Source organism: Elgaria multicarinata, chromosome 2 (genome assembly GCF_023053635.1).
Source record: "Elgaria multicarinata webbii isolate HBS135686 ecotype San Diego chromosome 2, rElgMul1.1.pri, whole genome shotgun sequence".
Taxonomy (NCBI): Eukaryota; Metazoa; Chordata; class Lepidosauria; order Squamata; family Anguidae; genus Elgaria; species Elgaria multicarinata.
Window position 1 is genome coordinate 78,897,554 of NC_086172.1, and position 70,697 is coordinate 78,968,250.

Here is a 70,697-nt window from a genome sequence, read left to right on the forward strand (position 1 = left end):
CGTTTTCCCCATGTTGAACCCCTTGATCTACAGCTTGAGAAATGAAGATGTGAAGGACACCCTCAGCAAAATACGACAAAGAAAATTGCTGGCACTCAAAAGGACTCAGTGCACTTGATAGCACAATTTCCACTTCATCATTGCCTGTATAACACTACTTTCAAATACAAACTTGAAACTGTGGATACAAAACCACAAAAATATATCAAGGGGTTACATGCCCTACCAGTGATTGTGATTTCACATTGTGCTTTAGATACTTAACTCAATGTTGGCTCCAGGTTTTTGAGGGCCCTATGGTAAGGTATGATCAATGGAACCCCTCCCTCAGTGCGTTAAACTTTGTACCACCATTGTCACTAGCTGCTATTGTTCTTCATCATTTTTCTCATACTTGCTACCACTTGCTTCTTTGTCAAGCAGAGAGCCAGGGAAGAATTAGGCAGTGGTATGTATCTCCTTCTCCTTCTCACCACCACCATCATCCAGGCCAGAGGTGAATAAGCAGATTGCAATGGTGAAGAGGAGCAACTCCATAGGGCTCTTTTCTGGCAGGTGTCCAACCATGCCTACCCTTGATGCCACTACTCTTGACAACTACTCATTAGTAGGGCTGTGCATAGACCTGCCAATGGCTTTGGAGGCCAATTTGGAGCTTCTGAACCAGCCCTGATATGACTCAGGATGCTTTGGGCCCAGGCCAATGTGAAATCCAGACATCCAAAGTGGATCAGCTGTTGCAGGTTCCTGGTCACCCACTGAGCAGCTGCTTGGGGGGCACCTGGGAAAGCTGAGCATGATGCCAACATGGAGTTCATTCAATTCCCCCCTTCCTGCTCACCCCGCCCCCCAAACCTGGATCACCTGCCTCCATCCATCCATGGGACTTACTTGACTCATCTGGCAACTCCTCCTCCTTAAACTAAGATGGGGCTCTGTTATTTCATAGATCTAAGGTTGCAAACTACAGAAGCTATAAAGGGCCATTTCTAGAAATGGCCCTTCACAGCTGCCATCTTCATTTAAAACAGTGGCTCTCATCAAGGATGGCTGACTGCCAGATGGGTCAGATAAGTCCCGTGGGAGGGGAGAGGCAGCAGCTCATCATCACCCCAATTTGGGCCAAGGTGGCCTGAAGTGCTTTGGACCACCTCAGACTGGTCCAGTCTGGATTAGCCAACTTCAATTTGGATTTGGGGTTTGGACCCAAAGTGGTACACAGCCCAACTCCTTAGATGTTGAATGATTGTGTGTGACTAAGCACTCGTAAAATGGAATTTATAAACCACTTCACTTGGATAACTTTTACATCATTTGATGTTGCTCTCAGCCATCTTAAACAGATATACTATGAGTAGGGATGTATGGATTTTATTAAATCCATTCTGTCTGTGTTTGATGGATTGTCCGGCATTTTCTGTTCAGTCATCTGCTCATTGAAAGAATTGGATTATTATTTTTTTAACCAGAATTTTATTCTAGTGGTAAGTGTCATTAGCACAAATGCTCATTAACTAATGCAGAGCAACACATTTGTCCAAGTGTTAACTGTATTAATGTACATTAGTGCTAATCCACATTAATGCATATCCTCCAAAAGTGAAAAAACTGGTCCACAAGTCAACAGAATTTGTGTGATATGGAAAAGACTGGTTCCTTGTGGAACTTGCAGATTGGATTCATACAATCTCTGGACTCCTGTGGATTTCTTCAATATCTCTCAGTCATAAAGTTTCACCCAATGTGGATGAATTCTGATTAAGTCTTCTATAAACAATTTCTCTGGATCCTTTGAAACATTTTCACCAAAGCTCTGTTCATAAATTGTCCTCCATGTGTAGGGCTAAACACATGAATGGAAAGCAACACCTTGTCCCACCCCCCAAACTGCAGGTCTCTTTGGCCCTGCCCTCAATATTCACACATTGAACATGAGGTCTTCAAAGAGGAGCATTATGTGCATAGGTTTCCATGTGACTGGGAACTCCAGCAATGTAGGGTTCCTGACCATATGGAAGCCTTTGCATGTACAGCAGTATTGCATGTAGGCTCCCCTTTACAGACACACTCAATGCACTAACATTGAGGGTGGAATTGGTGGTGGATGTGACATCAAGTGTGTTGCCAGGGGCATGGTCCTATGCTGCTTCTATGTGTTTAGAACTATTTATTTAAAACATTTATATCCTGCCCTATATCATTAAGATCTCAGAGCGGCGTGCAGATAAAAGAGCACATGGAGAACAGCCTATGAAGAACATTTACCTAATGATGCATTTATAGGGAAAACTCTTCTCAGTCATCCCAGAGTGCAGGACACGGAATAATGGGTTCAAGTTACAGGAAGCCAGATTCCAGCTGGACATCAGGAAAAACTTCCTGACTGTTAGAGCAGTATGACAATAGAACCAGTTACCTAAGGAGGTTGTGGGCTCTCCCACACTAGAGGCATTCAAGAGGCAGCTGGACAACCATCTGTCAGGGATGCTTTAGGGTGGATTCCTCCATTGAGCAGGGGGTTGGACTCAATGGCCTTATAGGCCCCTTCCAACTCTACTATTCTTTGATTCTATGAAACATATCCAGGACAGAATGAGAGGCAAATATCATTCTGGGTTGATATTTCTCCAACAAAAATTATTGCAAAGAAATGGCAATGTTTTTTCCCCTATTCAACAATTTGTTCTGGGAGCAGGAGCTCTGTTATGCACACGACGCTCCTATACAGTTCCCCCTTTCAAGGAATAGAATCATGTGCTTGTCTCTTTGCACATGTGAATATGTTCTCTCCATTAAATTATAACAGGAGGACTCAAATGCTCAGTGCATCAATGAGATATTTAAGCACCATGCAAAAGTTCTCCAATACAAAAATTCTCCAATTAAAGAATGCATACAAAAATATGTACATTAGGAAGAAGTGGACACAAACATGCATAAATTCATGACAATAATGTTAAAAAATGCATTATATTTGGAAAAGTACTTGCAAAAGTAAGTATATTATAGAAAGTTGAATACAAAAATGATTTGTTTGAAGAAATAGACACAAAAATGTGTACACTTTTACATGAACTTTAAAAAAAGATCCTCAAAGTTCAGGACAAACTGAAAACTGGAAAAAAGAGAAACTGAAGGGGAGTCTACACCAGCCGTTTATTGCAGGACTGCATCACAGTCATCACTGACGGGCCACATGACGTTCACCTGCTCCCGCGGTGATCTTGGCTCCACCTCTCAGTTTTGCTGTAATATCCCTGACTGCCTTTTTTGTGGTTTTTCTGGCTCACGTCTATTGTGAAGAACGGTTGTGGTGTGCTCCCCTTTTGCGAGGTCATTGGTGTTTGCCACAAGTTCCAGGCTCAGCGAACAGCCAATCAGCTGTGAGGGGTGTGTGCATGGGTATTGGAGGTGTGCAGGAGTGGACCTGTCTGGCATTTTCGCCACATGTTTTGGATGGGTATTGACATGTTTTACCACCAAGTGTGCTATCTCAAATCTCCCTGCAGGAGCGCATATTTGACAGAGTTCATACCCCCCATGTGTTGCTGCACATCTGTGCTTGCATGCATCCCTCATGAGTCATTAAAAACAACAACTCTTTGCTGTACCCATCTCCCTAGCACTGCCCATTTCTACCAATATACATGTGCAAGCGCCATAAAGGGGCACACATGCTCCTGCAATGGCACTCCTGAAATTGTGGTAAACATTGGTCGCATGTGCCCCGTGAGCGCTGATTTTGGAAGAGGGGAAAATTCAGAAGAAGCCCTCTTCTGTTGCGAAAGGGCTGCAGGTGTAGATTAGGCCTGAGAGAGACCCACATTGACAGTAGTCACCCAACCCTAGTCTTCACTTGTAGTAAAGCTCTTTCCTGCATGTGTGCATGCTCCATCCCCACTCTGCATATTCCTGGGTCCCTAAAGACTCTTACAATGTGCTATCTCCAAACATGCAGCAGTCATGCAGAGGGAAATCAACTATTCATGCTTTCCAGATACTTCGTATCTTTGGAAATGTATGTCCTCACTTCACATATATTTGGTGCAACAAACACCAGTGATCTCTGTTGTGCAATGTAAAGTATGAATTGCCCCTTTTGATGTGTGTCCAATGCTGGGTTTTGTTATTGAAGTTCATTGACATAAACCGGAGAACAGATTCCTTTCCACCTGGTTTTCTGCCAATTTTGGGCTCATGCTTAAACTTACTATTTGGGAACTGGGAGTGAAAAATGACACCAATAGCAATGAGGAAATAATCCCCTGTCTGTCTGGGTCAGTATTATGCTATACCCTGGGATCCTCAGATTCCTCTGTCACATTACAACAGTCCTTTAAACAAAGATAAATCAAATCTCATGCCAGTGAAGCAGGGAATAGGGAGTACAAAAGGAACAATGAAGAAATAGATGGTGTCAGATAATTTCTTATTAAATATGCAGGAAAACAGTATGTGAAATTATCAATTCCCAATTAATATGTTTAAATATTTCCCATTTATTGTTGGCAAGAATTTCTAGTTCATACCATTCCTAAAGTTCTCAATAAGTTCTCCTTAGCACATTCACTGTCATGTTTCCCCCTAGCTCAAAGAAAGGAGCCATGTCGTGGTTTCCTCCCATGTGAGCTAGAGCTTCTGACATTAGCTTCAGCTATTGGGAGGGACAGAAATGCAATAAATAAATAAATAACTGAATAAATAAATAAATAAATAAATAAATAAATAAATAAATAAATAATCAAAGCATTGTGGAGAGGAAACACAATGGCTCTCACATTGCTATGGCAATATCATAAGGGCCTCTCTTGAGTATGAGAAACAGTGACTTACTTCAGGCTGCACAACATGTTCATGGTGAATCTGGAAATTGACTCTAGACCCAATATTCTGTCTGGCCACATGTTATTTTACTGACTCTCTGAATTATGTCCTAAAGCTACTTGATTCTGATTTACTCAAAGCCGGTTAAACTATTGCTATCTGGGTCAAATTAATTTCTGAGTCTTATAAGTGTTACACCATCTCAAATGGTGTCATTCCATCAGTACAAACCTTCTACCATTTGCAAAAAAATGATTTTATCCTTGCACAAGTGTCAAATGCAATACTGGGAATAACCCCATTGGAAACAACCCAAAGTTTTGGATTTGACCCTTGTGCAAAGATAAAAACAGGATTGTTGTTTTGAGAGAAACAAGCAGATTGGATATATGACATATGAAAAGTGCATAGCAATGCCATATGAAAAGAAATCAATGCTGGCACAAATAAATTAGATTGGTAATGTATTTAATGTAACAACAACAACAACAACAACAACAACAACAACATTCCTACAGATTCAGTATGCAAATGTTCTATAGATTTCCTTGCAATCAGTTACAAAGCATTATATCATAAATATCAGTGCTAAGACATTTCTCATGTTTCACTAGAGTCCTAGTCCAAAGCTGTTATGCAAGCCTACTTTTGACATAGGCTTACTTAATAACAAGGTAGATGACATGAGGAATGCAGGGCAGTCACATTTCCTTTCAAATCTCCCTGGTAACATTTAATTAAAGGAGGTGTGTGATGTGTCATCATTGTGTTCAGGGTTCTTCTGCCAATGTTCCACTTGACTGGCTGCTGCTTGCTGGGGCAGTGGAGGTCTATGCATGGTGACAGCACATCACGTGCCTGTATTCTTTAAGTAAACCAATACCAGAGAGAAATGGCAAGAAGACATAGCAGCAGCCAAACACTCCCCATCATGTTTGGCCTGGGCCTCATTTAGAAAACATTTTTAAGTAACAGCCTAGGATAAACAAATATATCAAAGAAAAGATGCCAGAGTGAAGAACAATAAAACGAAGGGTGGTTTCTTGGCCCTTGGGTACCTCTGCTAAAGGATATGATTTATTTATTTTCTTAGAAATGTATGAAAAAATCATTTCAGTTCATTTTTTATCAGGATTAACCAGTCTGCACCTTTCAGACAGAATACGGATTCAAATACAATCTGTGGTTGAAGTCTGTACATTTCCAGTCTTGCAATGTGATTCAACAGCATGTGCACATTTGAAAAAAATGTGCATGAAAATATGTGTCCTTTTGAAAAAAAATGTACACAAGTACCTAAAAAAGAGAAGAATGCATACATTGGGAAAATGCACACAAAAATACACATGAATTTTCATGCGAGAAGGAAAAAAACAAATATTGCAATCCAATATGGACACGAGATGGAACAATCTTCAAGGTGGAATTTGGAGTACTTGACAAAGTCGAATTTTGCTTATACATACATCCCTAGAATTTTTTCTGTAGCTCACAGCATTAAAATGGAATCTGTCCATGCCATACATCAGGGCTGGGCAGACTTCAGGCTTGTAAGATCTACTTTGTTTCTAGAACCCTGACTTCCACCAAGCGGAGCATGGTGTAAAAGACATACACCTGGAACTACAGGATTCTGAGTCCAGGGATTTGTTTTGGGTACCAGAACTGAATGGAACTCACAGTCCATCCACACAAAAACTGTCTCCTGGGAAGGATCTCTGCTATTGTTTTATAACAGTTTATAACAGCGTTGGCAACTGTTGGGGTCCATCGCACATTCAGTATACCATTTTCAAACTGCTTTCAAAGTGTAATATCTTGCTTGGTGTAGATCTGGCCCTGCTTACCCTTCCGTCTTTATAGCAGCATTTTGGGATCAGAATGGGGGAATCATTTTGTTGCTGGCATTGTTAAACAATTTGGAGTCAGAAATCCTTGCTGATCTGCTTAGAGAACTACCAGTAGATCCAGATCTACATTCTGCCTACACCTACCATAGATAACCAATAAAGTTGGTGCCTTCCTCTCTCTTCCTCTCTATGTGTCACCACTAATGACAGCACACATTTCTTTCCAATGCTCTCTTCAATGCTTCCTTCACTTCTTTGTTTCTCAGGCAGTAGATCAAGGGATTCACCATGGGAAACACCACTGTATAAAAAACTGAGATGATTTTGTCTGTATCCAGGGCATAGCTGGAACTAGGACGTAAGTACATGAAAAGCAGAGTGCTATAGTAAAGGACAACGGCTGTCAAATGGGATGTGCAAGTCGAAAAGGCTTTGTGACGTCCTTCTGCAGAAGGGATCCTCAAAATGGTGCATAGGATACAGGCATAGGAAATAAGGATGAACAAGAATGTGGTAGTTTGGATGAAACCACACAGGGTAAAGAGAAGGATTTCATTGGTATGGGTGTTCGAGCAGGAGAGAGCTAACAATGGAGGGATGTCACAGAAGAAATGATTGATGGCATTGGAACCACAGAAGGAAAGACGGAATATTAAACAAGTATGCACCAATGAACTTATGCTGCCTGTGAGATAGGAGCCCGTTACTAGACAGATGCACACCTTGTGGGACATGAGAACTGGATAGAGTAGTGGGTTACAAATGGCCATGTAGCGGTCATATGCCATGGCAGCCAGCACGAGGCACTCCGCATCTGCAAAGGAAGCAAAAAGGTACATTTGAGCAATGCATCCTGTGAACGAAATGGTCTTCCTTTCTGCTAAGAAATTGACCAGCATCTTGGGAGTAATGGCAGAAGAATAACTGAGGTCTAGGAAAGCCAGGTTGTTCAGGAAAAAGTACATTGGATTGTGCAAAGTGGGACTGATACCGATTAATATGATGATGCTAATGTTCCCCACTAGAGTGGCCACATAGATGGCTAGGAAGAGCACAAAGAGAATGGCCTTAATATCTTGATGATCTGTGAAGCCAAGAAGTATGAATTCAGTCACGGTAGTATAATTCCACTCATCCATTTCTTCCAGATTTGTTTTCATTGCCTCCAGTTCAGTGGTAGCTGAATCAAGGGGAAGAATGAACTGTGGGGACAATGGCAAAGAAATGGTTTTAGAGAATTGTTTCCTCTGCCTCTCTCCCAAGACCAGAAGAAAGAGAGTAAATCTTCTCATAAGCCACCTTCGGTATTTTACAGAAAGGGTGGGTGGGTATAAATGCTGAAAATATATATGAAAGCAAGCTAACCAACAGCAAATCACACTCTTTTCAGCTTGTTTTGGATGGGCTTTCCCTCCCTATGAAGGATCAGCCTCCCTCAATTTGGTGCCCTCCGGTTGTGTTGGACTGCAGCTCCCAAAGCTAGCTTGCCGGGAATTGTAGTCCAACACATCTGGAAGGCAAAAGGTTGGGTAAGGCTGGAATTAATTCTTAGCTTGGGAGTGCTTCTGGCCCTTGTTCATGGATGGTCAGGTAGTGGTGGTAGCCAGGTGTGCTTTTGCACATTTTCAGCTGCTGTGCCAGCTATGTTCTTTCCAGAAGAAGACCACTGACACACATGCTGGTCATATCCTTATAGCATTTAATGGCTCAGGGCTTGAGTATGTAAAAGGACCACTTTCTTGTTCTACATGAACCTTCCCACTTGATCAAGTCAGCATGTGTAGGGCTTTCAGACGGCTTCCCATTTAGGCATTAATGAGTCCCAGATCTGCTTAGTCTGAGCAAGGTGGCTGTTTCATGGGCCTTAAGACTACGACCTGGAACTATGTGTAGATCCCATTTGACAGATTGGAAAACAAAGTCCAGAGAGATGAGAAAGCTACCCTGAAGATCACATGAAAAGCCAGTGGCAGCAAAGATAGTACATTTGAAATCTCACAGGTCTTAGTGCTTTAGCCTTAGTTGTATCATTCCTCTAAACAACCCCACCAGGGGAAGCATTAAATGCTTTATCATAATCACCTCTCTGCAGACCGAGCCCATAAGAATAAAAATGTACTATCATGGGGTGCCATACCATCCAACATAGGAATGCCATTCCAGTTCAATAAAAATAATAGTGTTTTTATATATGTGATGTAAGAGTAACTTGATACATACTGAAAATTGAGAGCATCAGTCACCCTGGTGAAATCAATTACTTTTTGTTCAGAAAATGCAGTGGCGACAATTGGCAGGAGCACAAGTGCAGGATGGGGGGGATCGAGGTGCCAATGCGACCTAATATAAACACACACACCCTGTAATGTGGGTCAGTATCGTTATGGTTCCAATAATGCAGAGGGACATGATGGAGGCAAATGCTGAGAGACAGCATCACCTACAGCCACCTACTGAGTTCGTGGCAGAGATGAAAACTGGACGAGAGGCTTCCCAGCACTCTTAGCCATACACTACAACAGTTCTCCATTAACTTCAATGTATTATCTGCAGCTAAAAGATACATTGATTTTGGCTGATGCTGATCAGAGATAAAAGGTTTTCACTGCCGGGAGAGGGGTGAGGGAAGAAGCTGGCAGGCCAGATGGGGAATCCCTGCAGGCTAAATGTGGCCCACGGGCTGGAGGTTCCCCTTGCCTGCACTAAAGCAAAGTAATTTGAGTGAAGATCTTTGTGGACGATTCTGAACGAAATCCAGCTCACCAGGCATGCGGGGACATTTCCCCCTCCTCCCCTTCTCATGTGCACTGGAAGTGATATAAATGTATGCACCTGTTCTGGGTGACTTTAAGGGAGGGGCAGGGTCTTGCATAAAACCCCAGTTGTTTTCCTTTTTCTCTCCATTGTAGCCCAGTGGTAGAGCATATTGTTTGCATGTAGAAGGTTTCAATCCCCAGCGTTTCCACTAGGAAAGACTCCTGTGTGAAACCCTGGAGTGCTGCTGCCATCCAATGTAGAAGATGCTGAACTAGATGGACAAAGGACTGACACATCTTTCTACGTTCCTTGTTCGCTGCTGCAGGGTTATCTACAGCCTAATAATTTGTACCGTAATGGTGAAAAGTACAGTATTCTATTACCACAGTAAAGTCACAGTATCCTATATTACCACCTATTTTCCAGAGTTCAGCATTGACATTAAAAATAGCACACAGGGCATAGGCGTGCGCAGCACATTTCATTAGGTGGTTCGGCCAGGGATATTTTTTTTAAGGTAAACATTGATTGAATATACAGTAATAAAGGACTTTTTTTTTCATTCATCAAACAAACGAAATAAACGAAAACTGAAGTAAACTACATTTTTTAATTAACAAATAATCTCTACTGCATTGTTGTAATTATTTGATTGGGACTGAAGTATAGGAGCACTAATTTTACTGTACTTATTGTCTTTAAATATGGTTAAATATCCCAGTTACCTTGTTATTCTGTTTCAACAATTCTTTTTCTCCTGTCTTTTTTTCATCCTCTCTTCGTTTTCAGGCAGCATCCAATGCACATTTACCTCAGAGTAAGTTCTATTGATCACAGTGGGGCTTACTTCTGAGTAGACGTACATAGGATTGTGCTGCAGCTCTGTTTTTATGGTGACACAAGATACACACATACCATGTTTACCAAAAGAACGGCTTGAAAAAAGGGGGTTGGACACCCTAAAATAAGCAAGAGCAGATAGGAATTGTTTTAGCAAGCATTCTGGAAAAGGTGCTGCTGAATGCACCCTCCTTAGCCAGGAGGTCCTGGGGGGCATTGCAGTTCTCCCCCCTTCCCCCATTCTTTTCTCTTGCTGGAGTCCAGGTTGGGGTGGGCGGTGGGGCAGTGATGAGGAGAGAAGGCATGTAAACATACAGCTTCTCTCTCTCTCTCTCTCTCTTTCTCCCAAATATTACAGTACCTGCAGGGCTGATGACGAGAGAAGAGCAGCAGCTCCAAAGGGGGAAGGGCCCCAATCCGCAGCTCCGGGCAATCTTACTACTTACAGCCTGCAAGCCATCTCCCGCCTCCCCTCCTCAGCTCCACCACGTGCTGCTTCCTGGCCCCAGCATGGCTGCTGCTCCCACCTTGTTCAGCAACTGTCTCAAGAGGTCAGGCAGAGCAGCTGGGAGCAGGGAGCGGCTGAGTGAGTGAGTGAAAGAGCGAGCGAGCGAGCTGGGTTTTTTTTTAGCAGCTGCACCAGTGAAAAAAGCCTTCCAAAGCAGGAGCAGGGTGGGGAGCAGCTGAATTTGTTGCTCTTTCCAGCAGTTAGCACCAGCCCTGCTACTGCAACATGGCGGCAGTGGTGGATTAGGGTGTTCAGCTGAACCCTTTGAACCTGTTGCCCGCACGCCAATGACACAGGGCCAAGTCCTGACTGACATTAATTGAACCCAAGTATCACTGCCTAATAGTTCCTACTTTCCCCCCTCCTCAAAACTCAAAATATCTTGCTATTATTATTATTATTATTATTATTATTATTATTATTATTATTATCTTGGGACGAGCGCCAGCTATCCTGAGGGAAACTTCGGAGGGAACCAGCTACTAGATGGTTCGATTAGTCTTTCGCCCCTATACCCAGGTCGGACGACCGATTTGCATGTCAGGACCGCTACGGACCTCCACCAGAGTTTCCTCTGGCTTCGCCCTGCCCAGGCATAGTTCACCATCTTTCGGGTCCTAGCACGCGCACTCATGCTCCACCTCCCTGATGGGGTGGGCGAGACGGGCCGGTGGTGCACCCTCCGCTCGGTGGCCTCGGGATCCCACCTCGGCCGGCACGCGCCAGCCCTCACCTTCATTGCGCCAAAATAACTTGCTCCTAAGGAACTTTGGCTCATATATTAACTTCATGCTTTGTTACCACCGAAATAAATCATTCAGATCTCTGAGTCGAGGAACACAATGATTTGCCATTATGGTACAGCCCATAAAATTGCAAGTACACCATATTCAGAGTTACTCTTATGGTTCATATATGCAGTGTCTTACCTGAGAAGCATGTATGGGGATATTCACGGCCGCCTTACAGGAACTGCTGCCTTTGAAGACTTTGCATTCATCATTGTGCCACTGGAGGCCAGGTCCTTGGAGAGGTTGGAAGGCAACTAGGGGAAGGAGTGTCAATAGGCAGCAAAACAAACAAAATATGAGTTGTATTTCCATGGTAAAACATGGAGTCATTCAAGAATGTAAGCTCCACTGAAAACAATGAATCTTACTTCTGAGTAGACATGTCTAGGGTTGCATTGGCAGTTTGTAACAAATGAGTCCTGGAGGCTGTCTAAACATTCTGGAAGCCTTGAAGTGGCTCTGTGTTGCACTGCATCCATTATATGATTCAGCAGCCATCTCAAGCAATCATGGGGCTTTCCTGAGAAGCCCTGCATTTTAAAAGTTGGGGACGTACCCCAGCTTTTCAGGATGGACACCCTTTGGCTATCTAACCTCGCTCCATCCTCGATGTGGAGCTGGGACCAGGCAGATGGTGACCCCTGAATGGTCACCATCCACCCGGGCAGGGGGTGGGACTGGCTGCTGAAAACTCTGCATTTTGCTGCAGCATCGGGATTAGCCACTGCCACCTCAGAGCAGAAAAATCAGGGTTTTGCTTCTCATGACGGCAACCTACCATGATATAGGCAGCGCCCTGGTTGAGGGATTGGGTGGGAGCCAGAAAGTGAAAGAAGCTGACTTCGGGGTAGGCCATGCCTGTATAGGCTTCTCCTTGCCCCTCCAGCATGATATGGCATGGCTGCCGTGCCTTTCCTCCCCCTCCCTGCCTGCAAATGGCACCTCCCATCTGAGACATTCCAGCAGGGTGGGAAGCGGGCTTGCAGACAGAGAAGAAGCCGAGGAAATATGACACAGACATCAGAGCTTGGGATAAACTAGGGCCTCTTTATTAAATAGATAAATCAACCCCACCACCCCTCTGGATCTTCATGTGAAAGTGCAGGAATCCATAATTCCTTTCCTGCAGACAACTTTCCTGTGTTATCGGAGAGCCGCTCTGCCAAGTTAGGAGTCGGGTTGACCCAGGCCCCTTTCTTAGGCTAACCCTCAGTGTATGAGGGGGGAGGCCACTCTTCACCACCCCTGCCCAGTGCCACACAGCTCTGAATAGATGAGACAGGATGGTCCCCAAAGGCAAGCTGTAACCTGACTCAAGAGCCACAAAGCCCCCGAGGAGCAGGCCTCAGGACTTGCCAAAGGTGCCAGATAGTGCTCACCAGACCTATTATCCTAAAATTCCTGCCTAACCCTACCAACTGTCTCTGCAGAGGCTATCAGTGGGGGAGGAAGCAGCAGCCAGGCACCTCTCCATTGTGCCTGGGTCCAGCTCCAGCTGAGAGCCCCCCTCCTGCTACCAACTGTCTCTGCAGAGGCCATCAGTGGGGGAGGAAGCAGCAGCCAGGCACCTCTCCATCTTGACTGGGTCAAGCTCCAGCTGAGAGCCCCCTCCCTCCTGCTGCCAACTGTCACTGCTGAACTTTTTGCAACCAAGAATGTAGTACCTGAATTTGCTTTGCTTTTCCCCCTCCTTCTCCCTCCCAATCCCCTTTCCTTTTGTGTCATGCTTTTTAGATTGTAAGCCTATGGGCAGGGACTGTCAAGAAATATTTTGGTAAGCCACCGTGAGCCTTTTTTGGCTGAATAGTGGGATAAAAATGTTTAAATAAATAAATAAATAAACTCCAAATACATCTATTTATCCACCCTCTTCTAAGTGACTAGTCCCAGTATGAAGTGTGTGTGTGTGGGGGGGAGCTGTACACAAATGCCAATCAATGGCAAGTAAAATTCCTACTTGGCCCTCCCAAAGGGAATGACTGGCTAATCCCATACTGGTTATAGGGAGGGAGGGAGCTGGAAAGTAAAAGAGGTTTTGTTAGGCGTGGGGCTTGTCTTTATAGGCCTCTCCTTGCTCCCTCCTATGCAGTATACATGCAACACACACTTGCAGTACCTTTTTCTTCCCTCTCCCTACCCGCAAATGTCATTTCCCACCCGAGACATTCCGGCAGGGTGAGAAGTGGGCTTGGCATGGCCAATCTGCATAGGAAAAGCAAATGAGCATGAAAAATGTGCTCCTGTTCAGACCCCCTGCCTCCAAGTGATAAAATGTTCCCACAACTTTGAAGTCTGTGAAGGAGATACAAAAGCCAAAGAACAAAATTTGGCTTGGCTTTATCTTTACAAAAGCTGTCATGTCCCATATCCAGTGTCTCAAAACAGCTGATGGAATATATGCAGCTGAATGCAGGAATGTGATGGCCACCAATTTGGATGGCTTTTAAAGGAGGTTGAGTAAATTCCTGAAGGAGAAGGCTATCAATGGCTACTAGTCCTGATGGCTATATGCTAGCTCCAGTAGCAGAGGCAGTATTCCTATGTACACCAGTTGCTGGGGAACATGAGCAGGAGGGTGCTATTGCATTCATGCCCTACTTGTAAGTTTCCCAAGGGGGCAGTGGGTGGCCACTGTATGAACAGAGTGCTGGACTTGATGGACCCTTGGTATGTGCTAGCATGGATCTTCTTATTTTGTTATATTTTTAATGTAAAAAGAGACCTGCTGGATCAGAACACAGGTCTATCTAATCAAAAGGCTAACATGTCTTTTTCACGTCAGCCACACACTGGTGCTAGATCTACATTAGTGGTTGTTATCAATAATGAAGTGCACTGATAACTGTTGGGGCACATTACACATTCCATATACCACTTTTTGGGATTATTCCCTGCTTTTTATTCCATATCATACAAAATAAAGCAACAAGTGTTATTGTGTGTGCTACAAGATAGAAATGCACTAGAGAAATACAGCATCACCATGATGGGGTCGTATTGATATGATATGAGGTGTAGATCTGGCCAGATCAATGTTTTCATTGAGCTATCCATGGCCCAAAGAGCTCTTTCTTGGTCATTCACCACCAACTTAGACCCCATCAGCATATACATGTTAGGATTTTTTGTTCCAAATTATATGTCTTTACATTTACTTACATTGAACCACATTTTCCATTTTACTTCCCATACCCCTAGTTTGGAGAGATTCTTTTGGAAATCTTTGCAATCCCTTTTTGTTTTAACTATTTCAATATTTTGGTGCAGTCAGAAAACTTGGCCACCTCATTGGTCACCTCTAACTCGAGATCATCTATGAACAAGTTTTTTTAAAAAAATCAGTTGATGGTGTCATGAAGCTCTCCATCATGACCCAAGATCATTTTCCCAGACAGTCACCAACACTGAGATTCTTACAGCATATCAGTCTATAGCTATTATCGATGGTAGCTAAAGACTGCAAAAGAGGAAGTGGATACTTGGAAAAGGTGGGCAGTAAAGACATACAGCAGGATCCAGTGCTGTTACAGTGCTTTGGATTTCAACTCTCCGTGATCAGAAATGCTAGGAGTTGTAGGTCAGAACATCTGGAGGACACTAGGCTGGAGAAAGCTGGATTCCTTAAGTACCTCAGATAGCTCAAATACAAAAATAGGTGGTAATCTATGTGGTTTGAAGAACTGCTGACATAATAGTTACATTAAGTGTGAAAAGGTGTTTTTATCCAATACTCTCTTCAAAGCATCTTTCACCTCCTTGTTTCTCAGGCTGTAGATTAAGGGATTGAGCATTGGGATGACAAAGGCATAAAACACAGACACAACTTTATTCTGACCCTCTGAATAATTTGAACTGGGTTGCAAATAAACGTAGATAGCAGTTCCATAAAATATAGTCACAGCTATCAGGTGAGAGATACACGTAGAGAAGGCTCTTTGGCGGCCCTTGGAGGAATTTATCTGGAGCACTGTGGAAAGAATGTACATATAAGAACTCAATATTATAAGAAGAGAGCCCAGTATATTGATTCCAGCACAAATAAAGACTAGTGTTTCAGTTACAGATGTATCAGAACAAGAGAGCTTGAGGAGTGGAGGGATCTCACAGAAGAAATGGTTGATTTCATTGGACTGGCAGAAAGACAAAGTGCCTACCAACGTGGTATGAATAATTGAGTTCAAGAAGCCAGCTGTGAATGCTCCACCTGCCATCTTGATGCATTGGGTATGGGACATGATAGATGTGTACAGCAAAGGGTTGCAGATGGCCACATAACGGTCATATGCCATCAGCCCAAAAAGGATGAACTCTGTACTTGCAAGAGCAACAAAGAAATACATTTGGATGAAACATCCCATGAAGGAAATGGTTTTCCTTTCTGATAAGAAATTTTCCAAGGCTTTGGGGGTAATGTTGGAAGAGTAGCAAAAATCGAGGAAAGCCAAATTACTGAGGAAAAAGTACATGGGAGTATGAAGCTGAGTGTCCAACCTGATTAGCAAAATCATCCCTAGGTTACCCACCACAGTGATGATGTAGATCAGTAGGAACAATGTGAAAATGGGAATCTTCAATTCTGGCTGATCTGCAAATCCCATGAAGATAAATTCAGATACTACAGTGTCATTTTCTACAGCCATTCTGTGGTAGAATTATTCCTGTGATTCTTATTGTGAAGGTATGAATGAATATGGATCTTCTTGTAACTTTAGAAGTAATAATAAAAAATGACCAGAAGTCTGACTATATTTAGTTAGGTATATTTCTCTGTCAATAAGTATCGGCTGCATGTTCACCTTGGCTTGTAACTCAATGTTCTTTTGCTTTTTCTCAGTCTGAAAACATAAAATAAAATAAATCTCATCACACAGTCTAAGGGTATTATAATGATGTACATATCTGTATAATTTCCCTAACATTTACACATGTGACAATAGTTGCACTGTTTATATAAGTTCTAAAATGTATTTTGTGAAAAATCCTTTTGTTTTTAATATGCACTAGTATTTTATTGTGTTAATTTTCATCTGTTTCTTTCCATTGTCTTGTTAGGAAAGTTAAATGCAGTTGGAATTAATATAAATCACACAAACACACACACACACACACTGCAATCCTGTATTTGCTTGTTTGGTAGTAAGCCCTACTGAATTCGATGGCACTTACTCCTTAGTAGACAAAGATGGGATTGTACTGTTAAATTATTTCTAATTTTGAAGGCATGTGACTATACATTTTTGTACTTTATACTACAGTCCTCACCATGTGCCTGGCAGGACTATGCAAGCAGGAAAGGAGGTTGCCATACACACATCTTCTTAGGAATCACATATATCCATTGTTCCTGAAGCAGCCATAGGAATACCTAAGCAGCCTTAATCAGCCAGTTGTCCATCCAGTCCTCCTTTCTTCCTAGAAAATAAAGCTTCAGCTATTGGGCAGTATAAAAATGCATTAAATAAATAAATAAGGCTATCAATGGCTACTAGCCCTGATGGTTGTGTGCTATCTTCAGTATTCGAGACAATAAGCCTGTGTGCACCAGTTGCTGGGGAACACAGGTGGGAGGGTGCTGTTGCACCATGTCCTGCTTGTTCATCCCTGGCCGATGGCTGGTTGGCTACTGTGTGAACAGAATGCTGGACTAGATGGACCCTTGGTCTCATCCAGTATGGCACTTCTTATATTCTTATGTTAATAATAAAAAGATGACCAGCTCAATATCTGTGCAGGCAAGTGGTCACGGGCAGCACCTGTTCAATGCCCATAGACTTGCAAAAGATGCTGTTGCATGCATAGAAAAGGGTACATCCACAGAGCTTTTTTCCACCTGTATATTGGGTGGCAGCCAATATTATCTGCACAACCGATCCAGGTGTGCATCTGTGAGAACTGAATCTTCCTTCATACACAAACCAATCAATGATCTCTGAAGAGTGCAGGTGAGCAGCACATATTTCTATCGCTCAGTCCATGCTTCCTCCTATGCTATCTTGGACCACTGCAGCACATTTTCCATCTGCCTGCATACATTGCAGTGCTTAAGTCTCAGGGAACAGAGAGTATCATTGATTATCTCTTACTCAACACCCATTTTTAAGGGCCTTTGTGTAGGTATGTGGGCTTCTCCATTAATTTCTATGTTAAAGACAGTTGCACAAAGCGATAGGGAAGTATAAGTATTCCATATGCATATCCAAGAGTCCACAGAATGGAAGATTAATTAACTCATTCTTTAATGAGGAATTAAATATAATCCTTTTGCTGTCTATTACACATGGATGGGCCTGAGATTAAAAGGTTCAGAAATTATTTAAACAAGTAGAGATTTACCAGAATTAATGCATATGTTCGTTGTTACACCTTCACTGTAGTCATTCTTATTTCATGTTTACATGCTCACACATTTCACATTTAAACACATACATATAACAAGGGCACAAATGAGAAAATTCATTTGACCTGATGTGATCATAAACTACTCACAAGGAAGAAAGTATGACTAGGAAAAATGTTACTGGACAGTGGAAGTAGCTTGCAGTAGCTCCAGAACCGTTCCAGTTGTATGTCTCACTGTTGTTATTATAAAGTACAGAGATCAGTCACAGTAACACAATGTGTAGCTGATCTTATTTGTGCCTAGTTCCACTCGCTTTGCTGAGGTTAAGAAAATGATTCTTTCTGCTATTGTAGTGATCCTCTTAAATCTTTTTGGAAAGTATTCTTATGGGAGCATATACTTTATATGCTGTTTACTAATTTGTGAGACTTGATCTCTGAGGAATGGAGTGACTCAGAGATTCATCAGTTTGTGTTGTTGGTTTGTGTTGTTGGTTTGTGTTGTGTTGTGTTGTCAGTTTGTGTTGCTGGAGCTGCCAGTAGGAATTTATTTATTTATTTATTTATTTATTTAAAACATTTGTATCCTGCCCTATATCACTAAGATCTCAGAGCGGCATACAGATAAAATCATACCATATAAAACAATAAATATAAATATAACTGTGAGGTCTTTTTTTGAGTAGCAATAGCCACAACTTCATTGATCAGCCTTGAAAAAAACAACAACCATGGCTCCATAGTAGGGACAAACTATAAAATATAAAATATTATAGAAAGTCCCAGCTCCAAAAATGGCATCACCTTCTGTAATAATAGGCTCCAGTATAGAAAACACAGCACAATAGGTTCACTCCACAAGGGCCTAATCTACACCAAGCATGATATTGCACCATGAAAGCAGTATGAAAGGGGGATATAAAAGGCAGGAGCCAAACTACTGCTTTATAGTGGTATTGAAGTGCACTGGCAACTGTTGGGGGCCATTGACACATACCATATACTGCTTTCATACCACTATATTCTACTAGGTGTGGCTCTTGCCTTTTATATACTGCTTTCATACCATTTTCATAGTGCAATATCATGCTTGGTGTAGATTAGGCCATAGTATCCCACCATCATGTAGTATAAACATAGGCCATAGCTAGACCTACCTGTTAGCATGCGACGGAGGAGGAAAGATCTCACGTTGTGTTTATTGTGAGATCCCTCCTCTGTTTGCATGTGACAGTGACAACCTCAGAAGGAGAGGCATTGCACCACCATTTTTTTATTAAAGGGCCAGCAGCACATAAACACTTGTGCACAAAAGGTAAGTAATTTTTTAATTTAAATTATTTTCCCCGCACCCCCACCCTACCCCCGATGGGCGCAGCACTCCTGAGGAGCACTGCGCCCTGTGTGTGGCTCCTGGCAAGGAGCCAGGTCAACCTGTGGAGCCTGGCCACATGTTCCTCGGTCAGCCTGAGACCACGGAAAAACCGGGGCTAAAGGGGAGAGCGAGATCCCAGGATTATCCCTCCCTGATCCCGGGATCCCCTGTGCATCATGTGGACACACAGGGACAATCCCGGGGATCACCCAGGGATTTCGCCCTGTCTAGCTATGGCCATGTTCTCATGTAATACAAAACTTGTAATACAATGCCAGGTATGTGTCCCCTAATGCACTTAGATGCATTAAGTGCATTTAGCCCTCATTTCTTAGATAGTTTAAAATTTATATATTGCATCATTCTGTATATAAGCACACTCAAGATGCTGTACAAAATCCAAATAATACATGATAAAAAGGACTAAAATGTGTATTCAAAACAGCACTCAGCAACAAACAGCAGCAGTAGCAAAAAGGCCACAACTAAAAATATGCCCACTGCAACATGCACTTAAAATTAAGTAGAGAAATAATCCAGACACACCACTCATTTATTTATTTATTTATTTATTTTTATTAATTACACTTACATCCCACTGTTCCTTCAAGAAGCTCAGCAGCATACAGTACTTTGGTCATTTTAGCCTCACACAGTTATGCGGGAGAAGTTTGTTCCCTAACCTTGTACTTTGAAACCAATACATGAACTAAAACCCAATTATCCCTTGAAATTCAAACTTCTCCAAATTTTTCAATGGAGTTCTCCAATCAATACAGTCATACACAAATGTATATATTAGAGGGAAGTGCATGCATATATGCATGAAAATAATGTTCAGAAATCCACTATATTAGTAAAATTGCTTGCAGATACATACAGAAATGCATGTATTAGGAGAAATGCATACAAAAATACATTAAAAAGTTCAAAGTTTGGAGTGAGCCAAATTTAAGATTGGAAAGATTCTCAAAGTTTGGAATGAACCAAATTTTAAGATTGAAAAAATGAGAAACCGAGAAACCAAAATTGACAGATTTGCCCATCCCCATCCTCACAATAATCCTGTGAGGTTGGTTAGGCAGCAGAAGAGTGGCTGGACCTAGGTCATCATATGAACCTCAGAGTTGAGTGTGAATTTGAACCTGGGTCTCCTGAGTCATAGGCCCTTCTACACCGAAGGATTATCCCAGGAAAATGGAGAGATCATCCCTGCCTGCTCCTGGGATCCCCTGTGTGTCATTTGCATGCATAGGGATGATCCCTGGAAAAAGGCAGGTGTAGAAACAGCCGTAGTCAAACACTCTAACCACTGCATTACACTGGGGCCACAGCTAGACCTAAGGTTTATCCTGGGATCATCCAGGGTTCGCCCCTGCCTGAGCACTGGATCCCCTGTGTGTCACCTAGATGAACAGGTTTGACCTCTGGATGATCCAGGGATAAACCTTAGGTCTAGCTATGGCCTGGGTGTCATGACTGAAAAAGCCCTCTTTTTGTCTCTTCAACCTGCACCTTTATTCAGAAGATAACTAAGAGTGGGCTCAGTAGTCAATTGAAATTATTGAGCAGGTTCAAATGGAAGAAGTTGATACCCGAGAGACCCTGGTCCCAGGCCATTTGGAGCTTTAAACACCCAGCCTTTGGATTCAGCCCAGAAAGGTTGCCTGCTTGAATGGAAATGTTCAACTTTATACAGGCTAAGACACCTTGCAGGCATTTCTCATACTCTGCTGGGGTCTGTCCAAACATGATGATGTCATTCAGATAACATTAAACTCCTGGCTGCTTCTTAAGAATTAGAGACACAGGCCATAGCTAGACCGGGCAAAATCCCGGGGTGATCCCCGGGATCGTCCCTGTGCGTCCATATGATGCACAAGGGATCCTGGGATCAGGGAGGGATGATCCCTCCCTTGTCCCGGGATCTTGCCCTACCCTTTAGGCCCAGTTTTTCCACGGTCTTGAGCCCAAGACCACGGTACATGTGGCTGGGCACTGCGGCTTGTCCCGGCTCCTTGCAGTTTCTCGTGAGGAGCCAGGACCTGCGTCCATCGGGGATGGGGTAAGGGGAGTGGGAAAATTATTATTATTATTTTTTAAATTTTTATTCATTTTCAACACTATATAAACATAGATAAACATTACCAAAATATAACTGAAACAAAACACAATAAGACAAAGAAAAACATCAAATATCTGCTGCATACATATTGAATGATTGTTGAGTACAAATATCAAAAACTATTACATATACCTTATCATACTACAACATCTTCGTTCTTAACATAAAAGTGCACCCCCCACCTCGGGATCATTCTTGAGTCCAAAATCTAATCGTTTCTTCTGCTGGTGGTTTCCCACTTCCCTTAGTAAACACAAACACTAGGAACTGTTTCCAAATTCCTTCGAACTCATTTATTTTAGTTACGCCGAAAATTATTTTTTTTTTAAAAAAAAAATCCTTACCTTTTGTGCATGAGTGTTTGTGCGCTGCTGCCTCTTTAAGAAAAAATAAAAAATGGTGGGTACGACGCCTCTCCGTCTGAGGTCATCTCGTGCCACATATAACTGAAGGGGGATCTCCCGATAAAGCGATCTTGAGATCTTAACCCCTCCGTTGCGGGCTAACAGGTAGGTCTAGCTAAGGCCATAGTGTTTGGAAAGGCACTGGAGCGGATGCTAAACCACATGAGATATGCTTTAACTGCAACAAGACACCATGAGTGAGGAATGTTTCAAGATGTCTGATACCCTTATATAATATGACTTGATAATAACCACTTTGTAAGGCTAGGGTGGAGAATAACATGGCCTATGGCAATTCAGTAAAAGAAATAGTGTGTCAGAAACTGCAGGAGACCACGGCAAAGGGAGATGGTCCTGAAGATAAGCAGAACAGAGGAGAGATGCAGGAAATAACACTGCAGAGCCTCCTCCAAAAATAAATATGATCCATATGATCTCTGACATATTGAGGATACAATCGGAAGCATGCATGCTCCTATTAGATTACTGATATGCTTAACTGAAGGATATGTTTAAGTCCTTTAGAGGGCTAACAAACAGGAGGTTGTATCTATGTGGTCTGAAAGTCCATTGCCATAATAGTTACATTAAATGTGAAAATGAGTTTTTATCCAATACTCTCTTCAAAGCATCCTTCACCTCCTTGTTCCTCAGGCTGTAGATTAAGGGATTGAGCATTGGGATGACAAAGGCATAAAACACAGACACAACTTTATTCTGACCTTCTGAATAATTCGAACTGGGTTGCAAGTAAACATAGATAGTAGTTCCATAGAATATAGTCACAGCTATCAGGTGAGAGATACACGTAGAGAAGGCTTTTTGGCGGCCCTTGGAAGAATTTATCTGGAGCACTGCAGAAAGGATGTACATGTAGGAACTCAGTATTATTAGGAGAGAGCCCAGCATATTGATTCCAGCACAAATAAAGACTAGTGTTTCAGTTACAGATGTATCAGAACAAGAGAGCTTGAGGAGTGGAGGGATCTCACAGAAGAAATGGTTGATTTCATTGGACTGGCAGAAAGACAAAGTGCCTACCAACGTGGTATGAATAATTGAGTTCAAGAAGCCAGCTGTGAATGCTCCACCTGCCATCTTGATGCATTGGGTATGGGACATGATAGATGTGTACAGCAAAGGGTTGCAGATGGCCACATAACGGTCGTATGCCATCAGCCCAAAAAGGATGAACTCTGTACTTGCAAGAGCAACAAAGAAATACATTTGGATGAAGCATCCCATGAAGGAAATGGTTTTCCTTTCTGATAAGAAATTTTCCAAGGCTTTGGGGGTAATGTTGGAAGAGTAGCAAAAATCTAGGAAAGCCAAATTACTGAGGAAAAAGTACATGGGAGTATGAAGCTGAGTGTCCAACCTGATCACCAAAATCATCCCTAGGTTACCCACCACAGTGATGATGTAGATCAGTAGGAACAATGTGAAAATGGGAATCTTCAATTCTGGCTGATCTGGAAATCCCAAGAAGATAAATTCAAATATTTCACTGTTATTGTCTACAGCCATCTCTGAGGCAGAATTATTGTTCTCTTTATAGTGAATGAATATGGATCTTCATGCATAAAAAAAATCTTCATACATTAAAACAAAACAAAACACTACATTGCAAATGTCCAGAGACTGTTTTTCTACAGATATCTCTGTGGCAGAATGATTCCTATGATTGTTGTGGTGAATATATCTTGAACTTCATATATCTTCAGAAGGTATATACAAAAATGTCCAAAGGGCTGACTATACTTTACAAAGGTACTGGCTGCTTGTTCACCTTAGCTTGCAGGGCAAACAAGCTGATTTCTTCTCAGTCTGTAAACACAAAATAAAATACTGTCATAACGTCTAGGGGTATTAATACTGTATATTTCTGCGATTTCCCTTAACATTCAAATAAACATTTTAATGGTTACGTTGGTTATTGAAGTTCTATTTTTTTTTTAATGAAAAATCCTTATTTCAGTATGCATTAATATTTTGTTTTGTTAATTTGCAGCTGCTTTCTTTCCATTTTGAAGCGAGTTGATTTTTAAATTCTACACCCACTTATCTGGGAATAAGGGCCATTGAATACATAACTGCAGTTAAATTATATCAGATTCTTTAAATTCACAACTGTGCATTCTGGTTCTTTATGCTGCAATTGTCATCGCATTATAGGAAGGTCTATGCATGCAAGGAAATAGGGTGCCATGTGCACACCTTCTGCTGGAGTGGGAAGCACCTGTGTCCATGAATTCTGATACAATCACTTAAGTAGCCTTGATCAGACGTCACCATTAACCATGGTTTGGTGGTAGATGCCTATAGATTGGAGATGTATGAGAAATTTGTTCAGTCTGTTTTTTATCTGTTTTACCCATTTCACACCTTCCAGATTGGATGTGGACTTGCAGTTGAAGTCCATACATTTCTGAGTTTGTAATGTGATTTGCGTTTGACAGCATGCATAGTTTGGAAAAATGTGCATGAGATATATGCTCAAGTAAAATCTAGCATTCTTAAAGGCATGTGGTAGTAGACATAAACCTGGTACCCACTGAGTGGAAAATGGCTGTTGCAGGTGGGGAGGAGCAGAATAAGGCACCTCGTGTGTCAGTACATGTGTGCCACATGGGGCAAGGGCAGGGCAGAGTCTATAAAGGCTAGCCCCGCCAAGCCTTTGGAGACCCCCCAGCCTCACCTATCCAGAGTTGTGGGGCACCAAGAGGGGGTGATGCAGGGTGATCTCCCCTCACTTACAAAGTGTCACATAAGAAAGGGGGTGGGCTTACCCAACTCCTGCCTTTGGGGAGTGGCTTACCCATAAAGCCAGGCAAGTTGCCTGAGGTAAGACACAATGATTCCTGCACTTTGTCATGTAGATCCAGGGAGGGGTGAATTTCCCCCATTGGTTAAAGAGGCCCTAATTTATCCCAAGCTCTGGTGTCTTGTGTCTTTATGCTATGCTTCCTTCTCCACTCATAAACTGGTTGATGCACATAGACTTGCAAAAGATCTTGCTACATGAGATAGGTTCTTTCCACACATATAGGCCATAACAAGACCTAAGGTTTATCCCAGGATCATCCCGGGATCGTCCCTGCCTGCTCCCGGGATATCCTGTGTGTCATTTACATGAACAGGGATGACCCCGGGACGATCCCGGGATAAACCTTAGGTCTAGCTAAGGCCATAGGCAGACAGTATATGTTGGTTTTTATGCACCAGTATGAGTGAAGATTCATAACAACGAAGGCCTTTGCTAGACCTACCTTGGAATCCGGGCAGCAGGAAGGGCGAGCCCGTGATACAAGTATTGCAGGCTGTCACCCTAATCTTAACATCAGACGCAATGGGCTAAAGGAAAACCCCATCATGTCCGCCATTTTTTAAAAGAAATTAAAGGGCTAGGTGCACAGGAGCACATGAATGACCAAAGCTAAGTTTTTTAAAAAAAAAAAATGTTTTCCCCGCCCTCCCCTGCCCCGATCTCTCCCCCCCTAATCTCCCCCTGCCCCCAATCTCTCCCCTTGCCCCTGATCTCTCCCCCTGTCCTCGATGGGCGCAGCGTTTCTGGGGAACGCTGCGGACCGTGTGCGGCTTCTCCTGGCTACACACAAGTAAGCACACGTAGCCGGGAGAAGCTGCGGACTAGTCTACACCTTCTGCGGTCCAGGGCTCAGCCCGGGACTGTGGAAATACCAGGCGAAAAGTGGAGCCTGTTACCCTGGGGCAAGGGAGGGTTGACCCCTGCCTGAGCCCGGGATCCCCTGTGCATCATCTGGATGCACAGGGGCGATCCCTGGTGTCAGCCCGGGCTAAACCCTCATCTAGCAAAGCCCTAAATCTGCATGTATATGTAAACTGGGGATAGGAGCTTGCTAAAATTCTCTGAACTCCACCTTGAAGTTTGGATCACGTCACTCCCATTTTCAATTTAGTTGTGTTTTTCTTTTTATTTGAATGGTAAAATGCACATTTTGGTACATACATTTTGAAAGTGAACACCCAAAACACACTTCCCCTAAATAAATTGTGAAAATGTGTACTTTTAAAAAACAAAACAAAACTGCACATTTTTAAAATGTGTTTTTTTCTGAAGTTTGCATTTTGTGAATCTTAGGAATGCGTATGCTTTTTCCAAAACTGTGCTCTTGTTCAAGAATGGGTCACACTTGGTCAACATTTTAATTGAGCTGTCCACTACAACCCCAAGATCTCCTTCATGGACAGTCATTGCCAGCTCAGTCTCTATATATGAGAAATTATGTTTTTTTACTCCAATATTCATTACTTTAAATTTGCTTACATTGAACCTCATTTTTGCAGTTCAATTCACATGCATTTGCATGAGATTAATAGGCATGGAAGTTGTTTAAATAAGTAGAGATTTACCAAAATTCACGCATAGGTTGGTTCTTATATATTCACTGAAGACATCCCTATTTCACCCATACCTCACAGTCTTTTCACCCACATCTCATATTCAAACACACACACACACACACACACACACACACACACACACACTAATACTCAAATGCTCCATTTACAAACCTAACATTACTCATCCCTCCTCTTCACACATACCCCATTAATTATCTCATTTACATAACCTTTCATACATATATGCACCATTCACACAATATATACAGAGAACACAACATTCACACACAGCCAGCGTACATATCCCCAGTCACACACAATGTGCAAGGGCAAGAATGAGAAATTCATCTGAGCTGATGTGATCATAAATTACCAACCTGTATGACAAGGATGGAAGTCACTGGAGAATGGAGGTGCATCGTACCTCCAGAACCATGTCCTTTCTGTGTGTTATTGATGTTATAATATCTGGGTTCCACCTACTTTGCTGAGGTTATTTCTTTCAGCCATTGTACTAGTTCCCCTTAAATCCCTTTTGCAAGCATTCATGTGGGAGCATATTGTTTACTACTCTGAGGGACATGATCTCTGGGGAATAAAAAGATCTAAAGATTCATGCTTTGTTTTATGGTTTCCGTATTTCTTCAGCAGTTAGAAGGTAGACTGTGAGGCAATGTCATGATTAGCAACAGCCTCTACTTTATTGGCCAGGCTTACAGCAGAAGTGGCTCTAGGGCAGGGAGAAACCTTAAATTGTATCATGGCAAGTCCCAGCTCTAAAGATGACATCAACTTTCGAGCTACTAGGTTCCAGTTCAGGGAACTCAGCATGACAAGTTCACCCCACAGTAGAGACCCCTTTTACATCCCACACTAAAGTATGTGCTCCTTAATGAGAGAAATCACTCATTCTTTAGAGTGTGGCAGTGGCACAGGCACCCTCCAGAGCTTCTTGCCCACAATGCCTCACAAGACATGGGCAAAATGGAGAGCCTTAGAATAGTGGCACCAATTGCTTTCTGGGCTGGTGGTGATAGCAGTGGGGAGGGCAAGTGGGAGAATGTGGATAGCAGCAGTACAGTGGCAGTGATGGGCAGCCCTGAAGAAAGTGGAAGTGGGACATGTGATGCACCATCCCTCCCAATCTGCCACCTGAGTTTTGTGTCACATTTAGGTAACATTTAGATAAAGCATCCCTTCTCTTACATGAAATTTCCCATGGTTTTGGAGGTGATGGTGAAGAAATAGGGAAAATCTGTAAAAGTCAAATTACTGAGGAAAAAGTGCAAAAGGGTATGAATCTGGGTGTTTCTTCTATTCAGCAAAATCATACCTCAGTTGTAGAGTGACCAACTATCAGGATTTCCCCAGATTTGTCTTGGTTTTTATTCTATCCTGGGTGTCAGGGGGGATTTTCTTCAATTTTCTATAATGTCTGGGAATGACATGCTTTCCCCTTTAAGGCTGCCATTGTGTGGCGGGGGGGGGTGATGTATTTTCTGGAGATGTGTCATTCCTCCCCTCCAACTGTGCCAATTGGGGCATTAAAGGGGAAATATAGTCATTTCTGGACAATCATAGAAAAAGCCCCAATAGGAGTTGTGGGGGGCAGGAATGACACACTTTTGGGGGCCTCCGGAAAGCGTGCTTTCCTGCCACCCCACACTGCTCCAATTGGGGCCTTATTAGTGTGGTGGAGGAATGATACACTTTCTGGAGGTCCTGGAAAGCATGCTTTCCTCCTGCCCCTGCACTGCTCTAATCAGGACCTTAAAGGCCCTGATTGGAGCAGTGGGAGGGGGCAGGAATGACACGCTTTCCCCAACTCCTTAAAGGCACCAATTGGAGCAGTGGAAGGGAAAGCACACTTTCTGGGGCCACTAGAAAGCATGTCATCCCCCACCACCACACAAATGGTAGCTGCCATTAGTGTGGTGGGTGGGAATGACATGCTTTCCGGAGGCCCTGAAAGCAAGCTCCCCCGCTCCAGGTGTCCTCTTTTTTGGTTTCCCAAATACAGTCACCCTACTCAGTTGTCCACCGTAGTGATGACATAGACCAGCAGGAACAACATGAATGCCCCTCCAAAATCACTTTTTACATGTAAGTTTTGGGAGCATTTTATTATATATTCTTCCTCTAACTGTTGGATTTCCACAGAATTAGTGTATCATAAATGAAACAGAGCAAACATATTTTCTTTAAAATGATTTTATTGTTATAATAATGTGATTATGAAGTGGAATGGGAGATTCCAATGGGAGATTCCAATACAGGCCAACAAAAACTGCTCAGAAATTCCTGAATCAAGTCAAGAGCAGACCTGAACCGGAGCATATCTGTTAGAGAGCAGGGCCAGCCCAGTACTCCCCCCGCCTTTTTTTGTTCTGAAGCAAAGGTCAAGGTGGCACGCTGCCTCCCATTCGCTCTACAGAACTGATGAGACTGAATCATTCTTCAATGCTGATGGCAGGACAGTGTCTTCCACTGCACTTGGGAGCAACAGCTAACTTAGGAGGCACAGGGCAGGTTACATGTCACCCATGCTTCTATCTTCCACATTCTTGTGTGAAAAAGAAATTTGAATAACCCCCTAAGATGTCCAGTTGATCAGGCTGAAACAGCTTGGATTTTATAAGAGGGAGACAGGAAACAACCAGTTTGTGAAGCAAGCAAAAGGATTTATTTGGGGGAATTGGGGAAGGGGAATAGCAATGAATAATATAACAATACAAGAAAAGCAAGTGCAAGTATTTCACAGAGAACCCCCACTTACCCAGGCAAAGAAACTTTATTTACAAATCACTCACATAGTTACACACGAACCCTCTGAGGGCAAGAATGCTTTGGAACAGTGCCCAGCCAATCAGGAAGTGGGAAACAGAGCTTGCTGGGTTGTCTTTTGCTTTCAATGGGCAAAAAGGAGATTCATGCTAGAGACACTCCTCTTACCCCTCCTCCGATCAGTAGCACAACCCCATTGAGTCACACCAATCCAGCCAACTGAGTCTTGATAGCAGAGCTTTCTGGATCGCCTCTTGCCTTCAATGAGCAAGAAGAAATGCATGCCAGAAACAATCCCCTCCAGTTGGTAGTATGACTCCTAAGGAGCTTGTTTGCTCCTCGTTATTGTGGCACTGTTTTATACAGTTGTCTCTGTTGGTGTATACAATCTCTGCCAGTTGAGTCTCAGGATGGTACCTTTTGGATCCTGCCCACCCAGAGGTGGGAGGGATTCACACCAAGATCAGTGCTCCCCTCGTCCCCTAAACTGGATGTATAGACTGGTATAATAATTGTGCAGTACGACAGAGGCAAGAAGGCCCACCTTATCTTTGCCCTGGCTGATGAATTCCACCCACAAAATTCAACCACAACATACGGGTTTTCAGTTAACTCTTCTCCTAGCTAGCAGAGGAAGCCAGAGCTGAAAAAAGTTTGGATGGAAGCAATGTTCTCAGGTGCACCTGGAACCATCCAGGAAAAATGCCACAGACCTCCTGAGCAAAGAGAGCACAGGAGTTTTATACCCTTCATTGGGGCTTATGGCCATGGAGGAAGATGACGGGGTGCTCTTTGTTGATAATACATCATATTCAGCCTTGGGACAGAATGCTCTGTCTTGATGGATTGAAAGCATCTCTTGACAGCATTTCCTGACCCCTCTGGTAATCCCAAGGCATTAGGTGCCTATTGTCTGATGTTACGGAGAACATTTGGCACCCTTATGTCCCCGGTGTGGGGACATCTCTGTCCTGTTACCTCCGAAACTTCAGGGTGCCTGGCACATATCCTGTTTCCTCCCTTCATCTGTCTTCCTAGAATCTTAAAGCCATATACATTATTTCTCACCTTCCCTCCCACCAGGGCACATGGGATCAGCGACCCTGCCTTTGTCATCCCCCTTTCTCTCGATAGCTTCCACTTACATTTGCATGTTTTGGTAACACAGAGACAATCAGCTTATTTACAATTCAGTTACATCCAAGGTCATGCTGGCATACATTTCTTCATTTCATTTCACATTAGTTACATTTCAAATGAGTTCTAAAATACGCAGCGGCGCCAGTATTTACATCCGAGAGGGATATTTCACAATGCCATTAAGGTAACAACTTCATTGATAGGAAGGGGGAAGAGGACTGGGGTTGGAATGGCAAGTTGAGAGAGATAAGGAGAGAAAGTAACCAAGTAAAGATGGATTTTTAAAGAAAAGGAGAATTTTCAGGGCTTAAGCAGCACATAGGCAAACACACATTTTTCCAGTCTGGGGTCATTCACAAACTCAACCTAAAATCCACTCGTGACACTTGCTGCAGCTCCCCATAGCACAGGATCTGCCACCTGTGGTGGCTGCCTCACTCTGCCTAATGATAGAGCCAGCTCAGTTAGAAACGGCAGTATTTCAAACACATTATGATTATGGTAGTTCGACAGTGGCACCCCGCACTTCTAAGGTCACCAAACATTTGGTTAACTACCCTGTTCAGCTATCGTGTCGGGGGGGGGGGAAGGTATGGCACCTCTGCCTTATTGAACTTGGTGTGGTTGTTTTTTCACTCACCAAGAAAGGAATCTGCCTCTTGCTTTCCTGAGGGCATCTTTCACTTCCTTGTTCCTCATGCTGTAGATGAGAGGGTTCAACATGGGGATTGTAACTGAGTACATCACTGCTACCACCTTGTCCTGATCCAGGGAATAGCTTGAGCTGGGCCGTGAATACATGAAGAGGGAGCTTCCGTAGAACAATGTAACAGAGGCCAAGTGGGAGGCACACGTGGAGAAGGCTTTGGGCCTCCCCTCTGTGGTGCGGATCCGCAGGACTGTGTTGAGGACAGACAAATAAGATGCTAGAATGGCAACTGTCGTGATAATGATGTTGAACCCAACGACAGCAAAAAGCAGCATCTCATTGAAATGTGTGTCTGAACAGGCCAGAGTTAGGAGTGGAGGGCCATCACAGAAGAAGTGGTTGAGCCGATGAGAATGGCAGAATGGCAGGCGAAATATAGAGATGGTGTGCGTGGCTGAGCTAATCACACCGGCAACATATGCCCCAGCCACTAGCCCTATGCAGAGCTTCTGGGACATGACAACTGTGTACAGCAGAGGGTTGCAAACAGCAACGTAACGGTCATAGGCCATGGCAGCAAGCAGGTAGCATTCAGTGGTAGCACAGGCTGCGAAGAAGAACAGCTGAATGGTGCATTCGGCAAAAGAAATCAATTTGCTGTCTGCTAAGAAATTCACCAGAGTCTTGGGAACAATTGTGGTAGAGTAGCACAAGTCTAAGAAGGAAAGATGTTTGAGGAAGAAGTACATGGGTGTGTGGAGCCGGGGATCTATCCTGATTAACACAATCATGCCAAGATTCCCAACCACAGTGAAACAATAAATAGCTAAGAACAAGACAAAACACAATACCTGAAGCTCATGCCGATCTGTAAAGCCCAAAAGAACAAAATCAGTTCCTGAAGACCCATTTCCCTCAGACATTCCTTTGGATGCCCTTGCATACAGTCTTTGTGTGCCTCTGTCTAGATGACGGCACTGAAGCTAGAAGAAAAGCATGCAAATAAATATTTCAATACGTAGTGAATGCTACCATAGTGTGCAAAAATATTTTTCACTCCTCTGTGTTCTCGCTTCTTTCCTTTGCATGCAAACTTAGAATCACCTTCAACCCATACCTTTCTTCCTTCTCCTACATCCTGGCTATCAGGCCATGCCTCTGTCTTCAGCATTTCAAAGGTCTACCCATTTCACTGTGCACCTACTTCTAAAACATTTGTCTTGTTCTGACATTTCCAGGTTTAACTACTGAAACCTTTGTTATCCTGATCTCCTTTTAAAAATTATCTTTATTTCAGTTTTCTCCACAAAGACCTCTACATCAATTTAGAACAACTTCTCTGTTATTTTTAAGCTACAGGCTTTTAGTTATTCCATTTGAGGCTTCTCGCCATTCATGTCTCCAAATGCATACACAACAACTGCAACAGCAGCAACAATGATAAGCATCCGATGTTGGCTTTGAAGTATCAGAAAGGACTTTCACTCATGCAAAGCCGTTCCCCCCCACACACAATTTTTAGTGATTTCCCCCTACTTTCTCAACCCACCCATACCACCTGATAAGATATTCTTGGGGATTGGAGAACCCTTTGGAGCAGGTATGGTTCAAGATGCAGAGAACTGCAGAAGGTAGGGAGGACTGACAAGAACTGGGTTCCCCACCTTATGCAAGAAGACCAACTTTCTACTAGCACAAAACCAGCATTGGATGCATCCTCCTCCTCAAGAAAGTTTGGAAGAAAATATCCTGAGAAAGAAACAGGATCAGATACAAAAAAACTCCATCACACCGGGGGTTAACAAGCTCCCTACCTTCGCTTCTCCTCCAGTGTTTTCATTCCTCGGTTACTTCCTCTTTTCAAAATAGAAGGTACAGAACGAGCACAAGGCCCATTGAGTCCACTGTTCTAATGGCGCTGCTTCTCCTGCACACAATTCCAAGTTTTAAAAAAATCAGACTTAATGAAGGTTTTTTTTTGTTGCACAAGGAAGGCCAGAAGGGGCAGAAGGTGTGCGGGAGGCAGACAACGTCATGTGAAGGGACTGAGCAAACTCCATAAGTGCCCAGTAATGAGCGTGCAATAAAACCCACATCAGATGGAGCTTAAAAACAGAAATTAACGTGGAATGTACCTTGGAATGGGCATGAAACCAGGTCTTCTCATTTTAAATATTGACTGCTGTAGTCCTGGCTCTTGCCATTTTTCACACACCTATATGAAACTACCAGGCATAACATTCTTTCCCTAAAAGCTTCCATGTTGTGGTCTTACACTCCTGGGAAACAAAAGCAGTGGTTAATTTTGTACTTGTTTATTTCTTGTTTCGGTATTGCTTTTTCTATATCTGTTTTGTTTTTGTTGAGGGAGAGCATGGGAGGATTTATATCTGTTGGGAAAACCTCTCTGAAATTCTCAAGAACTTAGCTTATCAATTAGCATGACAACCTACATCTGTGCAGATAGATCCTAATATTAGATTTTCTGTTTAGCTTGTGGAACTGCTTGTAGAAAGAGAATATCCTTGACAATATATTGTTAACCAAATTTAATCAGACGGACCCTTGGCCTGATCCAGCATGGCACTTCTTATGTTCTTATTGTCATGGGCTGGGCCCATGGTCCCTTTAAGAGAACATATTTGCTTCATCCCAGGGGGAGAGAGAGGGGTTTCTTTGTGTCCAAAAAGGGAGTAGCAAGTAAAATGTCAAGACCATGCTGTGCGAGAAGTGCCTGGCTTCGATAATGCCTCCCCAGGCTGGTACTGGGGGGAGAGTAACAAGTTGCAGCTGTGCAATGTCTGGGAGCATTCCCCCTCCCTTCAGGTGAGGTGTGGGTTGCTAAGGGGTTTCAATTGGTCAGAGAGACAAGGGGGTCCCAGAAAGGGATAAAAAGCTTGTGCACCCAAGGGTCCAGTCTCTATCCTATGGGTGTTAGGAGTCCGGTGAGTGCGTGGTGAGTAGGAGCATCCAGGCCAGACTGGCTGGATGGCAGAAGCTCCATGTGGCCACTGAGGGAAAGTCAGTTCGAGAGGCATGAAGCCAAGTCGAAGTGAGCAACAGAGGTTGAGTTGCAGTGTTAAGTGTTTGTTGTGTTTTAGATTTAGGTTTGGGTACAAGTGGGCAAGGGATCTTGCCAGATTTACGCTGGTGGGTGGTTAGTGGGGAGTGAGTGTGAATCCAATTGGTCTGAGTGTATATAGGGTGAGGGTGAGGTATTAGTCCCTGCTGTCCTGAGTGTATCATTCCTTTGTCAGTGTTTTCCCCCCAAACCTCTTATGTGTTACCTTAATGTGTGGACATTACGGAAGTGTGTTTGTGTTAAGAATAAAAGTGTTTGGTCCCTATCTCCTGTGTGGTGTCGTTCCTTGAGAATCTAGACTCCCAAAGGGCTAAAAGCGGCAGTGAAGGGGCGTGTGTCTGGGCTGGCCGAGTCAGACCCCCCTTCTGCGGCTGGGGAATCGCTGAGTCAAGCTGAGCGGTTCCATCACACTTATTTCCTCTGCTGATATGTGATCTTGAGGTATTGGATTAACATAATAACTTGGGTATACATTCTTTTCTTGGGCAAAGCTATTTTAGATGCTATTTTCAAAATGGTGGACAATTTACTTTAGGGCACTAGTATTCGTCAACCACAGAAGTAACAATCTTGCGTTTGGTATCAAATTATGGGTATTCAGGGTCAAGGAGTTAAAAGAATATATTATTGTAATTGTTGGTGTACTCTTTCCACCATTTCCCAAGATGCTGCTGAAATTTATTGTTTTCTCATTTTCTTGACAAATCAGCATACAAACATGATTTTGGCTTTAAACTATAGGCGTTTTGGCACCCAAACTTTTCCCCATATAATAGTCCATGTAATGTGAATGTGTTGCTTATATGGTCATTTTTTCATGATGTTGGACACCCTTACCTACGTTTATACAGCAGGCTGTGCTTTACAGATGTGGATAGTGGAGGGGGGGCAAGGGAGACAACAGTGGGGCTGGTGGCAGCATGTGTAGCCCTACTCTCCACCTCCAGCAATTGCAATCACACATGGAGGACAATGTAGAAGCAGAGCAATCTGGCTCAAGCCACAACCGTTCATTTCCCAGCTCACTCTCAAACTGAAGGGAGATGGATATTTATAAAATCCATGTTTAATCTGTTTCTGACATCACTTCAGAACTGTAGCCAGCCTATCTTCTAGCTACACATCCAAGGGATCTCTTGATCAGTAAAAGCCATCTTTCACTGGGAAAGGAGGCAAAGCCTTGACCTAAGAGCAGAGCCTGACAGAGCAAGGGACAAATGTGATATTTGTTCTTTTAATTATATCATCATCATCATCATCATCACCACCACCATCATCATCATCTTCATTTATATCCCACCTTTCCCCCCAGTACCGGGACTCAAGTTGGCTTACAAGATTAAAACATGTACAATTGAAATATATAAATATAAATTTACAAAAGTTAAAATAGAATTAAACCTGCAGTAAAATTAAAAACATGTTAATTTTTTTTTTTAAAAAAAACCCAGTAGCATTAAAAGGCAGTGGTGGTGGTGGAATCTAATACATTAACAAAGGTCCAGAGTAGTTCCAAAAGCATGCTGTAACAAAGAAGTTTTTGCCTGCCTCCGAAAGTGTAGCACAGAGGGAGCCAGCCTAGCCTCCCTGGGAAGGGAGTGCCAGAGCCTTGGAGCAGCCACTGAGAAGGCCCTTTCCTGCATACCCATTAGGTGTGCCTGGGATGTTGGTGGGACTGAGAGAAAGGCCTCCCCAGAAGAACTCAGAGCACAGGCAGGCTCATATGGGAGAATACGGTCTTTCAGATAACCTGAACCCGAGCAATAGAGGGCTTTATAGGTTATAACCAGCACTTTGAATTATGCCTGGAAACAGACCGGAAGCCAGTGGAGGTGTTTTAACAGGGGAGTTGTATGCGCCCCGTAACCAGCCCCGGTCAACAGTGTGGCTGCAGCTCTTTGAACCAGCTGAAGTTTCCGAACACTCTTCAAAGGCAGCCCCATGTAGAGCTTGTTACAGTAATCGAAACAGAATGTAACTAAGACATGTGTCACCATAGCCAAATCCAACATCTCTAGGAATGAGCGCAGCTGGTGCACTAACTTTAACTGTACAAATGCACTTCTGGACACCACCGAAACCTGGGCATCCAGGCACAGGGCTGAATCCAGGAGTACACCCAAGCTGCAAACTTGTGTCTTCAGGTGGAGTGTAATAGGGGTGTGCACGGACCCCCCGCTCCGCTTCACTTCCAGATCCGTGATTTGCAGATCGGGCCGCTTCGCTCTGCCCCCGCTGCGCCCATGCCCGCTCCGCTGCGGAGCTCCGGATCCGGATCGGAGCTCTGTTTTTCCCCCCCATAGGCTTGCATTAAGCTTAAAAAGTATACAACTTTTTTTCTGTGAAAGTTAGAAACCTCACGTTTGGCACCATGACACCTCATGGAGGTATACACACACACACCAAGACTCAAGGCAATCCCATCATCCCCTGAATTTTGGGGAATTTATGAAAATTGGGCACCCCATTCACACCCCTTTCGATAGCTCCGTCAATTTGCATGTTAAAAACCTCAAACTCACCACCATGATAGCTTATCCAGGGACACACACGCACGCCCAGACTCAAGGCAGTCCGATCATCCCCTGATTTTTGGGGAATTTATGAAAATCCAACACCCCATTCACACCCCTTTTGATAGCTCCGTCAATTTGCACGTTAAAAACCTCAAACTTGCCACCATGATAGCTTATCCAGGGACACACACGCACGCCCAGACACAAAGCAGTCCCATCATCCCCTGATTTTTGGGGAATTTATGAAAATCGGGCACCCCATTCACACCCCTTTCGATAGCTCAGTCAATTTGCACATTAAAAACCTCAAACTCGCCACCATGATAGCTTATCCAGGGACACACACGCACGCCCAGACTCAAGGCAGTCCCATCATCCCCTGATTTTTGGGGAATTTATGAAAATCGGGCACCCCATTCACACCCCTTTCAATAGCTCCGTCAATTTGCACGTTAAAAACCTCAAACTCGCCACCATGATAGCTTATCCAGGGATACACACGCACGCCCAGACTCAAGGCAGTCCCATCATCCCCTGTTTTTTGGCAGGGCTTAAACCTGCAGACAGCTCAATGGGGCCATTTCAAAGGAAATCCCAAGATGCTATGAATTGGGGAGTAGAGATAAACCTATATGAATCTTCTTCCACACTTGAAAAATGGATTTGGAACTTCCAAAACTCCAAGTGAGCGCAGGAAGGACTTCTCCCCTGAGTCAAAGCCAGACACACACAACATCCCTGCGAGGCGGGCAGGGGAGGAGAGAGGGAAGGCAGGCAGGCAGCAGACATTTCTGGGGGCATAAGGAAGTGAGCCAAGGATAAGCCAGTAATGCATATAAAATGGAATAAATCAATAAATAAACAAAGGAGGGGTGGAATTAAAAGCAGCAGTGTTGCTGAATAAACAACAAGAAGAACTTTTTAAAAAAGGCTATATCTGTCTTTTACCAGCAATAGGGGGACGTGCCCAGGGGAGGGGGAAGCAGCTGCCAGTTCAACTCATGAAAGCCATTGCTTCACCACGAGAGCTCTGAGGAGTAGAACTCTCACTTCAACTCATGATAGGCTTTTCTCCACTGGGTTACTCTCTTTGGAGGGCTCTGATTGCCCTCCAAGTACAGGACAGAGTGGGGGCACGTCCACATGGGATGCCCTAGGGGAGCTCATCCCCTTGCACCACATCTTTTCAGTTGTTCCCCAAAGTTAGGGTGGGTAGCAGTGCTCTCTTATTATTGGCTTAGTATATGATTTCAGGTTGTGTTTGTGCATTTGGTGGGGCTACTGTTTTAAAAAACACTGGGAAAAGTCCGTTCAGACTAAGAAAGAGAAGTTCCCAGAATCCCAAGTTACCCGTTTTGCCTATCCCCTCCTCCAACTTTGGGATCATGTGATCATGACCGGGAGTTGACTCTGTCCCTCAGCCCTTCGGAAAAGGTATTTTCTCGCCGGTTTTTTAAAAAATTATAGCACACGAACCGCAGCATGCAGAGAGCTGAGAGTAGTCTCAAAATGACCCCCATCCAGGACTCTCCAAGCACAAGAATTTTCAGAAAGATAGCTTCAAAAACAACACAGTTATCCCCCTTTCTTTTCCGCAATGCAATCCTATGGGCGAAATGTTTCAAGATGGCGATCGGATTGGACCGCGGAAACCGGAGCGCTCTGAAAATGGGCGCTTCTCTTCGCCTTGCTTCTAGTGGTCCACGGTCCGCTTCTACTCCGCCTCTGGGCAATTCGCCAATTCTGAGCAGGCCAATTCACTCCTGCTTCTGCGCTTCTAATCGGAGCGGAGCACATGCCTAGAGTGTAACCCCATCCAGCACAAGCTGAATCCCTATTCCCTGATCTGCTTTTTAACTGACCAAGAGCACCTCTGTTTTGTCAGGATTAAGTTTCAATTTGTTTGCCGTCATCCAGTGCATTACTGCTGAGAGATGTGGGTTTAGCACTGAAACAGCTTCCTTGGAATTGGGAGAAAGGAGTAGTAGAGTTGGGTGTCATCAGTGTACTGGTGGCACTGCACGCCAAAACTCCGGACTACCTCTCCCAACAGTTTCATGTATATGTTAAACAGAGCTCTGAGGTCAACTGCCAAGAACTTGAACAGGAGTCCCCCAGCACCACCTCCTGGGTCTGCCCCTCCAGGAAGGAATGGAGGCACTGTAAAACAGTGCCTCCAAGTCCCATCCCAGCAAGGCAGCCAAGAAGGATACCATGGTCAATGGTATTGAATGCCATTGAGAGGTCCAGCAGAACCAACAGGGACACACTCCCCCTGACCAGTTCCCAGCATAGGTCATCCATAGGCGAAGGGAGGCACTGGCCACTCCACTTAGCCATTATGTGCATTAGAATTATATTATACACTACTGATGTTTTTGTTTCTGCCTGAAGCAGGGAATTCTCAAAATGCTTCAGAGATTAGATCCCAAAGGCCACAGAAGCAAATGAAAAAGGGCCCTTGGGCCCTGCAAGGAAACATTTGCCCTTGAATTCCAGGAAGAGCGTCTTCTCCTTCTCAGTTGGGTTGGTTGCACAGAGGTTCTAGTGCTGTCCTACGGCTTCCCAGAATATAGGAAAAGGTCAGATTGCCATACTAGGAAACCCTTCCAATCTTTCTTCCTGTATTTCTCTGTTATGCATTTCTCTGTTAATATGTGCTCAATTTGGAGGCAACAAGCAGCAAACGGACACTTCTTTATCCGTGTTTCACTATTTTCCAGGGAACATCTGCATACATAGATGCACAACGTCACCCTCTGAAAAACAATGCCTTTTGAAATGTTCTCTTTTAAAATGTTGTCACCTTGAGGTTTTTCCACCCTAGCATTGGTTTATCCTCTGGAAAAAGAGGACATCTCCAGATAGCCATGCTCAGTTGTTGGTTTTTGAGTCACCCTTCTGCCCATCTTGTATCCTGCATAGTCTTTTCCAATTCTTAGCAACAAAACATGATCCTAAAGGAATGGAGAGGGGAAATCACACTTTGGTGACAGAATTCATCCTCCTGGGCTTCTCAGACCATCCTGACCTACAGATCATCCTCTTCCTGGTGTTTCTCCTGATCTACATTGTCACCTTGTTGGGAAATCTTGGGATCATCCTGTTGACTAGGTTCGAAGCGCGACTCCATACACCAATGTACTTTTTTCTCAGCCACCTCTCCTTTATTGACATTTGCTATTCTTCATCCATCACACCCAGATTGCTCACTGACATCAACTCTGAGGCCAAGGAGATTTCTTTCTCTGCTTGTGCAGCACAGATGTACCTATTCATCATGTTTGTTGTGGCTGAATCTTTTCTCTTGGCTGTGATGGCATATGACCGCTACATGGCCATTTGTAATCCCTTACTGTACACAGTGGTTATGTCGAGAAAGCTCTGCATTCAGCTGGTAGCTGGTTCTTACATGTGGGGCATAGTTTGTGCCCTCGTTCACACTGTTTCTGCTTTCAGGGTCATTTTCTGTGGGCCAAATTCCATCAATCACTTCTTTTGCGACGTTTTGCCAGTCTTGGCACTTTCCTGCTCCGACACCCGAATCAATAAGATGTTGCTATTCATTTTTGCTACCTTTGTGGAAACCAGCACAATAATAATCATTCTCATATCTTATGTTCTCATTATTATATGTGTAGCAAGGATCCAGTCCAGCAAGGGAAAATGCAAAGCCTTCTCCACCTGTGTCTCTCACTTCACATCCATCATCATATTCCACGCTACTATTCTCCTCATATATTGCCAGCCTAATGCTAGCCATTCGAAGGATACAGGAAGAACTGCATCTGTATTCTACACAATAGTGATCCCAATGGTGAACCCCTTGATCTACAGCCTAAGGAACAAGGAAATGAAAGGTGCCATCAAAAGGCTGGTGGGCAGAAAAGGTGTTTCTCACTCAACATGTTGAGCTGGGTTTTAAATTTGCTATGACATTGCAATTGCAATGTGCTATGTGCTCATAAAAAGTGTTCTTTCAAAGACTCTTCAAATTCAATTCTAAAACATGACCTTAAAGAAGTCTCAACATACATCTGTGTAATAGGGCTGAGCTGCAATTTCTCAGAAGACATTATTCTTTTCCCTTAGAAAAAGAAAGCAACTTTGCAGAATTTTCTCTTAATATTCTCCACCATTTTTTAAATGGCAGCCACCATTCTCTCTTTACAATACCCCAGGGCAATCCTAGGTTGTGAAGGGTGAACTTGATGCCACAGTTATCGCAGAGCCTGGGGAGGTGTACAGTGCCCCATCTGGTCATGTTTCTTGGGATCAGTTCCAGTTGTTGCAGCCTGATGATGTGGACAAGATGCTTGAATCAGTCTGTCCCACCACATGTAAGCTTGACCCTTGCCCATCCTGGCTAATTTTATCTAGCAGAGGTGGATTGGTTGGGTGGGTCCAGGGGGTGGTAAATGCCTCCCTCTGTCAGGGAGTGGTGGCTGCTGCCTTGAAAGAGGCTGTAGTGCATCCTCTCCTGAAGAGGACCTCCCTGGACCCAGAGGTATGTGAGAACTACTGCCCCATCACTAATATCCCTTTTTTGGGCAAGGTGCTTGAGCGTATGGTGGCTGGGCAACTTCAGATGTTCTTGGAAGAAACAGATTATCTGGACCCATTTCAGTCTGGTTTCAGGAAAGGCATGGCACTGAAACAGCCTTGGTGGCTCTGACTGACAACCTACTCCAGGTGAAAGACAGGGGGAGTGATACCCTAGATCCTGGATCTCTTGGCGGCTTTTGATACCATTGATCATGGTATTTTACTGGACCGGCTCTGCGATATGGGAGTAGGAGGCACTGTGTTACAGTGGTTCCGCTCCTACTTGTGGGACCGACTCCAGAGAGTGGTATTGGGGGATTCCCAATTAAGCTGTGGGGTGCCACAGGGTTCTATTCTACCCCCCATGCTGTTCAACTTATATATAAAGCCATTGGGTGAGGTCATTAGGGGTTTTGGGGTTGGGTGCCATCAGTATGCTGATGATACTCAGCTCTACTTCTCCTTGTCATCAGAGTCAGCTGGGGCTGTGAAGGTGCTGGACCAATGCCTGGAGGCTGTAATGGTCTGGATGAGGGCCAATAAACTGAAGCTGAAACCTGATAAGAGGGTAGCTCTGTGGATTGGTGGAATTGGGTAAGCAACCTGTTCTGGATGAGGTGGCGCTTCCTCTGAAGGAGCAGGTGCATAGCTTAGGAGTACTCCTAGATCCATCTTTGTCACTGGAGGCCCAGGTGGACTCCGTGGCACAGAGTACTTGGGGTCATCTTCGGCTGATCCACCAGCTACAGCCTTTCCTGGACAGGAACAACCTAGCCACAGTAGTGCATGCACTAGTAACTTCCCGATTAGACTACTGCAATGTACTCTACGTGGGGCTGCCCTTGAAGACGACTCAGAAGTTGCAGCTAGTGCAAAATGCAGCAGCTAGACTGCTGGCAGGTACATCTTACAGAGACCACATAACACCGGTCTTAAAGAAACTGCACTGGCTGCCTATACGCTTCGAGTCAGAATTCAAGGTGTTGGTAATGACGTTTAAAGCCCTAAACGGTTTGGGACCTCGATACTTGAGGGAGCGCCTCTCCTTATATATGCCTGCCCGAGACTTGAGATCTGTCGGAGGAGCCCTTCTATGCATGCCACCAGCACAATACGTTCGCTATGTTGGGACAAGGGAGAGGGCTTTCTCTGTTGTGGCACCCCGATTGTGGAATGCCCTCCCCTTGGAGGCCCAACTGGCGCCAATGCTCATTTTATTCCGGCGCCAAGTGAAAATATGGCTTTTTAACAAAGCTTTTAATGGTTGAATTCACTAGGCACATTGTTTTAACTGTTTTAATAGTTTTACTGCTTTTAAATTATATATTGTTTTAACTAGGCCTGTGCCCTGCTCTGATTAGAACCGGAGAATCAGAAGTGAATTGGCCTGCTCCGCCTTGCCCAGAGGTGGAGTAGAAGCAGACCGCGGACCCCTAGAAGCAAGGCGAAGAGAAGCGCCCATTTTCGGAGCGATCCTCTTTCTGCGGACCGCTCCGATCGCCATTTTGAAACATTTCGCCCATAGGATTGCATTGCGGAAAAGAAAAGGGGATAACTGTGTTGTTTTTGAAGCTATCTTTCTGAAACTTCTTGTGCTTAGAGAGTCATGGCTGGGGGTCATTTTGAGCCTACTCTCAGCTCTCTGCGTGGTGAGGTTCGCTTGCTAGAATTTTGTAAAAAGTAGGGTAAAGGCAGGAAAAAGATTACCTTTTCGATTGCTGAGGGGCAGAGTCAACTCCTGGTCATGATCACATGATCCCAAAGTTGGAGAAGGGGATATGCAAAACGGGTAACTTGGGATTCTGGGAAACTTCTCTTTCTACTCTGAACGGAGTTTTCCTAGCGTTTTTTTTTAAAACAGTAGCTCCACCAAATGCACAAACACAACCTGAAATCATACTAACAGATAGGAAACACACAGCAGTGCTACCCACCCTAACTTTGGGGAACAACTGAATACATGTGGTGCAAGGGGATGAGCTCCCCTAGGGCATGTGGACGTGCCCCCACTCTCCTGTACTTGGAGGGCCATCAGAGCCCTCCAAAAGAGTAACTCAGTGGAGCAATGCCTATCATGAGTTGAAGTGAGCGTTTGCTTCTTAAAAGACTGATACCTAGACAGGACCAGTCAAATGGCTGATGCTTCCCCCTTTGGGCAAGTCCACCCCCCCCTTACTGGTAAAAGACAGATATAGCCTTTTTTTTAAAGTTCTTCTTGTTGTTTATTCAGCAACACTGCTGCTTTTAATTCCACCCCTCCTTTGTTTATTTATTTATTTATTCCATTTTATATGCATTACTGGCTTATCCTTGGCTCACTTCCTTATGCCCCCAGAAATGTCTGCTGCCTGCCTGCCTTCCCTCCCTCCTCCCCTGCCTGCCTCGCAGGGATGGTTTGTGTCTGGCTTTGACTCAGGGGAGAAGTCCTTCCTGCACTCAATTAGACTTTTGGAAGTTCCAAATCCATTTTTCAAGTGTGGAAGAAGATTCATATTTAGGTTGATCTCTCTATTCCCCAATTCATGGCATCTTGGGATTTCCTTTGAAATGGCCCCATTGAGCTGTCTGCAGGTTTAAGCTCCGCCAAAAATCAGGGGATGATGGGATTGCCTTGTACCTTGGCATGATTGTGGGTCTAGATGGCATCTGTGAGTGTGCCACTTCCCTTTTTTTTATCTGTCCCAATGTCAGAGAACAGTCCATGTCTGCAAATGGGGTGCCCGATTTTCATAAATTCCCCAAAAATCAGGGGATGATGGGACTGCCTTGAGTCTTGCTGTGCATGTGTATCCCTGGATAAGCTATCATGGTGGTGAGTTTGAGGTTTTTAACGTACAAATTGACGGAGCTATCAAAAGGGGTGTGAATGGGGTGCCCGATTTTCATAAATTCCCCCAAAATCAGTGGATGATGGGATAGCCTTGAGTCTTGGCGTGTATACATCCATGAGGTGTCATGGTGCCAAACTTGAGGTTTCTAACTTTAACAGAAAAAAGTTGTATACTTTTTTAGCTTAATGCAAGCCTATGGGGGGGAGGGGAAACGGAGCTCCGATCCAGATCCAGAGCTCCGCAGCGGAGCGGAGCAGACATAGGCGGAGTGGGGGCGGAGCGAAGCAGGCCGATCCGCAAATCGCGGATCTGCAAGAGAAGCGGAGCGGGGGGTCCGTGCACACCCCTAGTTTTAACTTGGTTTATGGTTTAATTTGTTTTTAGCTGTGTATATTTACTGTTTTATACTATTTGCTTTTATCTGTATGCCGCCCTGATATAGGGTGGGATATAAATGTATTAAATAAATAATTAATAAATAAATAAAATAGTTGTCAAGCTGCTAACACTGGGCAGTTTTACATGAGGCATTTATTGTGTGCTTGCCATTCCCTACTCATGATTGTTTACGGGATCTTTGTGATCCTCCACTTTTGGTGAGTGTTTTTTTTTGAGTAGCGAAAATAAAGTATTTAATTGTAAAAATGAAAGAAAGTGTGTGTGTGTGTGTTTAAATGTATTTGCACTATTCTGCTATACCACAGTACCACTTAGAGGTTAAGCAGCAGAAAAGCAAGAAAAGAAATGCTCTTCCTGTAATGCTTAGATCTGAATTCTGTGATGAAACCAAAAATAGATTCAGCTGATTAACAGCCTTATATAGAAAAGCTCACAGTTGCTGCTGCTGCCACATGCAGAACCAACAAAAAGCAGCTGAATAAAGAAGAAGCTGTGCTACTGCTGTTGCTAATAGTGACTAGCCCCAACTCTGAGAAACTCTTGGGCAATTTCTCTTCCCCTGTGAAGAAATTCAGTCTCCTCAATTTCTCTGCCCCCTCCCCCCAGTACCACACCCCTCAATCACTCTACCACAAATAGGGTGGAAAATTATAAGAAGTCATTTGCTCATAGCAATATGTGACATATACATCTCTATCATATTTGTTAAGGAAAGCTGGTGAAAAGCAATATTTTGTTACTAATTTTAAAACATTTGAAAATAAAATCAGGAATATTTTTATTGGGGAAAGGATGTTGTTGACTTTTAAAAATATAAATTAGCTTTTAAGAAATTTTAGCGGATCTACACTAGTCTTATAATGTTGCTAGTGTCCGTTTCTAACATTGTTATCTGTATTGGTTATCTGTATCACGGGGCATGCTAGCGTTACTTACATTTAGCTGCAGGGCACACTGTTCAATCCTTTCTGTTGTTCTTCCTCTTCTCTGAGAGTAGCAGAGCTGCTCAACTTGCTTCACCCGCTTCCTGCCTCGTTCCTAGCCAGCAGTGCAGGGCAATAGTCATAAGTACACATAAACCTCCTCCCAAAACATCTAAACACTAGTTCCTAGGAGTAGCCTGAATGCATAGGAGCTAACCACTTTCCTGAAGCTGAGCAGGTCTAAGTCTGGTCAGGGTTTGGATGGCTGACCAAATTGAAAACTTTCAGCAGCACAGAAGGTGAGGCATGTTTTTGGAAGCTCCAGCTGTTGGGATTATTTCAAACACACCATTTAAGCCCTGCTGGTTAGAGTTTTGGATTAGGAGCAGAGACCCCTGTTAATTTTCCTGCACGGAGCTACAGCAATCCTTTGCTTACCAGAAAGTGAGTTTAGCGCTCCTCAGCTTCTTTGCAAAGAGGGGGAAATGTAAAAAAAAAATAAATCATAAAAAATCAACGGATTATCCAATTCAATTCAAATTTGGTATGCTTAAAGCTCTCCCTAATATCTATTACTGTGCTGATTTTGGTGTCTTTATCTTTAAAGCTTACGCAGATGTAAGCATTTGTTTAAAATCCTGCACCCGCAGCAGTGGCTCGGAATTAGGGCAAATCTTTTGCAAAAGAAGCACAATTAAAGCAGGATACATGGGAATACTTCACAATAAAAGCAGATTTTAAGGTGGAAAGCTTCTGAGTCCTTTGCATTCAATTGTCAGTGATTGCACAGTATAACGCTGGTGTGATAAATCTCCAACTGCTGTAGCAGATAAGATAGCAAACGGGGCGAAGTGGACGGAGCAAACCCAGCAGCTCCGCTACTCCCAGAGAAGAGGAAAATTACCGATAGAACAAGGCACATGCATCAGTATCAGTGCTACAACTAAGCAACAACGAAAGGGGACAACGAAATAAAACCAGTAAGTACAACTTATTTACAATGTTAGAGACACAGGGTCATGTGACGCTGTGCGTCACAGTAACCCATTCATAACGTTAGAATAACATCAGTGTAGATTCCCACCAGGTTTCAACATTTTTGCACCTGAAGGAAAATGTTGCTCCTTACAGAGATGGACTTTGGAGGAAGAAAAATGCTCCCCACTCCATCCTGCCTTGTGGAATCGCCCACCAAAATGGCTGCTATATATCATTGGGTAGTAAGGATCATTCTTGCAAAGCTGCACTCTCACAAAAAACCTAATGTCTTTGCGAGTATGGAAGTGGAACATGTCACCTTCATCAAAGTAAGGTCAAGAACAAGGAGAAATGATTTATATCCTCACTCTGGCATCTCTTTGTTAGGAAGCTTTGAGGAAACCTTTCCTCTGGTCTCTTCGGTTCCTTTTGTGCAGTGTTCTGTTGGCACCTTCAAGTTGAAGAGGCCAGAAATGTGTGTCCTGCTTTGAAAACATTTGATCGCACTTTACCTATGGCAGTAGAAGACATAGTTTGCAATTCTTTAATAATAATCCATGACAAAGCTGTGCGTGGATTTGGGAGCAATGTCCAGGGTCCAAACGCCTGCCCATCATCCTGGAAGTGAAGGTGGACGTTCTAGCGTGGTGTTGCTTTATTTTAAAGAAGGAGACATTTGCGCAATTGTGCGGGCACAATCCTGTGCCAAAAAAAAGTTTTTTAAAAAAACAACTGGAAACTCGGCACCGAAAACCGAGAGCCATCCCAGGGATGGCAAAAATGCTCCCCCCTCACTCACGATGGTCACGGATTCCCCCTGCAGAGCTCCATGCCTGTTTGGTGAGCCCTGCTACTTGCGGGTAGGACCTAGGGAGTGAGAGCCACACCATCCATGGACCTTGGAGTTGTCCTGGAACCACAGGGAAAATTGTGAAAAATCCAATCCCAGCTATCCTGGGATAACTGAGAGCTTGTCCCTGGTTGACATGTGGATCACATGTGCAGGATTTCTGAGCATAAGAGTTGCATTAGGAATCAGAGAATGCATGCCCCTTTAGTCGAGCACTTTATAGAATTAGATCATTCTGTGGAGGATATTAAATTTTCGGTCCTTGAGAGACAAAATGGTCCTTATCAAGATTTGGAAAATAGATTAAAGAGGAGGGAACTCTTCTGCATTTTTACATTACAAACCATGGTGCCCACAGGCCTAAATGATGACTGTAATTTGTCCTCTATTTTGTGTACTTAAGTGATTATTTCTTGCTGTGTTGAATTTCTATTGGTTTTATTCTTTCTTTTTTGTCGAGGTTGTTAGTTTAAGGGCCTCTTTGGATAAAGGCAGGAATTAACTCCTTTTAGGACCTAGCCCCATTACTTGATGGCACAGGTGCTTCTTATAAATCTTTTATTCATTAGCATCAGTATGTATGCCTGGCTTCAAATGGTTTGGTCTAGATGCCAGCTCTTTGTTTAGGTGAGCAGAGGCTGCTTCAAGTACTCCTTATGGGCTTCTTTTAAACATTAGGTAAATATTTGGGGACACTTCTGTGGCCCTTTAAAAAAATATAAGGATCAGATGTTTGAGAGTTTTTCACTCTTTTAATCTTTTGCAGGATTCTCTATTTCATATTGAGGGGAGTGACGTCCATTTACTCTTATTTTAAGGAATTTTCATGTCAGCCCCCAGGCTTTATAAATAGCCCTGAGTGCTGATTAGCTTAGGTAGGTCCAATTGATATTTGATTATTTTAAATGCAAATATTAGCACTTCTATGCCTTTAACCTGGCTTTTGTAACTGTTTTATTCATATTTATAATACACTGGCCATCGAGGAAGACTTTGTGTCGAAACGCATCTGGCCAAGCCAATCGAGTTTGCTGAGTACCTTTCTTTTTGCACCATTTTAATTGTGTGATTACACTATTGATTCTGTTAATATAAGTGGTCTCTATACTCTGCTTTTATTAGTGTATTAAACCCTGTTTATTATTTACACCCCTAACTTTTTTGTTATCAATTGTGTTGTTTTTCGGTTAAGGCGAGCACTTTTTTGTTGTGCCCTTATGATTGCAAACCACCATGTGGGGCATCTGTCAGTTGGGCAGTATACAAATTCAACTGAATCAATCAATCCATCAGTCAGTCAGTCAGTCAATATCCCCTTTGGCATTTTGTCTCCCTAGGAGGGGCCTATTCGGTTTTCAGCCCAAGGATGGAGGCAGACTGGCCAAGTTGACTGGGAGTGGGGTTGGGAATGACGTCAAAGGCTGAACAAATAGACCATTGCTAGAACAGATCGTGGAACTTAATTAAGAGTCTTTGTTTTCAACATTCAGTTGATTTTGCATGAGGTTCTAAATGACAGAAAGGTGGAATCATACCCCTAAAGATTTAGTATTCCCTTGACATTGCTTGTACATCTGTGGTTTAATTAACGTAGATGAAAAATATCTGGTAGTCATCTAATAGAGGAAAATAAACAGCTATAGAGCATAATCCTATGCATGTCTTCTCTGAAATAAGTTCCACTGAGTTCAATGCGACTTACTTCCAGGGAAGTGTACACAGAATTGCAACCACAGTCATGTATTTAGGTAAACTCTTTGGGGGCTTGAACCTCCATACAGTCGCCCCATACATACATATATATTTATATGCACATCTTATTCCCCTCTCTAGGGAGGTCGTTAGGTTTGTTCTCCCAGGCACAGATTATGCAACAGTTATGCAGCATTTCCCCACCCCCTGACCTATGTACCTACTGTTGAGATAGATCTAACCATGATTACCCATGAGGTGATTCCAACCCCCAATATGGCTGAGGCATATCAGTTCTAGCTACATGTAAAATGATGGTCAAGGAAATACTTCTTCTCAAACTAATAAGCAGATCTCTTAAGGGACAGAGGCCTAGCACTGTTGACTGCCATTACACACCTCACAAATATTGTCATTGCCTAAGCTCTTTTTGGATGCAAACAATGTGGATAGCAATGCAGGAATTTTAATAAGGCATCCTGGGTATTAGTCGAAAGTCCAATTATATCTTTATTTAAAAGTACACAACAAAGAAATAAACAAGATAAAGGAAAAGGGGGAGGCGTTAAGAATATAGCTGCGAAATGAGAACTTTAGAATTGTCAATGAAAGGGCTGTAGCTCTCCTCAATTGAGTCTGGGAGTTTCACAGAAAAACAGACAAGCAAACAAACAGAAATGATAGGAGGAAGAACAGCTGTCTGGCCTAAAGTATTTTCTGGCCAGATGATGATGAGGTCCCTGATAGCTGGTGAGGCTAGAGGGAAACCCCATTCACACCTTGCATGGCTTTAAGGATGAAATTTGGGACACTACTTCGTTAAATGCAAGGGATCTGCAATGAGCATTTCATTTTACCTTCCTTAAGTCCACCCTGACAATGTCTTCATATCATTTCCTATCTCATGCTTCCTTTTGGGATGGGGTTGGACAACCCCCCACCCCATCAAGATAGAGAAGATTGAGAGAGAATCCATATTTGGCTTGAGAAGGTAGCTCTTAAGCCCTGTCTACATGGGGCATTTACTCCAGTCCTATTGTGCCCACAGCAAGTGTGATTTTTCATGCTGTAAAACCCGATTTTTGCAAAGTTACTTTCAGATGGATTTTCCTATTGTGGTGGCTTCAGCATAGTTTGGGAGTCTGTGTGACCTGAACTGCCTTCAATGTGGGTTGTGGGGAGCAGTGCTGATTGGCGGAAGGGAAAGTGGTGTCATGAAAAGTTGGACTTTAGGAGAGGAGTGGGCAAAACATGCCTACTCAGGAGTAACTCATTCCCTCAAGCAGAGAGAGGGATCGGGAGAACCCTTTGCCTGCCGTTTTCAAAATTTCCAGGCCACAGAATGTGCACATAAGTTTAAAAGATGATTGCCCCCAATGGAGTATTCTTCCTGCCAAGAAAGGGTGGACACAAGGGGGATCTTGGTTGAACGTGACTACTTGGAAGTAACTCCTTCTCTTCCATTGCAGTTTATTGAGCACATGAGCGAGAAGTGGACAAGGGAGCTAGGCTCTGCTCATTCGCTGCCCCACACCTATGCAGTTGAGGATGTTCAGTTCTACCCACAAAAAAGGATTGGAAGCACTGCAAACACCCCCCACCCTGCCAACAAGTCAGCACAGAAGGATACCTTGGTCAGTGGTACTGAAAACCACTGAGAGGTCCAGTGAGGGAAATCAAAAATACAAGTGGCAAACCAAAAACTATTATTTTGGTGTCTGTCTGTGTGATTTCTTGAATTTTAATTTGGAACCATTCGGAAATGGAAAGTGGGAAAAACCCAGCTCCACAATATATGCTTGAAGCTGTCTTCTTCACTGAAGAGAAGGGGTAGGGGTGCATGGATCAAAGGCCCTGGACCCATGGGGAATTACTAGATGAGAGGACGATTCCTGAAAGCTTTCACAAATATACTTCTGCACAACCTATAGGTATGAATGTTTGGGTTTTACTGTTCCCCAGGGATTAGAAAAGTCCATTAACTTAATCTCTGCATATCCCCAATCCATTGCGATAGAATTGTCTGAAAAGGCCTTCAGATAGGGGGCATTATGTGGCATGTGGATTTTCTGCAAATTGTGTTTCAGGCTCTGTGCTCTGGATTATGTCACCATCTTAATGCAGATTCAGAGAAATTATACTGAACATGATACAAGGAAACTGAAACTCATTTCCATTCCTAACACCAGTAACTTAAAAACAACAGTATCCATTTAAAAAACAACAATTCTGGGGTCCGTTAAAAAACAAACTTAGCGATTCTTAAATGCTGTTAAATGCCTGGGAGAAAAGAAAAGTCTTGACCTGGCGCCTGAAAGATAACAGTGTTGGCGCCAGGCGACCCTCATCAGGGAGATCATTCCACAGTCAGGGGGCCATCACTGAAAAGGCCCTCTCCCCTGTTGCCACCCCCCGAGCTTCCCTCGGAGTAGGCACTCAGAGGAGGACCTTAGATGTTGAGCGCAGTGTACAGGTAGGTTCATGTTGGGAGAGGCGTTCTGTCAGGTATTGCGGTCCCAAGCCATCAATGTTCTATTGTTAAATGATGCTAGCTAGTAGGGGTGTGCACGGACCCCCCTGATCTGCTCCGCGGGCCGATCCGAAAATTTCGGATCAGGCCCGCTCCTCCCTGCGCCGCTCTGCCCATAGTACGCTCCTCTTCGCCGCGGAGCTCTGGCTCCAAATCGGAGCTCCGCAGTGGAGGGAAGTGGCGCCAGGTAAGGCCCCCTCCCTCCTCTCCCTTACCTGCAGAGCCCGGTAAGGGACCAAGGGGGAGGGGGGCCTTACCTGCGTCCATCCGTGTTCCCTCAGCTTCTTCAATTGAGCCTGTGGCTCAACCAGGAAGTCTGGGCGGCAAGTGTGGTTGAGCCGCGGGCTCAATTGAAGAAGCCGAGGGACCGCGGACGGATGCAGGTAAGGGAGAGGAGGGAGGGGGAGTTACCGGGCCCTGCCGCTGTCGCCGCATGGGCGACAGCGACAGCAGCAGGGCCCGGTAAACCCCACTTACCTTTCTTGCAGAGCTCCGGATCGAGGCGAAGGATCCGCCTTCACTTCGATCCTCTTTGCAACACTCCGCCGGCCCCCCAATCCTCTTCGCCTCCGCTTTAAGGGGAGGCGAAGCACCCCGCTCCGCTTCTAATTCACCAGTCCGATTAGAAGCGGAGCACATCCCTACTAGCTAGCTAAACATTTTGCCCCACACCTTCCTTTGAATAACTTCCAGGGCATCCTTCACCTCCTTGTTTCTCAGGCTATAAATCAAAGGGTTCAGCAAGGGGATGACAATTGTGTAGAACACAGCAAGAACCTTGTCACACACATCTTGGGTGGGAGAGCCATTGCTAGACTTTGGTCGGAAATGCAGAATGAGAATTGCCCCGTGGAAGATTGTAACTGCAATCAGATGGGAAGTGCAAGTGGAGAAGGCTTTGAGTCTGCCTGCAGATGAGCTGATCCTCACAATGTTGGTAAGAATATACATATAGGAAACCATGACGCTCAGGATGGTGGTTGCTTCCACTGGTCCAGCCACATAAAAAATCAGGAGTTCATTGAGGTAGATGTCAGAACAGGAGAGGGATAAAAGTGCAGTGATGTCGCAGTATAAATGATTGATCTTATTAGAGTGACAGAATGACAGCCTGAAGGTGAAGACTGTATGGACAAGAGAATGCAAAAGCCCAAGGACGTATGACCCCACCACCAAAAAAGTACAGACTCTTGGAGACATGAGGACTAGATACAGCAATGGTTTGCAGATAGCCACGTAGCGATCGTAGGCCATCGCAACCAAGAGAAAGCACTCTGTGCTCCCCAAACCTATTACAAAGTACATTTGCATTGCACACCCAATGAGGGAAATGGACTTTTTATCTGCTAAGAGATTCACTAAGGACTTGGTGGCAACCACAGAGGAGAAGCACACATCCAGGAGAGAGAGGTTGCTGAGAAAGAAGTACATTGGAGTGTGGAGACGGGGACTGACTCGTATTAAAGCAATCATTCCAAGATTTCCCACCAAGGTCATAATATAAAAAGATAGGAAAGCTAAAAAGAGGAAGATCTGCTGTGCAGGGTTGTTTGTTAAACCTACAAATACAAATCCCTTGATCGCTGTGGTGCTGTTTTCCTTTCTCATTGTTCCCAGACCTTTTTCTCTTATGTCTGCAAAATAAAGAAGTACAACAAAAGTAATATTTTCTCTATAGTGCATATGACAAACCAATGGAATCCATTGCTACCAGTTGTGAAGATGGCCAGTACCTTGTTTTTCTTTTAAGGTTAGACAAATTTACAAATGACGTCTACCAAAGGTAATTATCTCAATATGTAGCTTCCATTGCACACTGGCAGTATATCTCCCATTAGCAAATGATGGGGGTAACTGGGGAAGACTGTCCCAATTTTGCTTTGTTCTTGAGCTCCCCAAAGGCATCACTTTAGTCTCAATAAGAATGACTAAATCAGCTTTCCCCAACAAGGTGCCCTCCAAATGTGTTGGATCACAGCTTTCATCATCCCCAGCCAGCAGCCCAGTGGGTACATTGGCTAGGGATTATGTGAATTATAGACCAACACATTTGAAGGGTACTAGGCTGAGGAAAGGTGGCGTAGATAGAGTTTTTGTACAAGCATAGCCCAGATGGGACAGGGTGTGAAGAGGATACTAGGGTGACCATATGGAAAGGAGGACTGGGCTCCTGTATCTTTAACAATTGGATAGAAAAGGGAATTTCAGCTGGTGTTATTTGTATGCATGCAGCACCTGGTGAAATTCCCTCTTCATCGCAACAGTTAAAGCCCTGCCCTCTTTTGTATCTGGTCATTCTAGTATAGTTCCTGCAGCTTTAAATGTTGCAATGAAGTGGCAATTTCACCAGGTGCTGCCTGCATACAAATGACACCTCCTGAAATTCCCTTTTCTATGCAACTGTTAAAGATACAGGAGCTCTGTCCTCCTTTCCATATGGTCACCCTAGAGGATACCCATACAAACCCCAAAAGTGTACCTTACAATGTATCTTCCTACCCACCCAAAGAAATATTATCTGTGAATGCAGGAAATTGGCTACATCAGAGGTAGTAGTAAAGGCCATACTCATTCACTCATAGTTTTCCCACAAGTGATTTCTCTTCATAAGATTAACCAGGACCCCCCAGCAACGGCAAATACAGGCTTACACTGGAAAACAGTTTATCACAGATTCTGGAGAATAATAGTTATATAATTCTGTTGTAGTGGAGGGAGGGAACAGGGAGACCCACGTCACCTTAAAAACTAATGTACTGTATCACTAGCTTTTCTAGCAAGAGCCACTGCAGTAGATGAACATTAGAAGACATCTCATGTAAAAAATCAACTTAGGTGTGTTAATAATCAAGATATCCATGCAAATCTCAATAATCTTTCCTTCCATGACAAAAGGCTTAGTAGTGCCCTTAATCTGATTGCCATCTTGTTTACAAGATCCCTCACACATGTATTACATCTCCCCTTCTGTAGTTTTTCAGCCGTCATTTTTATAGTCCCAACAAACTTATTCCTTAACATGTTCCTCATGCTCTTCTCTACATACAAGTGGTTCTTGTACTCTAGGTGACTCTTCCTCTGCTCTTTCATAATTCCTAGAACATAATGTCTATTCTTTATCTATGTATTTAAGGTTATCTATACTTACTTGAGATGCTCTTGCAGTTTTCTCTGATGATGCTTAGTTTGGTTGTTCTTAGATAAATGGCAGATATAAAATCTGGTTGTTTCCAGAGGGAGGGCTCCTGGTGCTACTAGTCAGAAGACATTTTGCAATAATTCTTCCTTAACAGATTTTCTTCATTAAGAAGAAAAATGGAAGAAGCGGTGGGAAAACATGAGTGGAAAATAACACCATCTGGACTTCCCGTAAAATTATGTTAGTGAGATGGGACAATGTTGCAATAAAAGCCTCATCTGGAAAGCCCACCAATCTTATTTCTCTTAGAAACAAAAATGATCTACAAGTTGCATATCTGGCATCTATGAGAGATAAATAAGAACTGTGCCTCTTCATGGTAAAACAGGATGCTAGCAATCCTGTCAGCTTAATGTCAGTCTCATTTAATTGGTCAAAAAAATAGTAAATCTAGAGTTATTAACATGTAGAAGAACAAGCCTTGCTGAAGAAACAACAGCATGGGTTCTGCAAAGAGAGCCACTCGTTTACAATCTAGTTAAAGTTCTTGACTGTCAAGAAATATGCAGAGAGGGATTATCACAAGCATAATAATATTAATTGTTATGCCCCAGCCAAAGTCGAACTGATTTAGGACCTGTTTATTTCAATGGAAGAGAATCAAGCCACTTGGTGGTTTCTCTCTGAAACCAGTGGGACTGACATGCTTAACTTTGGCCTGATAGTGGTCAGTGAGATCAGTCATTTTTCAAGCTAGATGAAAACCTCTATAAATTCCAAAAGAAAATGTTTCTATAGTGTCTGTGTTTAGAAAATGGACACATAGCTTACTCTATTATGATATTCTGGCATGCTGGTGCAGTATTTTAGCAAAGTTGCTGGCAGATGGCTTCAATATGCATGATATGTATCAGACGAAAAGGAAAATTTAGCATTCAGACTGTTTAGTTTCTATATATTCATTATATTACATTTATACCCATCTCTCTTCCAAAGGGCTTAGGAAAAGCAAATATAGCTCGCCACCCCACTCCCATTTTATCCTTACAACAACCTTAAATACATTTCAGATAGATAAAGATTGCACCTACTTTTTAAATATTTTTACACAGTGGTGTGAACTGCCAAATAATTTATGCAAAACATGGATATTTATCAAACTAGCCAACAACTCCACTAACAGAATGAACTACAGTGAATATAGGTTTACCTGTGACAACAATCTCTTTTCATTTTTGGCAGATTCCAGATAAATACCTGTGTTATTTTATTTTGAGGGGGAAGGAGGGAAGAGAGAGAGAACGAGCAATGGTGCTTCCAGATGACTTTTTTTAATTGTGTATTCACCCTGCGTCATTCATGGAATTTTATGGGAGGTCCAGACATTGTTGTCTTCATTCTGTAGCCCTCCTACTTCCCCCCCCACTTCTTCTGCCTTCTTTCTTCCCACAAATAAATCCATTAATCAGGGATGGATGGAATAGCTACACAATTGGTACTGCTCCATCTGTAAACTAAAGTGACCAACATACTGGCTGAGTCTGGACAACACACTAATCAATGGTTGTTTCCCATTCTGTTCCTATTAACTCCCCCCCCCCAGTTAATTAGTGTGTCTTCTGAACTCAGCCTCCATATTATCTGACATCTCTTACAGCTAAGTAACAGCTGTGATCCTTAGGGAGGATCAAGGTGTATATAAAAACAGGATCCCCTTTGCTCTTGAAAGGACACTCACCATCCTCACATGTGGAACAAGTGCAGGTAGAACCCATTCCACCATTTTGAAATTGAATGGGTTGTGCAGAATGCCAATTTAGCTGGGTGCCTTAGATAACATGAGACACCAGCTGGTCTCTCCTGAGAGGAATTTTTTAGCTTAAAAATAAATAATTACCACATAAAAACAATCGGTTGCTGCATGATTGCTTAACTATATAATCCTACATACATAATCCCACAGATACGAACAGCACATTAAAAAACGAACAATGTCTAAAAGCCTGACAAAAGCATGGGACTGGTGAAACCAGTTTCAAGGACAGCGTTTGCTGCAGCGACACTGAGGCAGGAACATATATTGTTTGAAGAACAAAGGCAGTGATGCTCAACCACAGAGGTAGTGGTGGGGAAACAGCCAGGGCCGGCACTACCATTAGACCAATTAGGCAGGGCCCAGACCTCAGAGGGGTGCAGTACTGCCCTTTAAGGGTTACAGTTTTATACAAATTAGCTGTTTTAAGGAAAAACATAATAAAAGGAAAATATAATAGTTCAGAAACTCTTCTTGAACAGCTGAATCGAAGTTGGCAATTTTGGTGTGTGTGTGCAAGTAGTTCGCCTTGCTTAGGGTGCAAAATAGTCTGGCACCGGCCCTGGAAACAGCTACATGCCTATCTATCTATCTATCTATCTATCTATCTATCTATCTATCTAGTATATATGTATCTGTACTTACTCTCAATGGAAAATGGGGTAGCTAGCTCTGAGAAAATCATATACAGTGAAATTCCACCAGTAGAACTGAATTCCAGAGAGGTAACCAAGTTGATTCGTTGTAGCAAGCAAAAAGAAGAAGACATGTCCCACGTATTATAGTATAAGCATCATTGCACTACAGTCCACTTTGTCACATACATGAAATCATAAAATGGCACACAAAGAGAGAAATATATAGAGAGCTATCCCCACCCACCCTTCCCCCGTAACACAAAACACATCTCTCTGTTGTCTGTGTCCTTGGAGGACTTCTCAACATCCATAGTAATTTCTTGGGAGACTATTATATTTCTTGGGAGACTATTATGTTCAAGTATGTCTAAGCCCAGCAACAGTTTCTTGTTTCTGTAAGAAAAGAAGTAATTCTATGTGTGGGAATAAGATGAGAGGAAGAAGGCAATCTGCCCTTAAAAACAAATGTGTAGGATACCACAGCTACCAGAATGCTGTGAGTAGTGATGGATGAATTTGTCAATTTTGGTTTCTTTCAGTTACTCATTGTTCCATTCTTAAGTTCGGTTCATCCTAGACATTGAGATTTTTTTTAAAAAAAAAAGTTTGCATGAAAATGTGGACATATTTTTGTGCATAAGTCTCTTAACACATGCATTTTGTATGCACATATTGGTCCATCTGTGCAAAATTAGGTACATTCACATCAAAATGCGAACCACATGAATTTCTACTTCATCTCTAGGAGAAGGAGAGTGGTAATGGGATCCCAAAAATAAAACAAATGGCCACAGATAGTGCATATAGATTTCATTTTTATTTATTTATTTTAATTTTATAGCTTCATTTTTTAAAACACATGCACACATGTGCACACACACATGCACACACATATTAAAATGTGAAACATTTTGATATAAATCAACAGCTTTAGTCATAAATAAGAGTATGCCACTCAGGGTTTTGGGACCTGGGGATGGGGAAAGGAATCCTTTGAGGGCTTGTCTGTATCACACACCAAGAGTCTTGGGGTTTGGGGAGGTTTTGACTGGGGATGGCTTCCCTTGCCAACAAGAAAGTATGACCAGAGGCAGGCTATATGCTATTTCCGGCTCATGGCTGGGCTATGCTCATCCATAATTAGATAAGCAGGACGCCAAAAGGCAGCTCCTGCACTAGCAAGTTCCTACACACAGCTGATATTTCATTACAGAGCTCCTTTCTTAATGTAAATAAAGCTGTGTCCCTTGTTAGACCAATTCAAGGGCCTCACCTGTTTTATTCCAGGTGTAAGATCCATGGCCTAGTGACTAGTGCAGCTCAATGATGAAGCTAACAGCAGCCAAGAGCTATGATGATGGAAAGAGATCATCAACTGACTTCAGTGGAAGTTGAGCTCGCTAGTCACTAGGCCCTTGATCTTACACCTGGAATAAAACAGGTCCTCAATTACCCCTATTGGGGCTGATGGGTGATAACTAGAAGTGTTGGAGGAATCTGTCTGCGGGGAGGATTTGCCAAGCTTTTAGTAGCTTTTCCCCCTGGACTTCAGCTCATTTCCCTGCAAACTAGTCTGTCTCGATCTGCATTCAAGTCAGGCCAGCTCACAAATTTTCCAGGGGATTTTTTCATCAATGGGAAGTTGCACAAATTCCAGGTGCAAGTTGCATAATTTTATTTATTTATTTATTTATTTATTTGTTTATTACATTTTTATACCGCCCAATAGCCAAAGCTCTCTGGGCGGTTTACAAAATTTTTTTGTGTGCAAATCCTGGACATACTTTGTTTAATTTATACAAATTCCAGCTGTAATTTGTGCAAATTAAGCAAATTTCAGATGGAATTTGTACAAATAATGTAAATTGCAGTTGCAGTTTCCATAGCTTTCTATGTAGGAAAAAAGAAACGCAAGAAGTTCCCATATTTCAGGAAAAGCCCATGGCTCAGCTCGCAAATGCAAGCCAAACCAGGCAGCCAGTGGGAATCCATTGGGCTCAAAGGGAGCTGAATTTTTGAAAGACAGACATCCCTAGGTTATAACATGAACACCAACCGAAACAATATATTTGCATAATCATCACACATGACGAGTCCTGTGTACACAGGGAATTTTCTATAACAGTGCACACTTTAATAAAGAAAGCACCAGGTGTGGAATTTACCTCCACTGTAGGGATTCTTTCTTGCATTTCTGATTTTGAGAAATGAAATGAATATGATGCCAGTCAACTGCAACTTAATTACATACATGTTACAATAAAGAACAAAAGTAAATCACCACAAACTCCCAGTGGTAGAGGCAATGTTTCTTAGAGGGTCTCAGAAGTGACAGACAGTTTGAGCGACATGAAAATCACAATGCAGGGGGCTGGAGATGAATCAAGAAGTGAAAGCTAGCAAGAGATTTCACATGACTAGGTAGCAAGGCTCTACCCACTGCTTATGTTGGGGTGGGTGGAGGTGACAGGGTGGAGCTTCATTGGTAGGCCAGATGGCCAATGTGGAGTTATATATGGAGTGCAGATGTTTGCATCTTCCTCCAGCCTCACAGTGGTATGGTGACCATATGACAAGAAAAACCTGGATTTGTCAGTATTTTTGGTAACAAATCCAGGAAGGGGGGAATTATGAAATTTGATGAAAAATCCGGATTTTCCCCATCCTTCCCACCCAAAGGACAGCTCTACTTTAATGGGAATTAACAGAAATGCTTACAGCTTTGTCATTTGTCAAGGCAAGGACATGAAGCTCGGCACCATGATAGCTCTTAGACAGGGCTTTAGCTATGCCAAATATGAAGCAGTTTCATTAATCTGTTGAGTTTTAGGATTTTTTAAAAAAGTTTGAGGTTTTAAAATTATTCTTTTTGTAAAAAAACTTATTTATTTATTTATTTATTTATTTATTTATTTATTTATTACATTTTTATACCGCCCAATAGCCGAAGCTCTCTGGGCGGTTCACAAAAATTAACTGTCATATTTAAAGGTAAAGAGATGAAACTTGGCAACATGATAGCTCTTAAGTAGGGCTTTAGCCATGCCAAGTTTAAAGCACATCCATGCATCCATTTTTTAAAGGAATTTTTAAAAGTTTGAGGTTTTAAAATTATTATTTTTAAAAAATCTGCTGGAGCCATATCCTTTAAACTCAGGTTGTCAAATCTCCTCTTTGGGATCTTGCACTTTGAGCAGTTTCAGCCCTTGGCATCAAGGGGATATCCAGTTTTTAGCTAAGAAGTGCTAGGCGAGCAGGGCACCTTTCCTGTTGCAGTTTGGTGGGCAGTCAGGCACCTGGAGCCCAGCAGAGGCAAGATGTCCACAGATCAAAATGTAGGAAAGGTCAGTCAAAGCAGGCCACAGGGAAAACCAGAATGGGCCAGAGGCCTTTTTCTCATCTTTAGAGAAAAACTCTCACAACCAACAGTGAGGTGCCAGTTGAGAGAGAGGCGCTCATCTTTGTGGATGTCCTGTTGCTGCAGATGTTGGAACCTGGCATGGCTGTAGCTGAGCCCTGATTGGCTGGCATGACACACGGAGCCTTTCAAGAGTGTCTCAGAATCAAGGGTTGGTGCAGTCATTGGCTGGCTGGCGGCTTTGGTTGGCACCAGTTTCAGACAGAGTCATAACCAGAGATGGCTGTAGCTTAGCCCTGAGAGGCTGGCATGCCACACAGAGCCTTTTAAGAGCGTCTCAGAGTCCAGTGTTGGTGCAGGCAGAGGTGGCTGCTGGTGGAGTTTTTTAAAAACAAGAGTCACCAGATACGACCAAGCTATAAACTGGCACCCTACCCCTGGCCACAGGGTACAAGTGCACAGCCTGGCTGGACCATTGGGAGACTTTTGCAGAGAGTGGGGAATTGTTTGAGGCTGGAGGCTGGAGATGTTGGCTGACTGGCATAAGGCAGAGGGAGGCAGAAGGCAACCCAGATGCACCTGTAGAGGCTGGCTTGCCACCCAGAGTATTTTAGGAGTGGATCAGAGTCGAGCGGTTGTGCAGGAGGAGAGGAGGTGGAGATGGCTGGTGGTGGCGGTTTTAAAAGTATGAGTCACTGGAGATGACCAAGTAATAAGCTGCAGTAAGCAATACCCCCAGTCACAAGTGCACATCCCAGCTGGACCATCAGGAGAGTTTGGCAGAGAGAGAGAGATTGTTTGAAGCTGGAGGGTTTGGTTTGGCTGCAATGACTTAGAGAGAGAGACAACAGAGGCTGCACAGACAACCCAGAGACACCTGTTGTAACTTAGTCCCACTGTGCTGGCATGCAATGCAGGGCATTAGAAAGAGGCTCTCAGAGTCACGTGTTTGTGCAGGAAGTAGACAGGAGTTCAAAGTCTGGATGTGCAAAGTGTTGCCAATGCAGAAGCCTTGAGAAGCTAATGTATATAAGTGAGAAGTGTGAATGGTCGAAGTAGTGTCCGCTGCCCACAATACCCATCCTAACGTTAGAGTAGAGAAACTTGTGACAATTATACACATTTTTTTTTAAAAAAATAAATTTAAAAATAAAAAAGCCATCCAGCCAGCAGCAAACCCCATTAATAGCAACAGCAGCTTGCAGTGGAGTGCGGATACAGTCAGAAAAAGATATTTGAGGGAAGGGGAGAATATATCACATAGAGTATAACAAAAGCTTCAAAGTACAGCAAAAGCTACAAAAGTAGGAGTAAATGAAGTTAATTTCAGATAAACTGAATGTCTCACTGGTTCCTTAATTCAGTGATTTTAACATTAAGATGTTATATAGAACAGATTTGTCTTAATTGTGTGCTATAAAATCAGATTTTTAAAAAATCTACCCTGTGCAGAGACCCAATCTGGCCCTCTAGGAGCCACATGCCCACACAATCTTTCTCTGGACCACAAATCATTTGGTTGTTCCTCAGTTTTTGTGCACAAACCCCCCCCCATCTTTGATACAAACATCTGCAAAGGGGAAGGCTTTGTTAGGGTGACCATATGAAAAGGAGGACAGGGCTCCTGTATCTTTAACAGTTGCATAGAAAAGGGAATTTCAGCAAGTGTCATTTGTATATATGGAGAACCTGGTGAAATTCTGTCTTCATCACAACAGTTAAAGGTGCAGGAGCTATACTAAAGTGACCAGATTTAAAAGAGGGCAGGGCACCTGCAGCTTTAACTGTTGTGATGAGGAGGAAATTTCACCAGGACATGCAGAAATTCCCTTTTCAATGCAACTGTTAAAGATACAGGAGCCCTGTCCTCCTTTTCATATGGTCACCCTAGCTTTGTGCACACAACAGTGTAGACATACATGTCAACATATGGATGTTGGGAGTTGTGATTGATGGTGGTAGTGGGTGATGACAGGGACAGGGTTCAGATCGCTCCTCCATACATTAGTTCTCACATGGAGAACACCTGAAGAGGGCTTGTATGAGTCTATATGTTATTAAGTCTCTTCTTTCTCTTTAAACCCAGTCAAGAAGAATGCAGACAAGCTGGAGTGTGTTCAGAGGAGGGCAAAGAGGATGATCAGGGATCTGGAAACAAAGCCATATAAGGAGCGACTGAAAGAACTGGGCATGTTTAGCCTGGGGAAGAGAAGATTGAGGGGAGATATGATAGCACTCTTCAAATACTTGAAAGGTTGTCACACAGAGGAGGGCCAGGATCTCTTTTCGGTCCTCCCAGAGTGTAGGACACAGAATCACGGCTCAAGTTACAGGAAGCCAGAGAAATGAGAGGTTTTGTGTGGTGGTGGTGGTGGTGGTGGTGGTGGTGGTGGTGTGGTGGTGGTGGAGGTGGAGCAGGAGGAGGAGGAGGAAGAGGAGGAAGAGGAAGAGGAAGAGAAGATGAAGAGGAAGAGGAAGAGGAAGAGGAAGAAGTGCAGAGTGCAGGACACGGAATAACGGGCTGAAGTTAAAGGAAGCCAGATTCCAGCTGGACATCAGGAAAAACTTCCTGACCGTTAGAGCAGTACAACAATGGAACCAGTTACCTAGGGAGGTTGTGGGCTCTCCCACACTGGAGGCCTTCAAGAAGCAGCTGGACAACCATCTTTTCCTGCATTGAGCAGGGAGTTGGACTCGATGGCCTTATAGGCCCCTTCCAACTCTAATATTCTATGATTCTATGTTCTGGACAGCTTTTCAGGTAGAGGATACCTTCAAAATAGAGGGCAGTCCTCTGGCAGCCTTTTGAACAGGGGACTGTCCTATGTAAAAGAGGACACATGGCCATCCTAGGCTACTGTTATTTCACGTGCATAGTCTGATAAGAATTCCAGAATGTAGGAAAAGTTGATGTGTCAGTTGAAGGGGGGCTGGAAGAGCGATGGGAAAGAAGAGGGAATTGGCATGGGCACGATCTACACTATTGCCTTAGAGCGGTTTTGACAACTGTTCGGGCCCAGGACACATTACATATACCATTTTCAAGATGTGTTCAAAGTGTTATATCCTGCTTGGTCAAGCCATTAAAATCTTATAGTACATATCTTGGAAGAACAGGCTAAAGTTGAGGCAATGTGCGTTGTGAGGTGAAACAGAATCCCTTACTGAATGTACAGATAAATTTCAGGAGGATGTTAAGGAGAAAGGGCCTCTTTTCCCTTTCCAGCTCCAGAACTACCTCCCAGTGCCAACTAACCAAGTATAAAATGCTGCACTTCTGTGGCGCAACCCAGCCCCAAACCCAAACTATGCTGCACAGCAGAAGGCTTCTCCCTCTCCCTCCTGAAACCCACCCCCAAGAGACCTTAGCAGAACTACAAGGCTCCTGTTCCAAGTTAGCAGGAGCTCTGAGGAAGAGCTCCTGTGTGATAGTGTGTGGATACATGGCAACATTTTATTAAAGATTCCACTTGTTGATCCTACAAACCCAACTACCCATAGATGTGGATTACTGATTAACTAATTACTGATTGATTAATTGATTAGATTATCATACATATGCAAAGAAGACTGTTTGAAGCAATAGTGGTTAAACTCTATATTAGAGTATTCATAGATTGTTCTGGGTGTGGGGGATGGACACAGTTGAACTAAAACACCATGCATGGAGGAGGGGGAGAATCAGAAGACAGAGACAAATGGCATTCTGATGGACGGATTGTATACATTTAATAGTACCAACTCCACTTCCTATGAAAAGTTTCATTACTTAATCATTTTGGCATACATTTTCCTTTGAATACCTGCCAAGGCATCCTTTACCTCCTTGTTTCTCACAGTGTAAATCAAAGGGTTCAGCAAGGGAATGACAATTGTATAGAACACAGTTAGAACTTTGTCACTCACATCTTGGAATGCAGGTCCATTGCTAGATGTTGGTCGGAAATGCAAGATGAGAATTGCCCCATGGAAGATTGTGACCACAGTCAGGTGGGAGGTGCAAGTGGAGAAGGCTTTGAGTCTGCCTGCAGATGAGCTGATCCTCACAATGTTGGTAAGAATATACATATAGGAAACCATGACGCTCAGAATGGTGGTTGCTTCCACTGGTCCAGCCACATAAAACATCAGGAGTTCATTGATGTAGATGTCAGAACAGGAGAGGGATAAAAGTGCAGTGATATCACAGTATAAATGATTGATCTTATTAGAGTGACAGAATGACAGCCTGAAGGTGAAGACTGTATGGACAAGAGAATGCAAAAGCCCAAGGACGTATGACCCCACCACCAAAAAAGTACAGACTCTTGGAGACATGAGGACTGGATACAACAGTGGTTTGCAGATAGCCACGTAGCGATCGTAGGCCATCGCAGCCAAGAGAAAGCACTCTATGCTTCCCAGACTTATAGAAAAGTACATTTGCATTGCACATCCAATTAAAGAAATGGACTTTTTATCTGCTATGAAGTTCACTAATGCCATTGGAGCAAACGCAGAAGAATAGCATATATCCAGGAAAGACAGGCTGCTGAGAAAAAAGTACATTGGCGTTTGGAGCCGGGGAGTGGCCCTTATTAAGGCTATCATTCCTAGATTTTCAACCAAGGTGGTCATATAAATAGCTAGGATCACAAAAAAGAGTATGAGCTGCAGTGTAGGATCACTTGTTAACCCTACAAATACAAACTCCTTGATTACTGTGGTAGTGTTTTCTTCAGACATTACATCCAGATATATATTTTCCCAGACCTCCAAAACACCAAAGTATGGCAGAGGTAAAACTACTGTTTCTTTGTACAGCACACAGCTAATGTAGTGTTTTCTTCAGACATTACTGGTCCCAAAGGAGAGAAACACATTCTAAGGATGCAAAATAGATTTATATACAAGAAGCCTGAAGTGTTTCAGCCTGTCCCTTATTCTGAGACCTTCTTCCAGGAGCTGTAACATTAATAAAATAAACAAGACAATGCATGAGACAACACATAGTGAGACAACTCATAGTATTAAAACATTTTCAGAATAAGTTAATCAAACACATTGCCACAAAGTAGGGGTATGCACGGACCCCCCCAATCCGCTTCGTGGCCCGATCCGGAAAATCTGGATCGGGCCCGATCCTCTTCGCGCCGCACCGCCTGTCTCCCACTCCGCTCCGCGGAGCGAGATCCGGCTTCGCCGCTGTCACTATATCGGCGGCAGTGCCAGAGAAACCACCCACCCACCCAGCCCCCTTACCTTCCTCCATCGCGGGATTCAGTTGAGGCCCTGGTTGAAGCCGGAAGAGGCCTCGGCCTTCACTTCCAGCTTCAACCGGGACCTCAATTGAAGCCGGCGACGGAGGAAGGTAAGCGTCCCTGCTCCCTTACCTGGCGCTGCCACTGCTGCTGCTGCATGGATGGCGGCGCCAGGTAGGCCAGACCCCCGCCCCGGCCCCCTGCCCAGCCGCCACCCCCCTTACCTTCCTCTGTCGCGGGATTCAATTGAGGCCCCGGTTGAAGCCGGAAGAGGCCTCGGCCTTCACTTCCAGCTTCAACCGGGGCCTCAATTGAAGCCGGCGATGGAGGAAAGTAAGCGTCCCTCCTCCCTGCTCCCTTACCTGGTGCTGCCGCCGCCGCTGACGAATGGATGACGGTGCCGGCAGCGCCAGGTTAGTCCCCCTCCCCCCCCACTTACCTTCAGGCGAAGCTCCGGATTGAGGCAATCCTCTTCGCCTCAATCCGCCGGCCCCCCAATCCTCTTCGACTCCACCTTAAGGGTAGGCGAAGCCCCCCGCTCCGCTCCTGCTTCTCCGGTTCGAGGAGAAGCGGAGCACATCCCTACCACAAAGGCCTATGCAATATATATTAGCATTAAAAATAACCTTATAAACCTGACACTGTGCCACAAAGCATTATGCATGTTAATCAGTATTAAAAAAATAACTTATAAATCTGGCATAATGAAAAAGTATAACAAGCGAATTCCTACTAGAAAGAAATGTCTGCAGAGTTTCTTCCAGCAATTTTTTTCCCTCCTGTATTAAATTACTGGTGACTGAAAGGGGTATTTTTCAAATTCTTTCTTATACCTTTAGCACATTTCCTTTTCTTTTCTGGGCTCTGCAGGTGTTTCCATGTTGGTATGATAAGATCAAGGTCTCATAGTTGGACAAGGCTGCTCTAGCTGGGGAGTGATCTACAGATTATGCCTGGGTAAATGCACAGGATTGCACTGTCAAGAAGCAGTACATGGCTGGTTATCAAATGCTGGTAAAGAAGAACAGGGAATGGCTGCCCCACCCCCTTCATCCATTCTTTGTGAGGTCTTAGCAGAATCTGGCTGGCTACCATTGGAGGCACAGTGCTGAATTGGGCAGAGGTTTAATTTTACTTTGGTGAGACAAAGGCTGGGGCAGTTCAGTTATATAAAGTAAGAATAGTATCACAAAACCGTGCAAAATACATGTTTCTGGATGATACTGTCTGTTTGCTTAGGGAGTTGCTTATATCAGAAGCAGTGTGAGATCTCAGACTCCTGAATTGTTTCTAGCACGATGGGTCTCCCTTAAATGTATGCTACTGCATGAATCCAAAACTATCCATGACTGAATGTTGGGTGGGGGGGATAATAGGGGTTTTCCATGGATTCTGCATACTTGTGGACCAGTTGATTTTTGTTTGTTTTCTACTTTTTGGAATTTTAAGCAAATTTAGTTGCGGAAAAATACATAAAATAATATAAAATGCGCATTTCCCCCATAGGCTAAAGCATGAAAACGCATATTGGAGGGGGGATATGCAAATATTCAGAAGGGATTTGTGCATTTTTACAAAAGTGATTTTTTTGTAAGTGCAAATTTGCACAAAATCAAGAAACTGGGGAAAATTGATTCCATCAATGAGCAGATGGTGGAATGAAAGGCACCTCACAATCCACAAAACGCAGACAAAATGAATTTTACAAAATTTGTACATCATTAGGGTAGGATTCAAATGAAACTAATGTCAATTGGAACCTTTGCAAGCCAATTAAATTTAACAGAATTTGTTTCAAATAATTTATTTCGCTAAGGCTGCAATCCTCTGCATGCTCACTTGAGAGTAATTCCACTGCATAGAGTAGGATTGAGTAAATATGCATAGTATTGAACAGTAAATGCAATGAATACCTTTCAGATTATTACTACACATACTTTGCAGCTATTTAAACCCTGTGCTGTGAGCTCCCAAAGAATCCATGCAGATCATTTCTTTCATTTCTCACACTGCTACACCAACACAAGCAAGTATTGCATAGAACACACTTTTACATAATTTTACATACCTTGGGAAACCATCTTTGTGAAGCCTGCAGATAAGTCCCATGTACATTGATGGTGCTATATAAATAAATAATAATAATAATAATAATAATAATAATAATAATAATAATAATAATAAGAGAAGAAGAAGAAGAAGAAGAAGCAGCAGCAGCAGCAGCAGCAGCTATGGTGCTCAGTTGCAGAAAGATAGAGAGTGAGAGAAAGCTACCTTAGAAATTAAATTATTTTTGGCAAGAGCTTTCCTAGTCAATGGCTTATTTGGTAGGTACAAATAGTGAGCTATTGTGGGAAATGTTCATAATAATAATAATTAAAAATGTGTTTAATCATGATGATCTTATAAATTTTGGAAATCTAGAGTAAGCTACAAAAAAAGTATCCTTAATTTGATTGCCAATCTCAGGATTATCAGTATCAAAAAAAGCTCTGATATATTGTGATATTGATAGATCAGCATCAAAACAAGCTCTGCTCTGCATTCTTCTTTCTGCATTAATTTCCCTAGCAGTACTTTACCTCTGAGATTTCTTCCGTTCCTCTTCTCTGCTCCCAACTAGTCTCCTTACTCCAGAGTCCTTGCACTTTCAGCCTTCTTAGCATAAATAGAATGTCTGTCCTGCATAATTTGCTGAAACACATTTGATTGGCTGCTGTAAATTAGGGGACTGGGAAGTCCTCCTCCCCACTCCCCCCCCCCCACCGCCAGAGGCTTTCTAACCCCTTCAAATTCTCCTAGCAACTAAAATAGCTAAAAAAAATAACATTGCCTCTTATTGGAAAATGGGATGCTGGTAAATCTAACACATGTCACAAAATGCCATGGATGTAGCTGACTTCTATCAGTGTAGTCAAATCAGTCTGTTGTAGCAACAACAAACAAGGCTTCTGTGGCACCTTTGAAGCATTCATTTTGGATAGAGATGAGTGAATTCCGCAAAACTGAACTCAAATTAATTTATGAATTACCCAAATTCTTCTGGGGGGAAGGAACCAGACAGACTCAAGGAATTTTCCCAAGCCAATTTAAGGGTTCAGGAAAATGCGCCCTTCCTCACTTCCATGCAAACTAATGGAGCAGGTTCCATGAAAACTAATGGTTCAGCTTAGAGAAGCCTCCATTAGGCTGCATGGGGACAAGGATGCTGTGGGCATGTGATCTTCCTTCCACCCTCTTTCCTCTCCACTACCCACATGCCATGTGTTAGAGCAAACCTCTCCATTACATTGAATGGGGCTGGGAGAAAGATGGTGTTGGGGCCAAATCTGAGGAGAGGAGGTGGTGGAGAAGGCCACACACACACGCGTGCGTGCACACACACACACACACACACACACACACACACACACACACACACACACACCCTTTGCATTTTATCTCCATGAAAATGCATTACCTCCCCCATGCAGGTAAATGGAGCAAGCCCACTCTTAGTTTGCATAGGGACTTGGGCAAAGATGCTGCAGAGACCAAACTCAAAGGTTGTGGGAAGGGGGCCATGAAGGGCTAGCAGGGACAGGGAGGTCACACCAGGAATTCTTCTGCAGCTTGGATTTTAATATGAGCCAGTGAAGAATTTTGAAACTTGTGAAGCTCACCTTGCCTTTTGAGGTATATGTCATCAGTTGTACAGCACCAAGTACATTGTTTGTTGTTGTTTATTCGTTCAGTTGCTTCCGACTCTTCGTGACTTCATGGACAGAGCTTTCTGTCGGCTGTCGCCACCCCTAGCTCCTCCAAGGTCAAGTCTGTCACCTCCAGAATATCATCCATCCATCTTGCCCTCAGTCGGCCCCTCTTCCTTTTGCCTTCCACTTTCCCTAGCATCAGCCTCTGCTCCAGGGTATCCTGTCTTCTCATTATGTGGCCAAAGTACTTCAGTTTTGCCTTTAATACCATTCCCTCAAGTGAGCAGTCTGGCTTTATTTCCTGGAGTATGGACTGGTTTGATCTTCTTGCAGTCCAAGGCACTCTCAGAATTTCCCTCCAACACCACAGTTCAAAAGCATCTATCTTCCTTCGCTCGGCTTTCCTTATGGTCCAGCTCTCGCAGCCATAGGTTACTACGGGGAATACCATTGCTTTAACTATGCGGACCTTTGTTGTCAGTGTGGTGTCTCTGCTCTTAACTATTTTATCAAGATTTGTCATTGCTCTCCTCCCAAGAAGTAAACATCTTCTGATTTCCTGGCTGCAGTCAGCGTCTGCAGTAATCTTTGCGCCCAGAAATACAAAGTCTGTCACTGCCTCCACGTTTTCTCCCTCTATTTGCTATATAAATAAATAAATAATAATAATCAGCTCCTGAATCTTTTATACAAGCTCTCCTCTGTGAGGATTGCTGGCATTCTCAATTTATTTTGCCATAAATTTCAATGTTGGGATGTTGCAGGAGTCTGAGAAGAGAGGGGAGTCTACCGGACTCTCCCCTGCTTGGCTTCCTGGACCCTGATCACCAGGCTGCAGCCACCGACTGGATCCATTCACTTGGCACTCACATGTCTGCAAGGGCCTGGAAGCTGCCCAACCCCTTAGCGAGCCAACATTTTGCATAAAAATGGCAACTTGGGCATTTCCAGGAATCTAATGTCATGAATGGACCATTCATGCCTATAATGTTGTGTAAATGGGCCCTTAACAGCTGCTAATTGCATAACATTAGATTTCTGGAAATCCTGAAATGCTATTTTTACATAAATTGGCAGCTCGCTAAGGGCACAGCTGACACCACAGCTCTCGCCAGGCACTCGCACGGCCATCCAGCAGCTTCTATGGAGTGATAGCAGGTGGCAGCGGCTCAGTGAGTGCCTGGAGAAACCAGATGCAGGTGAGTTCGTCCATCTGCACTTTTATGGACTGGAGTTCTCCTTGTCAGATGCACAAAATGGCATCCTAAATTGGCAATGTACATGTACTATACCAGGGCTGTGCACAGCACCCCTGATTTGCCTTGGAAGCTGATTTGGAGCTTGCAAATCATCCCTAATTTGACTCAGGGTGCCTCGGAACTGCCCTGGCTCACTTTGGACTCCTAAAATTTTTCCTGGTACCACATTTGCTTCCAAGCTTTCAATCACAGCATATGAAAGCCTATATTAAAGGATCATTTCCACCCCTTTAAGAACCCAAACTAGATCTTCTGGAGTTGCCTCGTTGCTTGGGTGCCTCAGACTACAAATAGAAGCTGCTGTTCCCATGTAGGCAGTGCTTGGTCAACAACAGCCACATCTTCGCTACATTTGTAGGAGAAACATAAGCCCTATTTGTGCATTACTCATGTGTAGGACATTTCCGTGTTGAATCAGAAACAGGCCTGTTCTTTCAGCCCTG

At 43.5% G+C, this 70,697-nt stretch overlaps 8 protein-coding genes across 9 annotated transcripts in view; 2 read left to right on the plus strand and 6 right to left on the minus strand.

Annotated features, from left to right (window-relative positions):
• Positions 1-118, plus strand: part of LOC134393331 (olfactory receptor 5AS1-like) — a 783-nt gene extending 665 nt beyond the window's left edge. Inside the window, exon 1 of the mRNA XM_063118362.1 lies at positions 1-118. This exon is cut by the window's left edge and continues 665 nt beyond it. Coding sequence (XP_062974432.1) covers positions 1-118 — 118 coding nt within the window.
• Positions 119-6,874: 6,756 nt separating this feature from the next.
• Positions 6,875-7,837, minus strand: LOC134392502 (olfactory receptor 5AS1-like). Its single transcript, XM_063116872.1, has one exon. It carries the CDS (start codon positions 7,832-7,834, stop codon positions 6,875-6,877), a length of 960 nt encoding a protein of 319 aa, XP_062972942.1. The 5' UTR covers positions 7,835-7,837.
• A 5,476-nt stretch (positions 7,838-13,313) lies between these two features.
• LOC134392504 (olfactory receptor 5F1-like) lies at positions 13,314-16,210 on the minus strand. The gene is made up of 2 exons (XM_063116873.1): positions 15,303-16,210; positions 13,314-13,338 (listed from the first exon to the last, which is right to left on the minus strand). Exons 1-2 carry the CDS (start codon positions 16,208-16,210, stop codon positions 13,314-13,316), a joined length of 933 nt encoding a protein of 310 aa, XP_062972943.1.
• A 6,185-nt stretch (positions 16,211-22,395) lies between these two features.
• LOC134392505 (olfactory receptor 5F1-like) lies at positions 22,396-23,340 on the minus strand. The gene has a single exon (XM_063116874.1). The coding sequence runs from the start codon at positions 23,338-23,340 to the stop codon at positions 22,396-22,398; it is 945 nt and encodes a 314-aa protein (XP_062972944.1).
• A 6,313-nt stretch (positions 23,341-29,653) lies between these two features.
• Positions 29,654-31,692, minus strand: LOC134393332 (olfactory receptor 8U3-like). The gene is made up of 2 exons (XM_063118363.1): positions 30,777-31,692; positions 29,654-29,733 (listed from the first exon to the last, which is right to left on the minus strand). The coding sequence occupies exons 1-2, from the start codon at positions 31,690-31,692 to the stop codon at positions 29,654-29,656; spliced, it is 996 nt and encodes a 331-aa protein (XP_062974433.1).
• A 7,640-nt stretch (positions 31,693-39,332) lies between these two features.
• Positions 39,333-46,534, plus strand: LOC134393333 (olfactory receptor 5D18-like). The gene is made up of 3 exons (XM_063118364.1): positions 39,333-40,244; positions 42,677-42,701; positions 46,350-46,534. Exons 1-3 carry the CDS (start codon positions 39,333-39,335, stop codon positions 46,532-46,534), a joined length of 1,122 nt encoding a protein of 373 aa, XP_062974434.1.
• A 2,756-nt stretch (positions 46,535-49,290) lies between these two features.
• LOC134393636 (olfactory receptor 5T17-like) lies at positions 49,291-52,723 on the minus strand. 2 transcript variants are annotated; one of them, XM_063118698.1, is made up of 2 exons: positions 51,803-52,723; positions 49,291-49,302 (listed from the first exon to the last, which is right to left on the minus strand). In XM_063118698.1, the coding sequence occupies exons 1-2, from the start codon at positions 52,721-52,723 to the stop codon at positions 49,291-49,293; spliced, it is 933 nt and encodes a 310-aa protein (XP_062974768.1). The 2 variants fall into 2 exon arrangements, with proteins under 2 accessions (XP_062974768.1, XP_062974767.1); XM_063118697.1 differs by lacking the exon at positions 49,291-49,302 and having other exon boundaries at positions 51,764-52,723.
• Positions 52,724-63,828: 11,105 nt separating this feature from the next.
• On the minus strand, positions 63,829-64,872 carry LOC134393334 (olfactory receptor 5T7-like). Its single transcript, XM_063118365.1, has one exon. The coding sequence runs from the start codon at positions 64,786-64,788 to the stop codon at positions 63,829-63,831; it is 960 nt and encodes a 319-aa protein (XP_062974435.1). The 5' UTR covers positions 64,789-64,872.
• Positions 64,873-70,697: the final 5,825 nt, after the last annotated feature.

Excerpts from the sequence above, each read along its gene's own strand:
- LOC134393333 (XM_063118364.1), top strand. The coding sequence starts at position 39,333 with ATGGAGAGGGGAAATCACACTTTGGTGACAGAATTCATCCTCCTGGGC. Across the intron at positions 40,245-42,676 it reads AAGGTGCCATCAAAAGGCTG|TTGGAGAAGGGGATATGCAA; the intron begins GTGGGCAGAAAA and ends ATGATCCCAAAG. Across the intron at positions 42,702-46,349 it reads GAAGGGGATATGCAAAACGG|TGGAACATGTCACCTTCATC; the intron begins GTAACTTGGGAT and ends CGAGTATGGAAG.
- LOC134393334 (XM_063118365.1), bottom strand. The coding sequence starts at position 64,788 with ATGTCTGAAGAAAACACTACCACAGTAATCAAGGAGTTTGTATTTGTA.
- LOC134392504 (XM_063116873.1), bottom strand. The coding sequence starts at position 16,210 with ATGGCTGTAGAAAATGACACTGTAGTATCTGAATTTATCTTCATGGGA. Across the intron at positions 13,339-15,302 it reads GTGAAAGATGCTTTGAAGAG|ATTTCTTGACAGTCCCTGCC; the intron begins AGTATTGGATAA and ends GCTTACCAAAAT.
- LOC134393636 (XM_063118697.1), bottom strand. The coding sequence starts at position 52,723 with ATGAGAAAGGAAAACAGCACCACAGCGATCAAGGGATTTGTATTTGTA.
- LOC134392502 (XM_063116872.1), bottom strand. The coding sequence starts at position 7,834 with ATGAAAACAAATCTGGAAGAAATGGATGAGTGGAATTATACTACCGTG.
- LOC134393332 (XM_063118363.1), bottom strand. The coding sequence starts at position 31,692 with ATGTCTGAGGGAAATGGGTCTTCAGGAACTGATTTTGTTCTTTTGGGC. Across the intron at positions 29,734-30,776 it reads TGCCCTCAGGAAAGCAAGAG|ATGAAGGGTATAAAACTCCT; the intron begins GCAGATTCCTTT and ends CCATAAGCCCCA.
- LOC134392505 (XM_063116874.1), bottom strand. The coding sequence starts at position 23,340 with ATGGCTGTAGACAATAACAGTGAAATATTTGAATTTATCTTCTTGGGA.